Source organism: Peromyscus leucopus, chromosome 2 (genome assembly GCF_004664715.2).
Source record: "Peromyscus leucopus breed LL Stock chromosome 2, UCI_PerLeu_2.1, whole genome shotgun sequence".
Classification (NCBI taxonomy): domain Eukaryota; kingdom Metazoa; phylum Chordata; class Mammalia; order Rodentia; family Cricetidae; genus Peromyscus; species Peromyscus leucopus.
Window position 1 is genome coordinate 10,836,546 of NC_051064.1, and position 72,089 is coordinate 10,908,634.

The following is a 72,089-nucleotide window of genomic DNA, read 5'->3' on the forward strand; positions in this document are numbered from 1 at the left end:
GGTTAGCCTGGCCTACAAATCAAGTCCCAGGACAGTCAGGGCTACACAGAGAAACCCTGTCTCTGGACAGGAAATAAATAGAAAAATGCCAACCCAAATCACAATAAGAGGAGTGTGATATCGACATCTTGTTTGTGGCAGAACACTCCACTGACACTTATTCTTGGCATTTTGTTCAGTTGTGAAATTCTACATTAACCACCATCTATGCACAAAGAAACCACTCTAATAAGGTCTGAGAGCTATGCCATCCTACGGGTGTAGAGATATAAATTGAGGTGGCAGTTTGATACTATGTCCATTAAGCAGAATAATAGTAGGAGGTTCACCCGACAAGCCTGGGAGCTCCTCAACTGTAGGTTCGGGGCCAAATAAACAATACCAGGCCTACATTTCTGTCTTTGGAACAGATCTTAAGTTGAATCAGAAAGCAGGTGGCTACCTCTACAGTATTTTTGCCACTGCTGCACCCATGAGCATGTCTTGTCATTCCAGTCATTATTGTAGTTCATATGGTTAACAGCTGGGTACGGCTGTTGTTGACTTTTATGTCCAACAGCCTGTATCACACCAACTAGTACTAGGAGAGCTGGCCACCGGAGAGGAAGCATCCTGGTCAACACCAAATTGATTTCTCCATGTCCTGTGACTAAAATACGACGTGTCTTCAGTAACAGGCTCTTATCAAGAACAATGGCAAAATCCTGTATTATTGTTGGGATGGAGGATTGTCTCCAGGATAATCCTGACCAACAACTAGAGGGGAGATATCCTACACCTATAGGGACTTCATACTTTTCAGCCTAGGGCTTCTGAGTAGAACATTATTCCCTGTGTAGAATAACTCTGATTAAATTATCATATATAAGTATATACATGTATATGTGTATGTGTATGTGTGATATGTAAATTCACACACGTATGTACTCAGGAATCTTATAAAACATATTTCCATATAATGTTTTCTAAGATCCTTAGTGTCAGTTTATCTCTCCTCTGCCCTACCATCCATAATAATTTTCACATGTTTACCACATTGTTTTTCACTATAACACTGTAGCAGGTCCTCTGAACTTACTCTGAAATTTTGTGCTTTTTGTAGTGGTCCTCATACTACTGGTGACAGTCAACCATGGATTCACAGTAGATGTGTATTGACTGGTATAAGACATACATGCAGTATTCTCAAAGCTGTACTTCTAACATATATTTTTAAAGGGAAAGTAGTAAACAGCACACCTTCTCAGTTCCAGTCTCTCTGTCCTTCATACTTCAGATACCACTGATTTGAGAAAAACGTGGTGTCATTTGGCTTGTTTCCACTGTCCCCAGTTTCCCTTCATGGTTTCCTCACTCCTGCCATCTGGTTGCCCCCTTGGCCCCAGATGCACTATGCATCGTCACCGGCTCTCACTTGCATTCAGAACAACTCCTCCATGGGGTCTTGAGATCTTAAGACCACTGTGGTGACCTCTTTGTGAAATCTTGTACCTGTTACAGCTTGCTTGTCCCTTTGAGTGCGTCATGATCACAATGTAGTACAGTCGAGAAGGTTAACTTTCGTGAGTTGACTATGTGCATAAATTACCTAAACCTGTGAACTCCTTACAGAGTACTGCTCTGTGAAAACCTAATCCATCTTATTTAATCTTTGCTTGATTTCAACTCCTCACACATTGTGAGACTCAGGAAAATAAATGGAATGTAATTTCTCTAGTATCCCAGACTTGACTCTCTTGCACAGTGAACTTCTCTGCTGTTAAGACTATAAACAACGCTGTTATGCAGACTTTTTGCAGTTACAGACAACTGATTGTCTGTTAGGTAAATAACAGTTTTGAGAACATCTTAATTTGTCCCCCTCCCATGTGTTTGGTGTGTGTGTGCACGCACATGTGTGCAGGTAGAGGCTGGAGAGTCTTGGGTATTTATGACACAAGGCCTGGAGAACCATCTAGTATTTTTGACACAAGGTCCCTCATTGGGCTGGGGCTCACTGGTTGGGTTAGGCAGGCTGGCCAGTGACCTCCAAGTATTCCTGTGCCACTGCTTGCCCAGTACTGGGATTACAAGTGTGCACCACCATGCCTGGGTTTTTACCTGGATGCTGGTGATAAAACTCAAGTCCTCATGTTCCAGCAACAAGCACTGTGCAGACTGAACTATCTCCCCAACCCCAAATCTTAATCTATGACATGGTTTTTTCATCAGTACCTTCCAAAGTGTCACTCCAGAAATTCAACTCCAGTGAGATACTAAATAGAATGAATAAAGTAAATGATTTAATAGTCCTGTATGTGTGCTTTAATATTTAACTGGCTCAAGCTAATAATAACGTGTTTCAGGAATAAGGTACTATCATTCATCTATCATTTTTCCCTAAGTCATTTTTAGCTATTCTGAGTCACAGTCAGGGTGGCAGAGTCTATTGGCATGAGGGGAGCCCAGATTTATCCAGAGAGAGTGGATCAGTGCCAGGGAGTGGTACTCACACATGACTGTTTGGCCTTGAATGTGTCAGAAGCAAAGTAATCCTGCCACAAAGAGGTAATGGATAGCGCTGCAGGACAGTCAGTGGGCAGTGGCTCTATGGTTACGGCTGATGACCTTCCTGTACTAAAAAATAACCATGGTTGCTCTGAGACTAACAAAGTCCTGTTCAGTTACCTGGGTACTAGCCCAATGGTGAAAATAAGATTGATTTCCTCCGTGCCCGAGTCTTTTTAACCTTGTGTTTGCCAATGACTTTGAGAAGTTGAGAACAGTGGTGGAATCTTTATAAACTGAGTGTGGACCTGGGGAAAACCTGGCTCCCCTGGCACACCAAGTTGCTCCTTTTCCTCCTGTGTTTGATGATATCTATGGGAAAGTCATTGTTTGCATGGGTTGTGATGGTTCAAAATCACTCTTGGGATATTGACCTACTTCCTAAAATTCTGACGTACACATAAGTATTTTTGGAGCAAACATATGAAAGTCTTCAAGTTTGAACCTGAGAGTTTTACTAAAGCTTTAAAAACAAAACCACTAGCAATTAGAAAACTGCATTGTATTTTTATAAATTCACAGATATCCAATTAACTAATAAGATGAAAAATGAACAAATGAGATTTTAATATGGAAGAAAATTAGATTTGTTTTCTAGATATTAAACCTGTGCCCTCCTAGCTCACTAGTTGTTAGTTTGATATACATACATACATATATGTGTGTGTGTGTGTGTGTGTGTGTGTGTGTATGTATGTATTATGTATATATACAGATTTCTAGCTACATGACCATAATTGAATGCTCATGTGGTCACACAATATTTGAATTATACAGTTTGTTTTATTAAATTTAGAAAAAATCAGAAAAAAAACTTTGAATAGGTCTCCATTTCAAGAGATTTACTTATTATAGTATTTTCATTAAAAGAATATGGAAAGAAGGAAGAGAAGAAGGGAGAAAAATGGGAAGGAGAATGGAGGAGAGGGAAGGATGGAAGAAAAAAGGAAGGGAAGGTGGAGTGGATGAAGGGAGGAGGCATTGGAGGCCATAGATTTAGGGAAAAAAGGATCAGCAGTTCTGAGAATTCGACTGAAGGGAAGATTACTAGGAAGGGATGTTTTAGAGATAGTAGTATTTTACCTCGTAGCAGGATGGCAGGTCCATGAAATCTTTTCTTTCTTATTTTTTTTCTGGTTTTTTGAAACTGGGTTTCTCTGTGTAAAGGTCCTGGCTGTCCTGGACCTCACTTTGTAGAACAGGCCCGCCTTGCCTCCAGAGTGCTGGGATTAAAGGCGTGTGTCACCATGCCTGGCCACTATAAAATCTTAAGTCTGTGAATTTTTCTGATTATTTGTCTTTTTAGAAGTAGAAATTTCTTCATTGAAAATAGATTCTTCTCTTATACAATAAATCCCAACCACAGTTTCACCTCTCTCCACTTCTCCCAGTTCCCACCCCACCTCCCCTCTCCATGATATCCACTGTCCTCTGCTTCCTCTTTAGAAAGAGCAAGTCTCCAAGAGAAGACGGCCAAACAGGACCAAACAAGATACACTAAGGCAGGGGGGACTCCTAACAGTGGGAGCAAGAGTGGTTCTGACTCTCATGCATGGTCTTGGGACTCTTTTCCTCCCATTGGGTTACCTTCTCCAGCCTTCACATGAGGGCTTTCGCCTTGTCTTATTTCTTACTTTTAAGTAATTGCATTTATAAAACATTCAGCTGACCATATCCCTATAAAGCAAATGGAGTAATTCAGCCTAATTTTGACATGGCCAGGTATGAAGAGCTACTAAAAGAAAAAACAGATTCTGAGATATGTAGCTGACTTCTCCTGGGACTAAAATATGGATAAACCTGGACTTTTTGAGAGATTTTTCCATTCCCGTGTCTCCTTTGAGAATTGTTGAAATCTTTAAACACTTGTCAGTGTGTAGCTGCCCAAAGTCTCCAAGGGCAGGCTACCCTTATTCTGTTTCTGTTGGGACTTTGATCTTACCTCATCTGCTTAGCCCAAGCCAAGTTCATGTTGAATCAACAGCTGTTCCAGTCTGGGAGATGAAGCGAGGCTGAGAGCGGGATGGCCTCCATCATACTGTTCTATTGCTGTGTAAACAACAGAACATGTGTAAACATGACCAAGACAACTTACAAAAGAAAGTCATTTATTTGGAGTTTAAAGTTTCCGAGTTTTAAGAGTCCATAGCCATCGTGTTAAAGAGCATGGCAACAAGCAGGCAGGTATGGCACTCAAGCAGCAATTGAGCTCTTACATCTTGAGCCACAAGCATGAGTCTGAGAGCATTAACTGGGGATGACTGGACTTCTGAAACTTCAAATGATGCCCCAGTGACACACTTTCTCCAACAAGACCACACTTCTGAATCCTTCCTAAACAGTTTCACCAACTGTCGACCAAGTATTCAAATAAACAAGCCTATGGGGGCATTCTCTTTTACACCACTATAGCCTTGGAGCAGGCCAGCTCACTTGCAGAGAGCAGGTGAGTGTGCTGCTGGCTGGACACATGATGTCCAGACAGGCTTTTCAGACAATAGCCCTTTCTGTGGTTAACTTTTCAGTATCACTGTCATAGGGAGACTTCATTCCAAGGTGGCATTTACTGGGTGGTAGAAGTATTGATGTTCATTGAATTTACAGGATTACCTACTATGCCTGCAGCTTAACCAAGCAGCCTGTGGTCAACTCACAAAGCAGAACAACACTGCGCATTCACTTTCCAGGGTTCTGTTCAATAATGACTGGCCTCTTGAATGTATGTCAACTTTTTGAATCTGATAGAAACTTTAAAAATTGGTTTCTACATTTCTCTTATGATTGCTCTTGTCTGTGGCATCTCCTTTGAGCCAGATAGAGAATTTTACAACCAAGTGGCTACAGGTGACTACTCTGCCAGCCCAATAAAGGACTTAGCATCTACTATAGATGCACAAGACTTGAAGGCTCATATATCACCTGAGATATCACTGTTGTTTGGCAACAATGACATGCGGAGCTCTTCTTATACACACACACACACACACACACACACACACATACACACACACACATACACACACACACACATACACACACACACACATACACACACACACACACACACACACACACACACACACACACACACACACATTAGCTTTGACAGAAAACAAGTACTTATCTCTCTTACCACACCTGGATATCAGAGATCTAAAAGCAGTGTGACTGTCTTTAAAAACATTAATTAGTGCCAGAAGAAATGAAGATATTATAAAAATCTGTACTCATGTGGACACATGTTTTTACAGATTACAAGATTATTTTTCAGACTTCATGAAAAAAAAAACTCAAGGAATAACCATTGACATTTAAATTAAAAAAATCATTTAGAGCTTATACAAAGTGTGAGATTTGCAAATTTCTCTGCCCTTTATGACATCACAAGGATAGAGAATGCCCTGTGAGACTGCAAAGCAGGAAGCGGTTGTTATCTGCAGATGCAGACTCCCTGCAAGCCTAGCGTGCCCACCTAGGAACTGAGTCCAATATTACAGAGGGTTTTTGAGGAAAATGCATTTTTCTTTAGAAATATTTAATTAGCATGTATGCCAGTATGGAACAGAAATACACACTAAGGTCATAAACGTCATAAATAGCACAACAGTGAATTGTCCAAATAATCTTGGTTTGTTTGTTTTTTTCCAGAACTTAAATATGGGCATCAGGCCATAAGAATACTTGCTACATAATGTGTGGATCCATCACAAAATTTAGATAAATAAGACCAAAATATAGATTGCAAAGATATCTAGTTAGAAATTGAAGTAATATTAAGATGTTAGGTAAATTCAGACAAATAAGCATTTTGGTTATTTTAGAATGACTGTGTTTATTCTAGCTCATTCTCAGCCTAATTATATTACCCACATGTCAAATTTGTTAAAGAAAATGAACAAAATTGAAAGTAAACCATCTAAGTTTTGGTTATATATTTTTAATTCCTTTAAAACACATGAATAAAAGTAGCTACATGGCCAAAATAATAGTTTCATAGATACAAAAATAGGCTAATTATTATCAAACTATATCCAATCTAAAAGAATACAGGTTAGTGTTATATGAGTTAGATTGCAGCACCTCTGCTGAAAATATGTAGGAATGAATATACACTACGAGACAGCGAGTGGGCACACAACACTGCTGAAGGAAAGAGATTAGTGTCACTGCTTCAGTCAGGTTTTTCCTTCCATCGTTCAAGCACCCTTTCTCTCAAAAGGAGCCAGACTCATTGGCACAACTCTGATGAATGGATAACGATCCCAAACCATCAGTCAAATTAGGAACAATTTTTATCTTGGTGAATGAAGATCACAGCTGATAGTAGCTATAATGTGCCCTGTCTGGAAATACTGCTAAATGTGTTTTCTCAATACATTTGTGGAAAAAAACAATTGAATAGGGCAAAAGTTAATGCCTATAGATTATAAAATAAAACCCCTACTAAAAACAAAATTTTAGCTCATAAATATATCTAGCTCATAAATACATTTTATAATTGTGAGGAGGAAAATTTATGGAAATTTAATATTTTACATCAATAACTTTGTATTGAACAGATTGGTTGAGTTCTCAATCTGTTTCTGTCTTAAGTTATTTTATACAAATTCTTTTGAGTAAACCCAGGAAGAAGAGTACAGGAAAAGGAATGTACAAATTAAGTGCTATTCTAACAGGAAAAGACATTAGGTTAAAGGAATTGTCTTTGCTGGCGCTCTCTACCCCTTTGAATTTTGAATTATAAACCAAACACCGGATAAACCAGTGTAATTCAAAAGGAACAGACATGTAAACAGTGATATGTCTGTTGCTTGAAGATTTGCAGTGAACAGGAGATATATATATATATATATATATAAAAAAAAAAAAAAAAAAAAAAGGATCATGAGGGCAGGCAGGAAAGACAACTTTCTGACTTTATGTGCTCACAAAACTTTCCACTAACCAGGCCAAATGAATACTAGCTACAGGGATGTATAGAACCAAGTGCTCCCAAATTACACACATAAATAAAATAATGGGCAATGGTTGATTTGAAATAGAAATAAAAAATATTGAAAATATATATTGTAAAGGGTTTACAAGGCTACATCTTGTTAAGTTCCCAGTAAAGGCACAGTTGGACCACCGTGCTGGGAGAAACTCATAGGCCACTGGGAGACAGAGTCATATAAAATTTGTAGTTTAATACTACAAAAGGAACATTTAAGCTTGACAACTTTTTTTCTCACCACCTACTGGGAGGAAATGAGATCTGTAGGAGTTTCCTTTCTTCCTAAAATAAGAATTCATTCAATTTTAGAAGTCCAAAGTTTAAGAGAAGAAGCTTGAAACCATCTATATCATCCCTTCTCCACTCTTCCTTCCCTTCCAACCCCCAGCCAAACAGCACTCAGCTTCCATCACTATCACTTGGTTTGTGTTGTGTAGAATTTGATGTAAAAGGAATCCTTCATATGAATCCTTTCAGGGCAAGAGTGAGGCTTACTTCAGCCTTCCTTTGAAACCACAAGACAATTAGAACTCCGCAGCTAGTATGTTATACTCACAGAGACTCAATGAAAGGCACAAGTATACATTCCCACAGGTGTTACTGGCAACTCCAAAACACTCAAAGGAAATGTTTGCTTTTGGGTTTCATTTTTTTCCATACTGTGTGTGTGTGTACAAATGCACATTTTTATTTTGCTTTCTAACACTGAAGAAAGACTTGAACTGGTTTTGAATCCTAAAATTTAATCTTAAAACAACTTTTGCTCTCCATCAGCTATCTTTTTTCTTAGTGAGATAATTTCAGAACTCAAGATAGTCATTGATGTTTCAGGTTTACCATGAAACATCATTTCAGGTTTGCCAAGTAGAGTCTTATTACCAACGATAATTCTTAAATATTTTGCTTAGAAATTGACAGTTTTAGCTTTGTTATTTTAATTTCATTTTTATTCATTATTTTAGTGTGTGTGTGTGTGTGTGTGTGTGTGTGTGTGTGTGTGTGTGTCCTAGTACTCAAATGTCAAGATGTGCATATGGAGGTTAGAAGATAACTTTCAAGTGAGGGTTCTGTCTTGGCAGAAGGCCACAGGTTCTTTGGATTGAACTAAGGTCATTAGGCTTGCACAGGAAGACTTTTTACCTACTGAATCATCTTTACAGCTTTTGGCTTTAGTTTTAATTGAAAAATCAGTTGTTGCAACATGGATGTAATTGTTGGAATTAGCATATCCACTACCCAAGTGGACTGACTGCTGCGCTGTGGCTTATAACACGACTGCTCAAGGAATGTCTGATATACCTATGGTACCAGAGCATAATTTGGATATATTTGAACTGTGTGTGCATATTCCATTTAGCCTGAGGTTGTCTTGCACAGCTTAATGATGGTGATACACTCTGCAATACTCGTCCTTATGTAATTTCCACACTGTGCAAGCAGCCCTGAATTTACATAAACCTTGGTGGTGCAGGTCAGTCACAGCACAGGCTCCCAATGCAAACAACAGATGAAGTCGACTGAGATTGTGCTCTGGACTAAGTCACACTGACAATCGAAAGGAGTCGTCTGTAAAATAAAACTTAAAGTAAAATTTATCTGTAGTGATCACATAAATCAGTGAGTTATTTATCAGGAACTGTTATTATTTCTATATATAATTGTACATTATACTTTTATATATGTGGGAGCTCAATAAACTTTTATATGCTGGAGTTATCACAGATGTGCTATTTTATACATCCATTATAATATTATTGGACCATTGTGATATATGTAGTCTGTTCTCAACTAAATTGTCATTATGTGTCAGAGCATTATATACTTCAATGTATATAACATGTTATATGTATATGGCATAGGGTACATCCACCCAATGATTTGTAGCCATCAATCATTTTGGGAAATGATGTCTATGTCTACATGTAAAACAAACATTACAGCTGATAAAACACTTCTTGATGTGTCTCAAAATATTTCTGGGGGAGAAATAGTATACTTAGATAATAGCATTTTTTGTATCTTCCCTTAAGTAATAAATGTTCCAACATTCTTTATCAAAGTAATATATAAAAGAGAAGACATTGCTTTGAAGAGAAGATGGATAGATTTCCAAGTAAAGTGCAGCTTGAGATGCAGCTTCCTAAACTTGTAATGCCTGAAAAAGGAGGGAATGAAGAAAGGGAGGGAGGGAGGGAGGGAGGCAGGGAGGGAGGGAAAAGAAATAGAGCCTATTGTGGGAAGGCCTTGATGCCTGTCTTGTTTCAGTGGTGGGTGGGTATTTTCATTCAGTGGTAAACCAGCTTCAAACCTTCCAGATGACACACTATAAAGTGTTTAATAAAAAGTGGAGGAACATATAATGAAAAGCTTTGTAGTACTAATTTGAAAGAAATGCCTATTTTTAAAAGCATCCGTGAAGCCTGTGAATATTGACATGTCACAGGAGATTAAAGCAAATGATTTATAGACGTGTGCTTTGGTGGGTAAATGACACACTGCAGCCCTCACTAAAGATGCCTGGGCTGAGTTTCATTTCTGGCTGTGGCATCCAGAGGAACCTTGGCAAAGTTCGTTTACCTTTGGTTCTCAGTCTCCTGAAGAATAAAGAGAATGGGAAAGAGGCCAACTCTTCGATTCCCTTCTGTCACAGTGACCTGTTCCTTTGCTAGTATAAAGTAAGCCAAATTTACACTCCAGCAAATACACCTAAAGTCAGCCTGATGCTTCAAGAAAAAGAATGAGGCAGAAGCAGACAAATCTCCGAGTTTGAGGCCAGCCTGGTCTACAGAGTGAGTTCCAGGACAGTCAGGGTTACGCAGAGAAACCGTGTCTCAAAACACAAACCAACTAGTCAAACAAACAAGAACTAATAGTAAGAATTAAACAGGAGTCATAGCCCCTTCATTCAGTGGACATTGTATATTTGGGCACAAATAACAATTTTCAGTAGATTTTTGGTATTTGCATAAGTGGTCTACAACTGCAGATTATCTGGGAATAATTTTATCAAGTAAAAATGTTCTAATTAGTGCTTTTGCATTTGACAGGTTTTTTCCCATAAAAATGTTTTATTAAATTCAGTGATTATTTCAAATTCTCTAGGAGATGTTATTAGGGTACTATAAAAAAAATACAACACAGAGCAGAACAAGTAGTAAAACAAAGTTAGGTGAAAAGAAAGATGAAGATGGCAGTAGATAGGTGATAGAAGATGATACAGATGATAGATAGATAGATAGATAGATAGATAGATAGATAGATAGATAGATAGATAGATGAAGTAGATAGATACATGGATAGATGATAGATAAAGAGATAGAGATGATAGATAGATAGATAGATAGATAGATAGATAGATAGATAGATAGATAGATGGATAAGTAGATAGATATATGGATAGATGATTGATGATTGATAGATAGACAAGTAGATAAATAGATGACAGATAAGTAGATAGATAGGTAGATAGATAGATAATAGATAGATAATAGATAGGTAATAGATGATAGATAGATAAATAGATGATAGAAAGATAGATAGACAGGCAGATAGATAGATAGATAGATAGATAGATAGATAGATAGATAGATAGATATGGATGGATAGATAGATAGGTGATAGATATATAGTTAGATGGATAGATTGATTGATAGATGATAGATGGATTAAATAGATGAGAGAGAGAAAGAGAGAGAGAGGAAGAGAGAGAGTTCATAAAGTGAAAAATGTTTCATCTGGATGTGGGAAAATAGCTCCATAACCAGGGAGACAAATAGTTGAAAACCCATAAATAATACAAGAGCTGTTACTCTTTCATATTTTGATTGCTAGGTTAAAACTATGTGAGGCTTGTGTTCAGACTACAGAAGTCTTTGATTTTCACACACAAAACTTTAAAAAGTACCATTTGAGACCAGTTGAGAATCAATATTCGTCCTCCTACTCATCTTGTTTTGTAGTTCCTTTCCCGCTCCCCGCAGCTCACAGAGATGCGGCTGGTGGAGTGGGAGGTAAAGGAAGAGTAATCATGCCAAAGTGGTGTTTTGAGTCATCACCACACAGACAAGCTCTCTGAGCAAATGAATGATTCAGATCCTCTCTGCTGTTCAGCATCTTGACTCGGAAGGTCAACTGGTCTAGGCTTCCAAGTAGAAGCTGTCAGCTTCACTCTTTCCAAATATGGAAAGCAATTGCACTATTATCTAGTAAATACTTCTCTTCAAATGGTTCAGTTTTATTCAAAAATAAATTTTTAGGAATGGATTTTTAACCATCAACTTAACCTATTAAAGTTAAATATATCAAAGTTAAATATAAAAACTTTATCAGTGGATGCAATGTTTTATTATTTCGTGTGCACTAAATATTCTGTTGCCTATTATTTGGACCCTGCCATATTCTGTTAACATATATTATTACCTAGACCACAGTGTCTTATTAACTGGACCTTGACATAATCAGAAAGAATAAAAATATTGAAAAGAAGAATTTTCTCACTTGATAATTCAAGGCCATTTAATGTCCTGTCCATAAATTGTTAATGGTCTTTCCATATAAAGCAGGATAAAAACGGAATAGCTTCAGCTGATTTTGCACAAAGTAAAAATCCATTTGTTCTAAAAGACTCATAAATTTTATATTGCTATATTTGAAAGCAATCTAGCCTTCTACTTTACACAACAACTACTCTAGTTTCTCTATTTAAAAACCTCAAGGTGTTAAAAAATAGAGATGAAAGGAAAGCAAACCAAAGTCTTTGTCCTTGATGAAAATTTTAGAGTCTGTTTTGAACATGGAGCAACCACATGGACAAGAGAGAACAATGTCATTAGCTGCTGAGGTGACAGTGTACATTAACTGAACAATTGTCATAACTGTAGAAAGCAATCTGTTATGGGTTAGGCATCGAGCTGTTTGGAAACATCTCATGCTATGGGATGTCTTTCTGTACGTTGTGAGTATGTGTTGCTCTGATTGGTTGATAGATAAAGCCGCTTGGCCTATGGCAAGGTAGCTTAGAGGCAGGCTGGAAATCCAGAGAAAGACAGGAAGAATGTGGGAAGACACCAGCCTCCACCACAGGAACAGCATGCCAGCAGACTGGTAAACCACGAAAGACGTGGCAAAACACAGATTAATAGAAATGAGTTAATTTAAAGTATAAGAGCTAGCTAGAGAGAAGCCTGAGCCATTAGGGCATACAATTTGTAAGTAATAAAAGCCTCTGTGTGTTTACTTGTCCAAGCAGCTGTGGGGCCAGGCGGGACACAGGAAAACTGTGACTACAATCTCATTTCATGTTCTTACTGATCCAATAAAGTAGGCACATTGTTATTATAGTTTATGGATGAAAAAAACTGAAATTTAAAAAGGGAAGGCAAAAAAAAAAAAATCTCAGGATACATATGAGAAACAGAGGATCAGAATGAAGCCCCAGTCTTTCTCCGGCCCCTACATTGTTTACCGGAGACTGAATACAGAAGTCCAAAGGAACGAACCAGGTGGACTTACTCACTATGTGTTCCATTTTACTTCAGGTGCTCCATCTGCTGCAGAATCTTTCTGTGTTGAGGTATCAGTACATTTTCAAACCCTCCAAACAGCATACTTTTATCCTTGTCACTTGTTGAATGGGGGAACCTCACTGCTGCCCCACAGTGCAGGAGAATGTACCGTGGAATGGCTGTGGCTTTAGTATGGCGCCTATGCTAGAAGGACTGTCAAAGAGCATCATATAAAAATCTGTTAATCTGCCTCATCAGGAGCAAAGCTATGAAATCAGTATGGACAATTAGTTTTTAAACAAAACAGTGACCACTTCTTCCCAGCACCCAGCAAGGGGACGGCACAAGTACAGTGGCTTAGTCACTATCACGGAAACAGGATATAAACAGTTTCTTTTCCCAAACTTCAAACTTGGAGTGACATATGACTCAAAGCTGGAAGGAAGTTTCAAATGAAAATTCTGAGGAAGGGTCCAAGAGCAAACAGCCTGAAAACATGCAGATGTTGGCTGGAATGTGACCAAAACAAGTATGACGTCAAGGCCAGAAAATTGAATTACCCCAGGGAGGTTCTAGACACACACATCTGTCCTTGTCATTCTTCACTTTTTCTCTTCTAACCAGGCTCTGCTTGAAAGGTTTTCATCACCTTGGTGCAGCAATTTAAAGCGATTGTGAGATGGGAAGCTGAAACATTAATATTCATTCTATGTCAAGAAGTCTACTTGTTTGTGAGTTAACTTTAAGCCAGAAAAGGAGGAAATATTTTTAGAAATTAAAACACAAACAAACTGAAACTGTTTCCTCACCAGAATGATGTGCTGAGTTATTAGCTGGAGCCACCGGAGCCCCAGGATGTCTCAGAATTAGCATTGTTCCTGTACCATTTCTGCTTACCCACCCCACAGCCGGAAGTAACACAGCTGTGCACATATCAAAACAAGAACTCCTTTCTTCAATTTCCCCATTTTTATTTCACACACTTTTGTAGTTATCATTTAAAAGCAGTGGTAGTAACTTGGTCACTAATCTGCAAAATCAATAATCCAATGTCTGCTGTCAGAGAAGCAGCCTCTCTCACACACAATCAGCTTTTCTGACTCTTTAGGATGAAGTTAGGTCCAGCAACAAAGGTGGTCAACAGAGAAAAAAATGGTTCAGATCTCTTAAAAACATGAGCACAAGCTCTGCCCATGGTGAATTAAATCAGAATCTCCAAAGATGGAGCCCTGACTGATTTTTCATGAGCTCCCAGGTGGTTCAAATGTACTGGCAGAGTTGGGAGCAGTTATTTTTGGTTGAGAGGTTCTTCACTGGCAAACGAACACACTGTAATTCCTTGCAATAGGGAAAATAACGTGACTTATTTTTCATATGGATAGAAAGTTCAGAGGTATAGAGCACTTGTCTAGGAATGCACATTTAGACTTAGATTTAAATACAGAGATTTCCATCAAAGTCTCTGTAAAACATTGTATGGATTCTTATACCTCTAACAGAAAAAAACAAATAAAGTCATTGGTTTAAGAAGCAAAGAAGAAAAATTAATTTCAGTTGCAAAACAGTTTTTAAAGGCCAGCTTATATCCTTAATTTGCTTAGATATTTTATTCTAGGAAGACCCAATGTTGTGTTTTGGTCGGTAACATAAATAGGGGCAAATAACATTCTGACTTATCTCCAGGATCTACTTAATATACTCAAATTTACTTATATATGTTTTCCCTTTAATTGAGTATTTAGGGTCCACATACTGTTGACCTTTTACAACAATAATTAAGAAATAAGCTTTAATAATGATGATTTATGAAATCCTTTAGAGCTGATGGTAATTACTCATTTTTTAACGGCAGTGGCTTAAGAGCTACAAAATAAAATCTATGTACTAGATTCTTTTAAAATACAGAATACTTATAAGAATTCAATAGTGTTTCCTAGTGACGAGAAAGATGAGAGATTGGTATTACCAAATCCCTACTGTGTGTCTGACATCTTCTTAGGGGACTATCTCAAACACTGTACAGACTGGATTCCAACAGTCTATGGTCAGTAGGCCAGATTATGTGACTGCAGCAAGGTTTCATCAACAGTCACTCATTTTCTCCCTATTTGTTTTGTTTGTTTGATTGTTTACATGAAAGACATTTAGCAATTGCACTGGAGTCAATAGGACCTGAAAATGTCTCCATCTGACCCCTTACAGAAAGAGGTTACTACAGTATATTTAGTATCATCACTTTAGATAAGGGAAACAGATTCATCTCAAAAGCAGTAGTTTTGATTCAAAAGTTACTATGAATTAGAGCACACAAGTGAAGGCTAGTGATTAATAAACTTTGCAAATAACTTGAAAGTTTTTTCTGTAGTTTTCGAACAATAGGCATTTTCCTTTGCATTCAGGTATCACTTGATCACTTTTTGCATGAAATCAAATGCAGAAATAAAGATGTTGATTATAAGATTTGTACAATTGGATTACACCTGACAGTTGGAAGGTAGCATTCATTAATTTAGTCATGAAGATGTCTTAGTCCTTGAAATGTGAATTTACTCATCAGCTGGAAAATTCTACAGCTTACTTCACTGAGCTTTCATTGTAGTTTATGTTGATGAGAAGGACAACTTCCTTCTTGATTCTGATGCTCCTGTCCATGTGGACAGAACTGAAGCGATGCAGGCCACTATCCCCTACCATCTTTGAGCATGTTCCTTCTTTATCAGGTTATTGAGGAACAAAGGCAAGAGTCCAGCCCTCTCCTCTCCGCCTTTCTTCCTCTACCATCTACTGCTCTCCTTCTCCATACTATAAGATCCAGGGTCCACAGGACTGGATGAGTGCAGCTGTTTGGTTCTGGGCCCAGCACTGGGACACTAAAGTATCTACAGATATAGGTTGTATTCACCAATGTCAGAAATGACGCTTACATTTTATTCTATATGTTTTACTTATCTATTAATTTTGTTCAATCTTCAAGTCAAGTAAAGGAAGACATTAATTAGTTGTCCTAAAGCACCTCAATATTACATTCATTGTTCAGGAGCTTTGAAAATTTGAATAATTCAGGACAAGGTCTTTGAGGAACAAAGATGTGATTTGGGACCTTGGATTTGAATGTGAGTTTAAGAGATGTTGGCCTTAGTGGTTTATAAAGCCTTCTAGCTTTAGAATTGGGACCTCTTTCCTGTACCAATCTGGCTAATTTAAACTATACCCATGCATGTGGCAGCATTAGGCTTAGATACAGACAGTGGAACCTTGCCCATTACAGAAGCTGCACATTATTGACTGTTTTTTGGAGAGGAAGATCAGTAATAACCATGACAAAAATCGAGTATAGATCTTAGGAAAGGCTCAGATCTTAGGATTCAGCCATGGACTGACCATAAAACTAGCCTGGAAACAGGTTATTGTTATCCCTTTGAATTTTTGCTCTTATGTTACCAATAAACCAGAATAAGACTAGATTCTGGTATTAGGGGAAAGAATTCAAGGCATTGCCTCTAACTGTGAGACATTGGCTTTCTTGTGTGTCAAAGTTAGTCTAGTTGAGAGGCTGGTATACTTCTATTGTGAAGGTACATATAATTATTAGTTAAGGCTTCATGGCTCAGCTGGTGCAGTTTGAAGATATTGAACTCTACTGTTGCACTGTGATCATTCATGAACCACACATAAATGAATGACATGGTTGTGTTTCAATAACATTTTACAAAAGCCAGTGTGTCTAGTGGCATTTGTTCCAATGGATGCTAGACAACACTGAGATTTTTGTTCTTGGTTTCATTTTCTTTTTATTTCCCTAAGGGTGCTTCTGGAGCCAATGAGGTTTACACACACTCAAGAATTAAGGCCTCATGCAGGGCTTTTAAGTTGACTTAGATTGTCTGGTTACATATTATCTCATCCATTTCGGCTGCTCTTACAAAATCCCTGTGACAGATGGATTTATTTAGAACACAGTTCACAGGTAGTCCTGTAAAATTGGGCATTACGCCCAGAGATGGTTTCATGTTATCTCTAAAGATGAAGAAAGCATGATTGGCAGCTGGATATGTTTGGAAGAGACAAACATGATGATAAGAAGTGTTGCTAGAGTTTTCTTGCCTGGCCCCTGGTCAGGACAAATCTCTCTCACCCGCCAGTCCCGCAGCAGCTCAGACCCAACCAAGTAAACACACAGAGACTTATATTGCTTATAAACTGTATGGCCGTGGCAGGTTCTTGCTAACTGTTCTTATATCTTAAATTAACCCATTTTTATTAATCTATAAGTTGCCACGTGGCTCGTGGCTTACAGGTACCTTACATCTCGGTATTCATGGCGGTGGCTGGCTGCGTCTCCTCCTCTCTGCCTTTCTATTCTTTCAATTCTCCTCTCTGCTAGTCCCCCGCCTGTACTTCCTGCCTGGATACTGGCCAATCAGTGTTTTATTTATCAATCAATCATCCACAGCAGAGAAGTCTTGCTTTATAACAACCCATTCTTGTAAGAACAAACTCCTTATATTAAGAAGGGCATTAATCATAATTAAAAGCCTCCCCATCTTTTAAGGCAATGCTGATCAAACTTCAACATGAGCTTTAAAGGAACCAAATCATATTCAAACATTATTTCCTGGAGACAGCGTTTTAAATCAGAAGCATTTCTGTAAGATGTGGTAGAAGCAATGATAGTGTTTCTAGTCTGGAAATGCCTGCTCCTTACAGAGCGAATCTCACATTTTACCTGAAGGTAGGTTATCAGAATCACAGACCCAAAAGGAAAATGAAGCCATGAGATTTTCAGTGGAGAGAATGGAAAAGAAACACTTCACTAAGCCTGGCCACCAATAATCACATAATTTTTAAGCTTGCAAGCACAGCCATGGCTGATATGCTATCCTCCAGAATCGAAGAATGTATAGTTGAGTTTACAATCAAAATGCAATGAACGGTAGAGTGAAAATGATGTTTTTGTTGAGAATAATCTCCCAAAGTTCAATTCAGTATTAGTCTTTGGGTCACTGGCTTTGAATCACTTTCAACCTGGCAGTACAATCACCTGTCTGCTGTCACTCTAATGCAGAAACATTCAGGAATATTTACTAAGAACTTTGGCCGTGCTACAGATGGGTTTTCTTTCATTTCTGAGAATATAACCTTGTCTTAAATAACTGATCTGGGGGCCTAGATTTCTTGTTTTCTTTTTTTTTAATGTGTGTGTGTGTGTGTGTGTGTGTGTGTGTGTGTGTGTGTGTGTGTGTAAGAGAGAGAGAGAGAGAGAGAGAGAGAGAGAGAGAGAGAGAGAGAGAGAGAGAGAGAGAGAGACCTTGGATGTCAGAAGAAGGTAATGGATTCCCTGGAACTAGAGTTACAGGAGGTTGTGAAACTCTATGTGGGTGCTGGGAACTGAACTCAGGTCCTCTTCAGGAGGAGTAAATGCTCTTAACCACTGACCCATCTCTTCAGTTCCTGTCTTGTTCCTTAAATTTAGTGGATGGGTGGTGCTTGTTGGAGGACTTTAAAAAAGGTCAGTTGGCCGGGCGGTGGTGGCGCACGCCTTTAATCCCAGCACTCGGGAGGCAGAGCCAGGCGGATCTCTGTGAGTTCGAGGCCAGCCTGGTCTACCAAGTGAGTCCCAGGAAAGGTGCAAAGGTAAACAGAGAAACCCTGTCTCGAAAAACAAAAACAAACAAACAAAAAGGTCAGTTGGCTTGAGGTGGACTTGGCTGTAGCTTTCACGAGGTTCACTAGCATCAGAAGTATCCACTTAGGACCAAGCAGCAGAGAAAGATGAAGAAGTTGAAGTTTAGAATTTAGTTTCTGTGAAATTTAGCCCACAAGGGCAAGATTTGATTATAAACTTGAATTATTTGTGTCATGCTTGGTGCTGTTAACCTGACAGAACACAGAACCACCAGGAAGAAAGGCCTCTGGCATGATTGTGGAGGATTATAGTAATTAGATTTTTACTTGAGATGAGACGATCCCATGACCCCTTGTTGTGAGTGGTACTATTCCCTAGCTGAATTGTAGACCCCTCTTCTCTCTGCAGGTGTCGTTGTTGATCCTAGACTCCATAAATGGAGATATGGAAGTAAGCAACTGTACATATTCATCATTCTGCCTCAAGTTACAGTCTTGCCTTCCGCATCATGTTGGATTTGAATTGTGAGCTAAAATGAACCCTTTTTCCCTTAAGTTCATTTTTTTCAGAGTATTTTATCAAAGCAACAAGAAGCAAACAAACTAAAAAGCCTTGAATTTTGCATTCTGTGGCAATAATGGATTTAAGTTGTTAATGGATTTTAATTTTTGTACTTTCATTTTTCTGTCAACTTGATGATGACACAGATCTCATTCATATTCATGTGTGTGTACTCTATTCCAATCATCTTATTGTTGATAAGCTAAGCTTCATTGTCCCAACTAGTCCCCTCATGGATTGAAAATGGGAGTATTCCAGAGGCACTCCATTTCCAATACCTTTTTCTTCACACAAACAATACAACCATTTTATAACTCTCATGGCTTCTCCAAATTAACTTGACCTGTAGGTCTTGGAAGAAAACTGAACAACTCAAGTTACAAGTTCAATTTCCTTCTTTTCTCTTGGGTGTACACTGCCTGCATATATTCTGCTCAGCAACTTACAGTGTAAGCATTAGGGTCAATATTCACCTTGTGTTAAGGTTGCTCCAGTTCTGTGCTACCCAAGCCTCAGGGATACAATTTTTGAAGCATAATCATAAGATGGAAGCTGTACACCACCCCCTTGCTGTTAGAACAATATGAGAGTGTAAAAGGCTATGATCTTGTGTTAACTTTTCTACAGAACTGAAAAGCAGCTGGATGTGGGAACTTGTCATAAGAAAGAAATGTTGTGTTTTCCTTAGATCTAATAACAAAAAATTAATGTGTGGTGAAAACTTTAGTACTGCAAACAGAAAAGAAGAAAGGGGTCAGGAAATGGTTTGGGATCATGAGCACAGTGATAGTGAAACCTCCAGGGCAGGGTGAAAATAGTTTTTCAAAGAGAACTGTTGAGAATAACCCACAGAACTGTCCACAGGCCAGGAAGGGGAAGAAAAAAGCATCAGCAAAGCAATACTAGAATGTATCACAACAACTAAGATGGTAATGTCTCAAAGAAAGTTTCCAGGAGGGCTTTGAAGTGTTAGATCCTATTGGGTCACCAAAGAGAAAGAATTGAAAACATTGGATTCAACAGTTATGCTATGATTGCCTAAGAGAGTTGTCATTTCTTTTCTTTTTTTTTAAGAAATGCCATCTCACTGACTTTCTCATTCAGACCAGGAGATGACAGAGGTCACCTGAAGACAGAGGGAAGAGAACTCAGGACAGCCCCCTAAAGTGCCTGGGAGCTTAGCCAGCTCTTCTGCCTCTATCAAACTTCAGAGCAACAGCTGTCATAGCTCTGCAGAACTTTCCATGTCAGTTGCACTCACTATACATTTCTAGAATCTGGATCTCAATGAAGTCTTTCCCACAGTTGTACAATGCAGACATACAAAGTGAAAACCTCAGAACAGATGTCAGCAATCAGTGTACAGTACCAATAAAAAGCCCCCGAATTTTATGTTATCTAGAAGCATCTGCTTCACCCATTCAACATTTACAGTTAACATTTGTAGTAGTCAGGCATCTGTATACTGTAACAAAACACCTAAGACAATCAGCTTAAAGGTGGAAACATTATTTGGGCTCATGGTTACAGAGTTTCAGTCTGTGTGCTTGGATCCTTTGTCTTTGAGCTATACTAAAACAGAATGTCAAAACAAAAATAAACTGTGAAATAAAGCTGCTCTCCTCATGGTGGCCAGGAAACATTCATTCAATAAGTGAATGGCTGGTGATAAACATTTCCTTTAGGGTCAGGCTCCTATTTTTTCCATGGACTAGGTTTTACTTTCTGTTATTTTTCACCACTAAGAAATAGCCTACGAAATGATGAATCCATCAATAGATTAATCCTCTGATTATGTCAGAACTGCACTTATTCAATCATGGCCGGGTGGTCCCATGTCTACACACTGCTGCATTGGAGACCAAGTTTTCAACATGTAAGTTATTGAGGGACTTCTCAGATACAAGCTATAGCAGTTTTCCAGGAGCCCTTTGAGTGATATCATTTTAGCCTTGGATGTGCTGTTACTACCCACAAGGTAACTTTCTCCTAAGTCTGGCAAGGAGAAGATGCTCTTGAACACTGGTCTCCTCTTTCCCAAGGGTTCAGCTTTCACCATTTTTTCTGAGTAAGTCCAGATCATGCCTATTGTGGCAATGGTATCTATCCCCTTGCATCTCAGAAGTGTCTTCTTTGGATGATGTCATTCCACTACTGCCTCTCATGTCCCCTATGTTATGTTTTAATGCAAGATTATCTCAGTGTTCTGAGTAATACAATGGGCATTGTGGATAAGTCCAGTGACAAATAAAATAAATAATAAATATTAAACTCTGTGTACTCATTGGGCTTTGAAGCTGAGTTAAAAATTACTTTTCAAGATAAATGTAAAAATGATGGTAATTAAGAAATAAAAGATGTGGTAATGAGAGGATTGTGTGGAAACAAGCAAAAAGAATATAACTGCAATGAAGAATAATCCTTATTATAGATGTCTTATGAAAAAATGCAACCATGTGGGGCTGGAGACATGGCTGAGAAGTTGTTTTTGCTGCTCTTACAGAGGACCTTGTTTGACTCCCAGCACCCACAACCAGAGACTTACAAGTACCTGTAACTCCAGTTCCAGAGAATCTGACACCCTCTTCTAGCATGTTTCACATACAGACATGCAAATACACACACACACACACACACACACACACACACACACACACACACACACGCACCAACATACATACATGCACTCACACAAATGAAAACAAATGTAGATGCCTTTTTAAAAATGCAATCATTTATGATAGACAACAAAGCATCAACTTTGTTATGCCCTTTTCAAATTCAAAAGCAGTGTGTGACTATTGCTAACGGGTCTTAGCTGGTCTCATAGCTTGTAGCTGTAGCATTCAACTCAACCTCTTTTCCAAAATCCCTTCTTCTGAATGCCAATGTGAGCACCTCTTTATTTACCATATCCAACTGACGCATTGCTTGTGGGGCAACAGCAAGGTCTCTAAACTTTCTTTGCCTATTCAAGTTCAGCTTTTCTGGTACACATATCACACTGCTCATCATCGTGATTACTGTTCCTACTGACCAAAGTCACCTGGACTGTAGAAGCCAACAGCCAGTTAGTCATCTAGCTGACTGAAATGGAATGTTCAGAAGAAAGCCTCCTAGCCACCTGTCCATTCTTACGGGTCTGATTCTTTGAGAAAAGGGCCCAGGAATCAGTGCTTTAGAAATTCTTTAGGTTGTTCTCACGTGCAGAGTCTGCACCCTGCACTGAGTGTTGGAACTCTGCTCTGTCAGCATTTTCTTATATGCCTCTCCAGGTCAGGTATGTTGCCCCATGTAACTCCATGCTGCTATGTGCAGCAGCCAGGCTTAGATTCTCATCTCCTTACCCTGCATGTAGCCTTTGACATAGTTCACATAGTCAGTCCCTCCTTCCCTCCTCCAATCTTCTCCTCCATTTCTCCCTTTCTACTTTCCTCCCTTCTTTTCTTCTTTCCTCCCTTTTCTTGGTTTCAGCTCCTGTGAAGTCACAGATAATTCTTTCTCCCTCCTCCCCATTGCTCATTTCTCTGTTTTTTTCAGACATCCAGCTCTGAAGCAGATCTAAGGCATGGCCTTTGGTTGTCTCATCCTTTGCTTTGAACCTTACTGCTGTGGATATCTGTATGCTGAGAATGTGTTGCTCTGATTGGTTAATAAATGAAGTGTTGATTGGCCAGTAGTCAGACAGGAAGTATAGGTGAGACAAACAGAGAAGAGAATTCTGGGAAGAGGAAGGCTGAGGGGAGACGCCAGCCTGCCATCCAGGGAGCAGCATGTAAAGGCAACAGGTAAAGCCACGGAACATGTGGCTACATATAGATTAACAAAAAAGGGCTGAGTTTAAGTGTAAGAGCTAGTCAGTGGTAGGCCTGACTTGATGGTCGAGCAGTTTAATTAATATAAACTTGTAAGTGATTATTTTATAAGTGGTTGTGGGGTCTGTGGGTCTGGGCAGGACTGAAAAACACTTCAGCTACACCTTACTCTCTACATTATTTCACTTGACAGCCCAGCTTTAAATACTGTCTATACTGGCAAGTTTTTGAATTTTTTTCTTTTTATAAATATGTGATGTAAATTTGGGAAGCATAGAGGCAGTGCAGAAAGTGTAAGCACAAATCAATAAGATAGAGACACTACAGAGAAACACACCTGTGTTTCACACTTACAGAACTGTATTTGTGTCACTGATTCCCCTGACAATTGATCCATCCCTTCTATGCACTTGCACTGATATGTGAACTCATGCCAGAATTATTGAGGAAAGTCACCAGTTTGGATCCAAGAGGATTCATGACTGCCAACAAAAAATGAGAAAATTAGTTTGGCTGATGTAGATACAGCTATCCAATGAATATTTTAAAAGAATATTACAAAAGGGAAATTTCAGGTTTCCCATAACATTCCTTGATGATTTTGATTGTGAGTTTCTTTTATGCTCCTCCAACATGAATGCATCAGCATGTTCAGTTTTCATGAGTGAGGAGTCAGAGTTGAACAGAAGAATGGTATTCTACCCATGGGCATGAATGACCAACTAGCACAATGGGAAACTGGTACCCCTACAAGCAAACAACCCTAAGGCATTTAGGTAACACTTTCAAACAAAAAGGGAAATAGTGGTCCCAACTACTTTTTATTCTGTCAGCACTGCTCTTACTTTTCTACAAGACAATTTCAGTTCTGTGGCTACCCACAGAGATTCAGTACGCTCTCAGAAGATTCTTAAAGACATGAGCACTTTTATTGGATTTTGTTTTTAAAACAAACAAAAAAAATTCAGACTTATAGTTAGTCTCAACCTCAATAAAACTATATGTGAGGAATCTGAGGTGAGTTCCACTCCAAAAAGAAGGACTGGAACATTATATAAAAATGAACTAACACTACTATGGATAAAGGACAGGGTTTTGCACTTATTGCATTTATTTGTATTGTGATGAAATTCCTTTTGCTCATTTCACATCTGGGACAAGGTTCTGCCAGATTGCTGAGGAATTTTACTCCAGACTTGTATTAACAGGAGTTCAGTTTTCTTTGTTTTACCCCTTCACTGGATCAGACTTACACTGACTCTGAGTTTGAATTGGAATTATATTCGATAGTTGGCACAACACTGTAGCAGAATCTTAAAGAGTCTTTATTAATAAATTTAAAACTGTGAACGGTATTGGGGTGAAGCTGGAAGATCAGAGATACAGAACAAGCCACAGCTACCTCACCTCGCCAGATCCTCAGCTGGTCTTGTTTCCTCAGACTGGAGGCCTCTGAGTCCTCATCCAGAATGGGTCTCAGCTGAACTGCTACTCAAAAGCCTAAAGCTTAACTAGCTAAAAGCTTAACCAGCCAAATGCCTCTAGTTTCTGGTCCTCACGCCTTATATACCTTTCTGCTTTCTACTACCACTCCCTGGGATTAAAGGCTCACTCCCTGGGATTAAAGGCGTGTGTCACCATGCCTGGCTCTTTCCAATGTAGCCTTGAACTCACAGAGATCCCAGATGGATTTCTGCCTCTGGAATGCTAGGATTAAAGGCGTGAGTGCCACCATTTTCTAGCCTCTGTATCTAGTGGCTGTCTGTTCTCTGACCCCAGATAAATTTATTAGAGTACACAATATTTTGGGAAACACGATACCACCACACAACACAAACTGTACAAGTTAGGGATATCATTACAAAGGAAAGTATGAACAGACTTAATGCTTTTGTAAGATAGAGGAAATTCAAAGACAAAGAAAGGTCTGTAGTAAAGAGATCAACAGACGACCCAAGTTAGATTTTTGTAATAAAGCATTGTTCACATTATCTTAGAAGCCAAAAAGTTGTTAACCAAAATTCTCTTGGTTATTCTATGTTCTTTTCTGAAGGAAGAAAGTATATGTACTTCAAGATAAAGACTGTGGAATAACTCAAATCCATGGCAGATGCTGTATGTGCATGTCACTTTAGCTATGGCTTTTCGGGAATGTTGGCACTCCTTCTGAAGTTTCACTGGAGGGCTGCAGAGAGACATTTCACAGCTCCAAGAGGCTGGGTTGCTAGCTGCACACAGCATGTGTTCTGAAACAACCTGAGGATATGCAATGACTGCCAACGACCCAGAGCTGGCAGAACTCTCACAGTCCCTAAGCCAACTTTGTTCAAGGCCATTCTGTCTGAGAGCCTCTGTCTAACAGAGTTTTGCTATGTTCATTTACAGGAATTCTCTCCTAATAGAAGCATGGAGACTGAGCCAAATAGTACAGAGCATAAGGTCTTGCTCTGCAGATCCACGTGCATGTTCGACATCTGTTGCCTTTAATGGCTTGATTAAATGAAGTAATAAAATTATAAATGAAAAGGATCTAAAGAGCAACAAGTGAAAAATGTAAAGTTCATATGGCAGAACACTTAGTTCATTTTAGATATTCTCTGAATGATAATTCAAATTGGGAACCTTTTGATGGAGATGAAGGCTGGGCTGCAGTTAACTGTCTGTCACCTGTAATTATTGACTAAAAGCTAGGCTTAAGTTCACCACTAAGAGTATCATAGCCTTCAGGGTTCATTGAACGCTGTGTTTTGAGAGAAGCATGTCACTCTGGTTACTAGTTAAATTAGGGAGTATGACTATCAGCTTTCAAATCTTTATTGGAATATTAGATAATCAAATTATTTTAGTTTCATTTGTAAAGTGGGAATCATGCTACAATCCTTCATTGGTAGTTTTGTTACATGTCTGACACATGGTGATCTAGTTTTATTTTGTTGCTGTGATAAAACACTCTGACAAAAAGCAACTTAGGGCAAGAAAGGGTTTATTTCATCTTAAACATCCAGGTTACAATCCATCATTGATTGAAGTCTGGGTAGGAACTCAAAGCAGAAACCTGAATGTAGGAACCGTTGAAGAATACTGTTTTCTGGGTCACTCTTTGGCTCTCTGCTCACACTCTGGATCAAGTTTAGCTAGTTTTCTTATATAGCTCAGGACCACCTGCCTAGGGATAGTGCTGCCCATAGTGTGCAAGGCCCTCCTGCAATAATTAATCATCAGTATAATTCCCCACAAACATGTTTTCAGACCAATGTGACCTAGGCAATTCCTCAATCAAGGTTTTCCTCTCAGATGACTCTAGGCTGTGTCAGGTTGACAAAGTTGACTAGGGCACAGTATGTTTCTCAATCATATTATCTTGTGCTTAGATAAAAAGTGTTTTTTAAAAAAATCAAGAAAAAGTGTTATATGAGGATCACTCTTAACAGCAACTATTATCAAGCATTCTTTGCACCAGTTAGTATGATATAGGTTATATTTTAGTAACCAGCAACCCCCAACTTGCAGTTGTTTGAAACTATAAAGAATTCTTTCCACCATATGCCTGGGTCAGAGGAACTTTCCTCATTGTTCTGTCCACCATAGTCACTTACTAAGCCACACTGAAGGCAAATCCTGCTTTACACATGTGCCCACTGTTATTGGTGTTACAGAAGGATTCTTTGGAGGATCTGGCATCATCAAGTAACTGCTGGGGTTTGGAACTTTGCCACTGGCTTAAGCCTGTCAAGAGCCCCACCACAGTGTTAAGAGAGTGTTGAGCCCTCATATGGTTGAAGTAGAGGGGAGTGGGATATTGGTGAACACTTAAAAGTTAATGAGAGTTCAGTTTCTTAGGTTAAGAGCTCTTCCTATTGATGTTTACACAATAAGCATCAGCAATAAACACAAGCAAAATCAGAATCATTTAGGGAAAGAAAAAGGAGGAATATTTCCTTCCCAAAACCAAAGAATAAAATTCTATGTAAGTAAGGAAGGCAGAAAGGTAAAGGGCATTTATTCATTTCTTTGTAATCCTACCACTTGCAGAAAGCAATTTTACTTTAGCTCTGAGCTCTTATTACTCACCAAAAATGTTGAAAAATTATTTTACAATATTCTTTGATAATGATCTTACATAAATCAAAATGTAAATGACTATTCAAAATTTTTCCCAAGAAATAGTTTTGTCTTCCTTATCAGCAGATAATATAAATTAGCTATTAATTTTAATTTTGCATTACAAAACATTTCTCTATGAAGATTGAACTATCACAAATTAGTTCCATTCTTCTTCATGACCTGAAGTCTCTATGGAAATATTCACTTCAATGAGCATTGTTGTCCTTGTGGCCAGTGATAACTTGTTTCACAAGCACAGGCCATTTGTTCATGGAATCTGATCCATAGCATACCACTAAAATAGCAAGGGTTTGGAAAATGAGAAAAACTTAAAATATGAGATAATTTATGCAATTTACATATACTTTGTGGACCTAATGCTCATCATTAATCCACAAAATATCAAAAAGCCTTCACCAAATTCTCCTCAGGATTGTTTTTCTAGGACTGCTCACCTCTGTGTGAAACATGGTTGGAGAAACTTCCAGACTTTTCTTTTACTGCTACCAACTACAGAAATCCGAATATTCTCACTGTGTTTTTCCCTCTGATTCAATCTTCAGAATCATTTTGCAAAACTGACATTTAAAAGAATCTGAAACAATCTCAGCTCAAGACCAACTCTTTCCCTTCCATTAGTTCGTGATTATTATAGTTAAGAGCTCAGACTGGGAGTTGCACCTTGCCCACGCTTCTCCTCAACGCTGAAGTCATTAAGCAGGGGTAGCAAACCCCTGCTGACAGACAGAATACACTCCCTCCATTTCCTTGTTCAGCAATCACAACTTGGCAGGCTATACATGAAAGCATTTCAGAAACTGATTTTTGAAATTGCCTTTTATACATATTTTAAAATCACATGTGAAAGCAGTCATGGCTTGCCAAGTAATTACCACTCTTCATGAAGGAAAGTCTCCATTCCTTGCAGCATATCCGGCAGGAACAACAGAGGTGGTAGTTGGCAGCCGCTAGAGTAGCAGCTTGGGTGGCTTCCAGCTCCTTGTACCCGACCCACCTGAATCTGCCAGGCCACTAGATATTGTTCCAAAGTCCTTTGGCTACTTGAAATCAGATACAATTTTTTAAAATAATGGCATTAATACTTTTTAACATAGATTCTTTGGTAATTTACATTGGCGAATGCAATGTATTTAGTTTATATCTACTGTTGTTTGTTTTTACTCTTTTGGGGGGCCTGCCACCTAGCTCCCAAATAAATCATCACAGAGTCTTATTCTTATTTACAATGCCTGGCTTTAGCTTGGCTTAGTTTCTAGCCAGCTTTTCTTAAATTAACCTGTCTATCTTTTGCCTCTAGGCTTTTCCTGTTCTCTTACTTCTGTAAATCTTACTCTTACTCTGTAGCTTGCTTTGTAGCTGGGTGACTGGCCCCTGATGTCCTCCTCCTTCTCTGGCTCCTAGATCTCTCCTCTGATTTCTCCTTCTATATATTCTCTTTGCCTGCCAGCCCTGCCTATCCTTTCTCCTGCCTTGCCATTGGCCATTCAATTCTTTATTAGACCATCAGGTATTTTAGACAAGCACAGTAACACAGCTTCACAGAGTTAAACAAGTGCAACATAAACAAAAGTAACACACCTTAAAATAATATCCTGCTACAGTCTATCTTGCATTTTTCCCCTCTGACTCCTTCTAGACAGTATCCCAGCTTCATAGCTTCCTCCTTTTCTTTTCTATAACTCACTGAGTACAATTAGTGCTGCCTATATGCATATGGATTTAGGACTATCAGCTAGTGAATGGGCAATCCACCATTAGTCACCTCTAATTTTTATATACACCTTTACTTCTTCTAAGATAGCTTGTAGCTAAGCTTATTTGCTAACCAGAAATGAGATCTGCAGTATTTCACAGCAGTATCCATGCTTGTTGCTCACCATGTGATCAGCATGAGTCTTCAGGTTTCTCATAGGGGATATCCTTGCTTCTTGAGGGTGCTTCTAATTCTATTTGTCTGTCCCATTCGATTCACCCTACATACAGTCCAGAAAATACTGTACTGGAAACACTTTCCCTTTAGAATAAATGGACACATGAGAAATGTGGGCTACATAAGGCAGGAAGGCCTGGCTGTCATCTTCAAAATGTATAGATTAATGAAATGATCTAGCCTCATAGGATCTGCCTAAAGTTCTGTTCCTTCAACTCTATTTACCCCTAAGACTTGAAACCTACCCACAGACCTTTCTCTAACTTAGCTCAGTGACCATTTTCAATGTTAGGGAGATGCACTCCACTCATCATGGAAGCATCAGACAGCTGCTGAGGGACCATACAAGTCAGCCTTCCTCCTCATTCAGTTATTTCCTCTGAGTCCTTACCTCGTGTTGTCAAACAGATGCTCCCTGGGTCCTTGTACTGTTTTTTGTACTGGAGCTTCACCTTGACAACTCTGTTCCTAATCCCCATCTTTGTGTCCACCTTCTATCAGGAAGCACTGAAGTTGAATGTCTTTCCTAGGGCTACCTACCTGGCTGGAAGAACTCGGCTTGCTCATAGATCCCTGCACGTCACTCAGCCTGCTGCCAGGTTGTTATGAATACAGAATACCCTGGTATCCTCCCTGACTGACAGCAGCAAGGATAGGCCCTATTGCCTGTTGAAAACTTTTTGTTCTTAAAACTTCACTTACTTAAATAAAAGTTTTCATGGTACCTATAGCTGATGTCCCCCTAAATGTCTAACTTCAGACCTTGTCACCTTATATTTTCTCCATTTGCTGTGCTCTTCTTCAGGGCCGAGCCTACAAAATCCAGCAGATACTAAGCTTTTGGCATCTAATTTGAGCTTTGTGGAAAAAAAAAGAAAAGAAAGCTTATATTGCTATCTGTTAACACTGTTAAAGAAACACAAAACAAACATTTATTCTGTGAGATGTTTTCTAAGAGTTGGGAGCCTAGGACTAACTCCTTGGTCTGTTCTGACTTACTCTTCCCAGGGCATCACAATTTAGTTGATAGTTTTGCAAAAGGCTCGAAGGATCCAATTCCCAGCAGGTTCCTTTACATAGCTACTGTCTTGGGCTCTCTGTCCCCTCCACACAGAGAACCCCACAGACTTGACAATATAGCAGCTGGCTTCCATTTGAAGGATCCATTCAAAAGAGGAAGCAGGATGATGCAAGAGATCCAGGCCCTGATATCTTCTAACTGCAGACATCCCATCCAACACTTCTACTATATTCCATGAGCCACCATGACATCGCATGAGACCACTATACCAAAGTGTAAATATCATGCAGGGATTGTTAGGCACCACTACGTGATTAGCTGAAAATAAAGTCTGTAATAAGCAAAGTAGGCAGACAATAAACAAGACACAAACCAAAAGATGTTTCTTAGGCTTCCCCTGAATCCTTTACAGTTGACTACTTTGCCAAAATTCCACAAAAATGAGGCACAGAAGTAAGCTAGGACCAGCAGCACTTAGACAGCTGCCCATGGATCAAGGTCCACCAATTTTGTATCTTCCTTTTATTCCTCTCTTCTTGGTTCTTAGATCCACAATAATATCAGTGATGATGTTGGATAGAAAAGTACTGGATGGATTCCCAGACTCAGAGGAATCTCCAGTTCCTCATTGTTTTGCCAAACATCACTCCAGGCAGGATAAGGGAAAAGAGAGAAAGAAGTCACTGAGGGACAGACAACACTCGCCTGCTTGCTGAGATCATCAGTGTTCATTGTCACACTGGGGTGATAGATGCTCCTGCTAAGGCAGACATCATCTTTGGGAACTTTCATGGATTTCTCAGAGGCTATTCATTTTTCTGCAGTTTTATCTGAGACTTTAATTTATCCCTAAAATAACTCTCAGTATAATGATTATACTAAGATTTTATATATATATATATATATATATATATATATATATATATATATGCAAAGACAGTTTTCTTAATGTGACTTTGAAGTACACCTTCAGTATATTTAATCTAATCAAGAAACCATCATTGTTTAATATCTCTCTCTCTCTCTCTCTCCCTCCTCCATCACATAAAGATTAAGACTTAAAAATCTTCTTTTCCTAACAAGTGAATTAGAAGTCAAGGCACAGAGGGAACACATTAAACATTCATAATCGCCTGTGGCCTTCTGATAATTTTATGCTACTCTTCCCCACCTGTTACAGCCCATGGACTTGGCCTATATCTGCCAGCCTAAGTCCCTCAAACAGTCTGAGATGAAGATAGGAGACATGGGCAATGCCAAGGAGCATGGAGAAGCTAAAGGAGAACAAATCTAAGACCTGGGTGAGCACATCACTCTGGTTCTTCACAAAGAGAAACCCAAACACCACTTCCCATCACTCAAGTGGACTTGGGTATATATTCACCATTGTTCTTCCTCTGCTCTGCGTCCCTGGTGGTTTCTCTTCCCATATTTGAACTTTGGATGTTGGTGTTGGTCACTGCTTTGTCCTGGGCTGTGAGCTCTTGTTTCCATCTCTATTTCTAAGTCATCTTACTCTTTTCTTCTTGTTGGAAGTCCCCTCTGTATACTACCCATACTCAGCCTTTTATTTCCAGGCCGAATTACCTTAGAATTTCTGTGTCTTCAAAACAACCAACAACAGAAATGTGCTCAGAGACATGCTTGTCCCTAAGTTAGTCATTTCCATAAGTGGCACCACAGCTGCACAAACAAAATGTACAACAAATTATCACCAGAACCTTCTTTTTCATGGGGTACATACCCATTATCACAGAGCCCTGCCATTTATAAATCAAAATTGGGCAACAACCCTGTCTTTTTTCTCCATTTCATGTTTCATTGCCTCATCCAAGCCCTGGCATTTTCTTTCATTGCTCTTTATGGTTTCTTTTTGTGTCCATAGATTAATTCTCCATAAGCTGCCAGCATTCTCTGCTTCAGTTGATGTTATCTGGTGACTTTTCATGCTACACAGTCATATATAAAAGAAAGTCTTTGGATCCTTGTGAGCCAACGGATTGTAGACTACCATAGAAATAGTTAAAGAAACAAACTGGGCAGAAAGCAGATGTTGGCAGAGGCAGAATGCTTACAGTTGAGATTATAGAGTGAGTGGCTGCGTAATGGGAAGGGGGGTTTTCTATTACTATTACAGATCATCCATGCTAAGGATGAAGGCATCTGGGGGCTGAGTACTCTTTACCTAAGTATTTAATTTTCTCACAGGTAAGCCTCTATATCTTTGGCTTTTGCCTTATGGTTCTCTATAAATTGTCAGAGTAGCACAGGCAAAGTATAAGTGTGGTGGAGGTGGGCAGCTTCTTCCTCTCTTCACTTTGCTAAAACTAAACTGTAGTGAACCCAACATGTTTCTGTCTTTCTGTCTATTCTTTCAGAAGACAGAGAACAATAGGCATGAAAGTTAATGTCTTCAGGGCAGAGTGTGTCCAATTATAAATGTGGTTATTGAGACAATGACGGGAATAAGTGGGACAAGGCAGGAGAGAGACTGAAGAATTGAGGGGGGGGAGGAATGGTTGCTTTCAATGTCACAAGGAGAAGCCCTGGGGACAAACCTTACACTTACTAACACGGTATGATTATATCTTCAATTTAAACAACATTTGAATATATTCCATTTCTCTTAACACCTTCAGAAGTTCAATGAATTGGGACTACAACCATTAGTCATTTGTTCAGTCTATTCCCTAGGACAGGAACTGTGTGAACTGCTTTGCATGTGGTATTAGTAATCAGCAGCTCATCTGTTTGGTAACTTTTGTGCTCACAGTTAAACTCATGGAATTAGCAACTTCCCCTCACTGATTCATTGGCCTAAGGAAGAATAGCTTCCTTTTGCTTAGACTGTTTGATTGGCTTTCCCTTTTTTTTTTTTTTTTTTTGGTTTTTTGAGACAGGGTTTCTCTGTGTAGCTTTGAGCCCTTCCTGGAACTCACTTGGTAGCCCAGGCTGGCCTCGAACTCATAGAGATCTGCCTGGGCTCTGCCTCCTGAGTGCTGGGATTAAAGGTGTGCGCCACCGCCACCCGGCGGCTTTCCCTATCTGGTTGGTTGGACAATTATTTAAGCAGTGTTGTTACTTTGAGGGAGACTCTAAACTTCTCAGAGAGGCTGGGCTGTGGAAAGCATCAGTCTATTGTTATACTAGACTAATATAAGAGATGGGGTCAGAAGTTAAACAGGAAGCCAGGGCAGGGCTGCCTCTCTGTGTTGTGTTCCTAGGGAAAAGGAAAGAGGTGGCCATCTGTGCACCTGCACACACGCAGATGTTGAGCATCCCTCTCAGCCCTTCCCTTCCCCAGCACAGGGCATTTCACACTCACAAATTGTCCACAAGCCCTAAGCCAAATACTGACTCTCAGGCCAAGCTTTGTTGACTCACATTGTGATGGATGTTCTTGCAGATATGCACTCAGCCTTTTCTTTTCTAACACCTGGGAAATCTCTGTCCATGCAGATATCAACCACTACTCACTTTTCCTAAAAAATGACAGAGAGCAAATATTTGGGGGGTGTTTCTGGTTTAGAACTCTTCAGTCTTATTACATGGAGACAGTTACCCCTAAAGGAAAACTCAAAGCCTTGCCTGTAACTCAGTGAAATCAAGTGGCAGCGACTGGTAACGTGGATGGCCTTGCTCCACACATTGCATGCAGGGGAGAATATCTGAAGCCTATAGAGGGAACACATAGACCTCCTTTTCACTTGAGGTTGAGGAATGCCCAAAGAGAAAATGTAAAGTGTTGAGTTTCGCCTCTAGTTTAGGCACTTGCTAACTATTTTCACTTGGGACAATTTATTCCATCTGATTGTACCTCAATGTTCCCATTCCAGTTCATGAAAAAAAATAGTATCTACCTCATGAGTGGTCTTCAGGCTTAATGAGTCAATATGGAAGACATTTCATAAACAGTAACTATTATTTCAAGGTCAGATGCATCAGCACATAGATATTGCATCATTGGAATTGATTATGTTTGTGGGATAAATGTGGAGTCACTGTTCCATTAAACACTCAGAGCTGATTGCATGAAACTTTATTTTTAAATGACTTTGCCTGTGTCAATATTTTTCCTTCTTTAATATAGGCAGTAAGGAAATTACCCTTTGCTAACCAAGAAGGAGTTTGAGGCTAACAAACAACAGCTCTTCCTCAGAAGCTGTGAAAGAAAGAAAGAAAGAAAGAAGAGCATTCAAGATCCTTTCCTGTGGCACAGCCAACCTGAGCTGAAGGTGTTGAGTGAAAGTCACCACACACACACACACACACACACACACACACACACACACACGCACGCATGCACGCACACACGCACGCATGTACTGTAGTAGCTGAAGTGCTGGGCCTTCACAGAATCTTCTAAGAATGGTGATAAGCAGGACAAAGGGCAAGTCCCCCAGCCACCTTTCATCCCACCACTGAGTAGACCCGATGCAGGTAGTGCATTCTTCTACCTTCAAAGGAAAATGTCTTTTGATTTATAACCATTTGTTTCATGAAGGAACTGAAGGAACAGGGGAGACCATATGGAAATCAGGAACATTCAAGATAGAGATTTTCTTTTGAAAAATTCAGAGTTTTGGGGGCCAGGCCTTTTAAAAAAATATATATTATCTCCAAGTCTTCTGTTTATTTGAACTCTTTTGAAAAAAAAATAAAGAGTGGCCCAAAGGAGTGTTGGTGTGTGTGTGTGGGGGGGTGCTGTTTTTGACAAAAATTGCTTGACTTGGTAACTTTAAGGATGGGAAGTACTGCTGTCATTCTTGTGGTACTAGACTATTTAGGACCATTTAAAGAAGGCTTAGGGTGATGGTCTTGCTTTTCCAATTTATGTAATTTATGTATGGGGAAATCTAAACTTGTTTCTGTGCTCAAATAACTAAGCACACTGGGAATTCTTAGTAAAGCTACTAGAACCGAAATAATCTGTTTTTCCCTTCCTTCCAGCAACACTGACGTGCCCTTGGGTTTTGTTGTTGTTGTTTTGTTTCATTTTCCCTGTAGGGGATTTTAGGATCTATCTGCTGTGTATGCAAAGGAAGGCAGCACCTGGAAGAAGAGGATTATCCACTAGGGAAAGCTGCAGACCCATATGGAGAGCATTGTTCTGACAGCAGAGTCTCCTCCTTTGCTTGGAGGGGGAATCCTGGGGCGACGTGCTTCCGGGGCTTTGGAGACTTCATTCTTTTCTACAGAGCTAATTTGAATGCAGAAGCTGCAGAGACACTAGTGCAAATATTGTTTCTGGGAAGCTGACTGCATGAATTATTGAAGCACATAAACATGCATAGCACATAGTAGTAAAGCCCAGTCTTGCATATGGTGCACATAAGTATTCATTTGCAAATATCATGGCCTCAGAGGCAGAATCTGATCTTCTAAAAACACTTTTTCCTGACCACATTAAAATTAACTTGGACCTCTTGTAGAGGGCAAGGATTTTTTTCTGTCTTCTCATTTTCTTTATTCACCATTTATTACTTTTTGGAGTTATGGAATAACTGATGTTTCTAGAATCCCTCAAATAGATAATTTCTGCTTTTAGCATCAAACTTTCATTTTAGATGGACTAATTTTGACTTAGTGATATTTTCCTGCTACTTCAATTATCTTTTTAAAAATTACTACCCTTAGTTTTTGAGATTACAACATAATTACATCATTTGTTCCTTCCCTTTCCTCCCTCAAAGCCCTCCCATATAACCTTCTTTGCTATCTTTCAAGTCCATGCCCCCATTTCTTACTAATAGATGTTACATGCCTATATTTAAATACAACCTGCTCAATCTGTATAATATTTCTTGTACATATGATTTCAGGGCTCACCTTTTTGGTATTTGATAACCAGTTGGTATGCTTTTCCTTGGGGAAGTCTATTTCTCTTGCTCCCAGCATTTCTTAGTTGCCTGCAGATCTTTGTGTAGGGCATGTCTATTATTGTTGTTCATAACCTTATAAAATATACATGATTCTGAAGGAGCCCAGACAGAGTATATGGAGCTGGAAGATGATCCAAGCAGGAGAACCACAGAGGAACCAGATGTCCTTCTCTGTCTTTCCCCAAACAGGTCTATGGTATTCTGCTAGCCTGAATTTTCCTGTCCCATAAGTAGAGGTCAGTTGTGTTCAGCATCACAGAGGAGTAAGAAGGGCGGATGGAGGGGGAAGGTACAACAGGAAACAGGGAGTGAGTAGGCAGCAAGTTCAATGCTAGAATAATTTGTTCCTCTTCACAAAGAAGCAAAAGAAAAATTCTTTTCATAATAATGGCTTTCAGTTTATTGATGAACACTTATGAGTGTGAAGAGATGGAATATGTGGGCTGTAACCCCGGTAACCGAGTGGGCAGTGATGTAGAGATCCTGATACACTCATGGAGAGAGACTGTTACAAAGAACTCATCTGTACTCATAAGCTTTTCCCACCTGTAACAGTAACGTGACTGTGAGCTGACCTGGGGGTCAAGGAAAAGAGCACAGGATGGTGGGTGAAGAATCCAGTTTGTATCTGTTAGGAAAGGGGGAAAAGAATGGAGAAGAAAGAAAATATGAAGAAAAGTAAAACAGAACAGGCAGAAAATGCTTTATTTTTAAACATGGACCAATGCAGTACACATAGAATCTGTGATGATTTTCATGAGATGCTCTTGAGCTGCTGAAGACCACCTCTTCAGTTCTTCCTAGCTGTAGCCAGAACTTATATGGACTAACTGCATCTCTCTAAGCTACTACCAGATGACTACTACCACTGTTAAAATTGGCCAATGGATATAAAAAGAGAAAATTCCATCTACTGAATGTGCCCTGTGTAAAATGATTTCCAATTAATAAAAACCATTTTAGATTAACATCGGATATGAGGCCCACTAACAGATTTGTAAGATTTTTTTTTTTTTTTTTTTTTTGGTTTTTCGAAACAGGGTTTCTCTGTGTAGCTTTGCGCCTTTCCTGGAACTCACTCTGTAGCCTAGGCTGGCCTTAAACTCAGAAAGATCCACCTTCCTCTGCCTCCCGAGTGCTGAGATTAAAGGTGTGTGCCACCATTGCCTGGCGATTTGTAAGATCTTGAATAAGGAGTTACCAAGTTATAGGCTATTCTATTGGGAGTCCCAGAGAAAGCAATTAAGGCATAATATTAAACATATTACTTATGTGTTTTCATTAATCAATATATAGAAACTGCTGCATTAGAAATAAGTCAGCCAGCTTTTCAGGCCTTCCAGTCTCCTGGAGAGTTTAATGTAACTATGTTTGTGAATCACTTTGCAATTATCCAATTATTTTAATTTTCTAATGTGTTCATGCTTTAAGGCTCTTTTACATAAAAAAAGACTGTTCAGAGTTACCTCCCCAAATCAATTTTGTTAATCCCAACAGAGACTGGTATTAGGAAATAGCCACGTTTCTCATCTGTCAGCAAGTTGCAGGCTCCATGACCTCTTGTTCATAGATTCGCTTTTGCTTCGGTAGAGCTCACAATGACAGCATCCTCCAGTATGAAGCACTGGAAAGAATCCGTTGACGTCCTCAGAGGGAATTAAAGCAAACATACAGTGTGAGAAGCCCCAGGGAAGCCTTAAGAAATAGAGCATCTGGAACTGCTGGTGCTTAACACTTATCATCTCACATCAAGAAAGCAGCAACCTAACTGTTACTTCTCATGAGCTTAAAAATAAGGGGTCTCATAAACTTCAGTGTATTTGTCATAATGAAAAAATGAATGCTTTATTCTTCCTAAAGTTTATTTTATTTGTATTTCACATAAGAAAATCAAATCAGCCTGGAAAATCACTGGTTTAAAAGCCGCAGTAAAGGAGACTCTGCTACTAAAATCTTAATGAAAGTGGAGGAGCACATTTGCAGTCTCTCTGCAGTCTGTTTTCCAGTCTGCTGGTGACCACGTTATTTCATGGCATACTCTAAACTGTTCAAGACTTGACAATTGCATAAATGATACCATGTCTCAAAATTAACCAAGAAATTCAAATCCCACTTTATCATAAAATTCCATGTCTTGGGGATGCAGAGAAGGCTCAGCAGTTAAGAGCACTTGCTGCTCTTACAAAGGACCTGGTTCAGACCCCAGCACCCACAAGGCAGCTTCCAACCATCAGTAACTCCAGTTCTGGAAGATCCAGCTCCCTCTTCTGGCCTCTGTGGGCTTCAGTCATACATATAGTGTATAAACATAAACACAGGCAGAACATCCAAACACATAAAAGTAAAAACAAATATTCAAACCAAAATCACATATCTTTTCAACAGTTAAAAGGAGGTAATAGATATAAGTAGATGAGTTAATATTTTTGCATCATTTTAGTATTTATCCAATTAAACTTTGGGAGAAAATTTAGAGTCCCCTTAATATATTATGGTTCTAGCTTTAAAGCATGAATGCACTAGAAAATTGAAATAAACAGGCAGCTGCTGAGTGATTCACAGAACAGAGTCCAAGTTTAACTCTAAGGAGCTGACCAACCTGAAGAGTTGCAGCATAGACACACTGCTAGCGCAGCAGGCTTCTGTAGGGTGATGAATCCAAAGTCAGCAATCTGTTTAATCATAGCTGACCTTAGCTTTGACCTTGACCTTTGAGTGAGAATCAAATCATCCTTTCCTAACTTCTCGTTCAATGTGTGGCCCACCATCCTATATTTCATCACCTGTAGGTGTCCATAATTCCTTGTGTCTTGAGATTCATGAGAATCTCCTAAAGATGGTGTTAAAGAGGTAGACAGTTTCACTGAGTGACTAAAGATGTCCAGTTTTAGTGCTGCAGAGGTATATTTTAGAAAGGGAAATAGTTACTTTGTGCTCCAAGTCAAATGCTCTAAAAACAGTGTGGGTGAGTTTTTGTTCTTTTGTAGTTTTGCATGGCATTATTCCTCCATATTCATAGATGTGTTCCAATCATCTTCACTCATCCAACTTCAGATTATGAATTCTATCACAGGAACGAAGGCCTGAGGATTTCTGTTTCAAGTAAGCAGTATGCTACATATGGGACAAATTTCCAACTGAAAACAAAATAATACATAAAACAAAAAATATGTTTGAGGTATACATTATTTAATCAAACAGTAAGAGATCACCAAGCCAAAACCCAAATGGTAATGGGAATAGAGAAACAAACAGAACAGCTTTGAGGGCATTTACTGAGCTCAGCAAGCATGATTTACAGGATTAGGAGACAGCTATATCTCAGGCTAAAAATAAACCAGCATTAGTACTCTACCAGCTCCCACAGCACCACACACACACACACACACACACACACACACACACACACTCCTCATAGATTTATAAGAGAGGCTATTATGGCCTTGCGTAAATTAAGACACAAAAACAATCTTCAAGAAGCTGTGGTCACCATAGCCTAATCCTGATACAAGATATCTTATTCTATACACTCAAAGAATTAACCGAAACAAGTAATTTGCAAGTGCACCAAGTAATCCACAACAATGAAAAAGCTTATTGCCACAACTTCACTAACCCAGCACAATACCTAACTATGTTCTAAATATTTGTACTTATACTCAGAGATAGGTGTAGCTCTCACCTGTCATCAAGGAAGATTCTCTCTGCAATGGATGGAAACCAATGTAGAAATCCACAAAGATCAAAATGCAGAGTTATGGAGTCTAGTCCCAACCGACACACGCACAACACAATTCCTATACTTTAGGCTCAGAAACACTGGGGAAGATAGGGTAAAAAGATTGTAAGAGACAGAGGAATTGGAAGTTTGCTGTGAGAAATGTCAGAGGCTACACCCGTGAAGTCTCACCAATATGTATGCCTAAATAAGGACAATACTAAGGCCATCCTAATGTGGAAGGGAGAAAGCTCATGATGTCTCAACTCTAGACAAAGAACTATGGGCAATTAAGGAATACTGAGATCAATAGAAATAGTCTCCCCCAGGAAAGAACACACCAATTAGTTATCCAATGCCAAATGGTCAGCCCTGAAAATATACACATACAAGTAATATTATACATAGTAAGCAGTCTATATTTGTGCATTTAGCAATGCAATATATATATATATATATAACAAAAATTAAGGGAAAAGGTCATGAATGTAAATGAGAACAGCAGAGGGGAGAATTTAGACAGAGGAACCAGGAGGAGAAAATGGTATAATTATGTTATAATCTCAAAAAGTGTCTTAAAACACTGGTTGTTACTGTGTCATTGCATAATTACTTTGTTTTACTATACTTGCCTTGCTGTTGCTATAGATTCTGTGTGCAAGTTGGACAATTGCTTCCTGATTGCTGTCTAAAACTCTTCTTGAGCTCAGGGAACATTTCAGAAGAAGGGGCATGTGAGATTGTTAGGAGCCAGTTGTGAGGGGAGGAATGTGCAGATTCAGGTTAACTTGACTGTAGATGTCTTGATTCTAAATTGTCATCAAGTGCTCCAGAATAATAGTAGTCAGATTTTCCCATATCTTCTCCTGAAATTCACAAATAGATATTTATCAGAGATACCTGGAGCTTTACAATGAGACTCCTGCTCTAAAAATGTACTTTACTCTGATATTCAGAGAAGTTAACTAAATCCCAGTGGGATGAATTTATCTTAATCAGTATATATGCCTTTTCTGACCCAAATTGTGGGCAGTCAGTTGCCTCCCAGGCACACACTCAATAAATTATATTCTGTGCAACTCTAGAAAAAAAAAAGAAAGAATGCAAAAGCAAGGCACCATGAAAAACAGCCAATAGAGAACCAAAATTATAAAAAGAAATCTAAAAATATTTAAATATTGAGAGTATTTGAACAAGAACAAACAATGTTTTTATTTTAAAAAACTGTTTACTTTCCTTAAGTTTATCGGAAACATAATCAATTTGTGAAAACAAAAAGTCATAAAAACATAATTAACAAATTTAAAAAGTAGTATAAAAGAAACAAAAAATAGAGGTGAGTATAAAATTTCATTAGCACTAAGAAATTAGGTACAATTGAAGAAGGTTTTATGAAGTTAGGTCATAAAATTAGCCAGAATGCTTGCACAGAGAAAAGGTGAGGAGACGTGGAAGAGAATAAAGAGGGATTGGGGGGAAAAAAGAACTAATGTAGTTTTAATGTAAATTATACAAGAGGATAGAGTCAGAAGAGTGTGGAAGACAGGCAAAATTAAAGAGACTGTAGCTGATAATCACCAGAACTCAGAGAAAATGAACACAGTAAATGAAATGACACTTAGATGATGCTACTTGGGAACTGGGGGAAATGCAGCTCTCTGAAAGCAGCTGCAGAACAAAGGTAAATATGTGATAAAAAGTTTGACACAGGAAAAAAGTTGAGGTTTGCTGTGGGATGTTCTGTATGTTACATGTGTTGCTCTGATTGGGTAATAAATAAAACACTGATTGACCAGTAGCCAGGCAGGAAATATAGGTGGGACAAAGAGAAGAGAATTGGGGGAAGCAGAAGTCTGAGGCGGAAAGACACTGTCAGCCGCCGCCATGACAAGCAGCATGTGAAGATGCTGGTAAGCCACGAGCCATGTGGCAAGGTATAGATTTATAGAAATGGGTTAATTTAAGATATAAGAACAGCTAACAAGAAGTCTGAGCCATTAGGCCAAACAGTTTAAATAATATAAGCATCCATATGCTTATTTTATAAGTGGGCTGTCGGACTGCCAGGGCTTGGCGGGACCCAGAAAGAAAACTCCCAGCTACAGAGGTTTTTAAGTACGACAAGCAGAATTTTATATATAAAAAAGCATAATCATTTCTACATAAAGAAATAGAATAATTACCAACCAAGAATCACATATAATAAAAATATTTTTAAGAATGAGAATGGATCAGATATTTCAATTACAAAAGAGAGTTATCGATAAATGTCTAAAACAATAATGAGACAGAGATGGTGGATGACAATAAGGAAACAATGTTTTCTGGAACCAATTATAATTTTGGTTCTCCATTGTCTGTTCTTCTGTGACACAACACAATGTTTTCTGGCAGTTGCACAGAAATGTACAGCTATTGCAACAGCCTACCAAAACCTGAATAAGCATAAGCAACACAAAAATCCCAGCATGGAGTGGAAAAAATAGGAACAAAATCCCATTCCTCACTGAGGATACTTGATAGCTCCTGGGAAAGAAGGAGTCTATTTTCTTTAATGGTATATTGACCATATTCCAGGGTAGGCACTACACACAAGAGAATTGGACTCATGCACACAAATTGAACTCAATTAGTTTAAAAGGAAAAAGGGAGAGAGAGACATAACATGAAAGTAGATGAAGGCTGGTAAGTAGGGAGATGGACCTGGATCTTGGAGGGGTTGAAACAGAGGAGGGGTGAGTATAATCAAAGTATATTGCATAAAATCATAAAAGAATTGGTAAAAATATTTTTTTAAAAAAAAGAGTCTAAAGAGAAATCATTGTACATCCATTGAGTAGACTAGACTATCCCATGTTCTCACGTGGATCAACTTCACAAATATCTTGATAAGGAAAGCAAACAAAATGTACATCTGTACAAATTGGAATTTTCCCATATATGCTTTTTAGATAAGCAAAACTGGTTGATATTGCTTAGAGTTGCATGTATAAGTGACTGGGCCATAAAGACCTACAAAAACAGTTTAAAATAAAAGGTTAATGATTTCCTTCTGAGTAAAAGGTGAAGCTGTGGAAAAAGGCATCTGGGAACTTTTTTCATGTGAACAAGGCTTTGTATCTAGTTGTTATTTACTGAAGCATGCCGGCAACTTACTTTTGTGTTGGCATATTATATTTCTGAAAAATCAGGATAAAGTACATGAAACTACATCTGTGTGTGTTAGTATGAAGCAGCCCTAGTCTAGAGATGGCAATGGCAGCCTTGATAAACTATTACTTAAGCTCTCTGAGTCTCTTCATTTATGAAATGAGGATAACAAAACCATATAAAATACAGCATGGTACTCTGAAAGTTGTACCATATTGACCATGGAGATACTATTATGACTATTATAAGACATGAGGTCTTTCCTAATGGACAGCTAGAAGCTGGAAATTCAGGTACCCTACTTTGATAGAAAAAAACAGTTGGCCTCCAGCTCCAGTGGCCACATCATCTGCTGCAGTGACCAGGCATCAGATGGCAGAGCTGGGTGGACTTTGTTCCAGGCCACACCTAGGTCAGGATGAGACCCCCCTTAGAACTGTACTGATTACCTAGTCCCCCTTCCTCATCTCTTCCTCCTCAGGTCAGCCCCGCTTTGCTATTTGAAGGCTTTCCCCGAATCCTTTTCTCCTCCTCCTCCTCCTCTTCCTCCTCCTCCTCCTCCTTCTTGGGATACTCCCCTGAAAATATCTCTTACATTTTTTTTTTTTAATTCTATCTTGGCATCTGCTATGCATCTCAGAGGGCCAGACCGGCTAAGGTTTTCAGAATGGTGCTCTCAATTTTAGAATGAACAATGCAAATGGAAAAAAATTAAAACACAAGCAGTTCTGGGAGATGGTGTTTGTAAGCAAAGTTGTAGCCTCTAAAAGAGAAACCTTATGGTAGAGGGTGAAAGCTGAATTTTGATTTTATTTTATCCCATTGTCCCATGCAGCATGGCAAAATGCATAAAAGATTAACATTTTCTTCCCAAATAAATGTATGAATAGAACTGGAGGTTCCAAATATTCATCTTGCATAGTAAGTAACTCTAAGGGACATCTCCTTCTCTTCTTTTACTCTTATGCTTGCTTGTTTGTAGTAAATTTGGGAAGAGTCCATGGAATCTTGGTCTTCTAATGCATATTAGGTCATCACCTACATGTCAATTTGTTATGCTCTAGAAGGCAGATGATGCAGAGAACTCAAGAGTGGCAGTGGGCAGGGGCTGTTAAGAAGTCTTTGTGCCCATATATTCCATTTGTGCTCTAAATATTTACCAAGTCAACAGCCAAGTGAAAATCATTTTGGCATAAACTGTGAATTTCAAATTTCTAGAAACAAGGAAAAGTCATTTAAATTTATTTCACTTAAAATAGTCAAGCCTTGGTTTTTGAAGAATTTATCTTCTTAGAACTTTTAAGGGAAACAAAAGGCAATATAATTTTTGAAAGGGTTGCTTTGAATCACCAATGTGCTTTCCATAAATAAATAAATAAACACGTCTGTGACTTCGCTCCATCATAATTACCTTGGAAACTATTCAACCCAATTAAAACCCACATTTATTTATATCATTTGGAGACCAAATATCCCCCATTAAATGGTCATTCTATGAAAGGATTATTTTGAATATGTGTAAGGAAAGCATGACTAATCATAAGTATTATGCATTTTGTGTCACATATGGCCCACATGCAGATATGTTCAGATGTACTGGTAAGAATCACAATTAACAAAGAAAGGAGAAATCCACCATTGACCCAGAGATACAGGTAACAATGTCACAGCTAGTATTTGTTCAGGACTCCACCTCGACTCTGTCAATATTTTCTTCTAAATGTCATTTGAATGTTATTTCCTTAATGAATTGTTGCTTGGTCCTAATGACTCCCTCGGGGGAGGGAGTGAGAAGGTGTGGTATCAATGACACAGACACCAGGAGTCAGTTGAAGGCAAACAGCAGACTTGTTTATTCAATAATGGGGAAGGCCTTATATACTCTCCTCCCGGCACACAGGCTGTGTCCCAATCTGATGGCATTGTGTGGTCATTCCTCATTGGCTGGGCATGATCAGGAACTCTGACAGCATTCAGGAACTCTGACAGCACCTGTTGATAGGCCCTCAGGCAGACTTCAGGTCGGCTCATAAGAAAATACATTATGTATATGCCTTGGCAACTGGTTTGAGCCAATTTCCTCAACCCTATGGACTTGTCCTACTACATATTCATCCTTTTATTATGTGCATGCTCAGTGGGAGTTGGAGTTCTTTGCTCAGGCCTCCTTGACTCCAACTCAGGAGGGCTTAGCAACTGGACCGTGCCTGTCTTAGGTTGGTTTGCCAAACAAGCTCTTACCCATCATTGACTATCAGCCCTCAAAGGATATCCATCTCTGGGGAGTCACCCTAAGTGGGGAGGGTCAGGCAGTAGTGGCCTTTTGAATTTCAGAAAGCCAGGCATGCATAACCTCCTGTGGAGGGCTATGAGTTGTATGTCTAAGAGCAATTAACACTTGCAGAGTTGCCTTAGTGGCCACCTGTTGTTGCTGCATGTGCTGTAGGAGACACTTAAAAAGGAGACAAATTAAAAGCCCCACCCTGCCAATCAAAACATAAGTGAGAATCCAGGAGGGATCAAACAGCCTTTTCATATTATGTCAAACCTTTCAAAAACTAATGAGTCAAAGGCTATAACCTCTCCCCTTATCTGATTTCATATTAGGTTCCCACACACTAAAGGCAAACAATCTTGATTCTGTGGCTCCAGAAGAATTTGAAAAAAGCTATCCTTAATATCTAAAACTAATATATAATAAGATGGAGAAATAGTATGAGGGTCGGGGAGGCCTGGCTGTGTAGACCCCATTTTTTCCCATTAAACCATTAACTACATGAAGATCCTGCAGGAGGCAGTAGTGTCCCAATTTCTTGGGAATAACAAATATGGGGATATTATGTTTACTTGTGGACAATTCTATGTACCCAATCTTTAGCTCTTGTGCAAATGTTTCCTTTAGGGTTAACAACTTGGGTTCAATTATAGGCCACTGTTCCATCCATACTTCTTGATCTGAGAGCCACATAAATGGAATGGGGCTGGGGGCTCAATGTGGGACATCATATTGGGACATATTGGGATCATATTGGGACAACAGCCTTTAGAATTGGGGTTGTGGATCTCATGCAGGGTTGTGGACTGCAAGACACACGTTTTCATGGACCTCAATGTCATCAAAAAATTGCCTGTCATCTGTAGTTAGGACAATACCCATATCCTCTAAAATATCTCTGCCCCACAGGTTCCTAGGTACAGTGGAGATGACAGGGTGAATGACTCCTTGATTGCCATCAAGATCCTTCCAATGGACTGGATAGATGGTCATCTTAGAATCTTGTTGGCCTCCCACAACACTGATGGGGAGGCTGGGTTTAAACTTCCAATGAGGGAAGTGAAGCACCTCAGTGTCTGTTAAAATTGTGGCATCTACACCCCTGTCAACCAAATCTTTGACAGCTTGTCCATCAAGATAGATGGTTAGCATTGGGGAGTATAGAAAAATGGGCATTGTCCAATAGATTTTTAGATCACTAGAGCCTCTTCCTACTGGTGGGGCTTGCCCCACCTGGAGTTTAAAGGGGCTGGTATTGCAGTAGGTTGTGACCTGCAATCCTTTGCCCAATGAAATCCCTTATTGCTTCTGGGGCACCAGGTCCTAGGTTTTGCCTAGGTGCAGTCATGCTGCAAATGGCCTGGTTTGCCATATCCCCAGTAGGTTCTATCTACCTGGGGGCCCTTGGGAGTCATTAGCACACTGCCTATCAGTGAGGAGAGGATCCAGGGAGGCGGTAAGAGCAGTGGTGGGACCGGTGCTGGGGTTGAGGTCTCTGGTGGCCCAAACCCATCTATGTATGGCCTCATTTTTTCATGGTTGCAATCACATTATTGATTTGGGCATTGAGCCCCTCCCAAGTCAACTGTTTAATCAACATATCTCCAGTGAGGCCAGCATCTACTCTGTGCCCTACTGCCTCATTGACACGGGCCAGCAAGTCAGTGAAAAGGTCCCCTGGCTGTTGGATTAGATTGCAAAAGTAATCTCCTTGACAGATTTCACAGGGCCCTTTCAAAGAGAAAAACAACTTGATCTAGGAGACTAAAAAATTATGATACAGTATCTTCCCCATTACCTGGAATACACAAATCTCTACTGAAGTGAAGCAAATCTGAACCAGCATCAGCAATCCTAACAAGGCCTCCATTGTGACCACTCTTCCTGTTTGATTCTTGTGCTTTCAACACATTTGATTCTCCTCTACCTATTATCTTCCAGCATGTTGCTTCTAATAGTTTTAGAATTCTAGGTCAACCAAGTCACTAATTTGCAGTTCCTCTCTAAGAAATGTCTCTTTCATCTTATTTTATAGATCACATAGGCCAAATACCTTATCAAGCTGCATAAGTGGCATTGTGTGTGATATTATGCTTAACATAGTAACTTGACATTAGAGTAGCCTGGGAAGATGAAGGCTACCTCCTATGCATCTCTATCTCAGATCTCCACCTTGTCTTCTAGTTCCAAACAGTTCCTAAATCAGAATGAAATTTGATCTTACTATTGTTTCAATTTCCACTTTTTAAACATGTTTGTTTACTTGACCAATCATGCTTAAAAACATTGAAAAGTATAGATATAATTCACATCTCCCTGTTACTTTCATAATTCCCACTTTGTTAAATGCTGCTATTGACACTCTGTTTTGTGTCTTCTTGGGTCACTTTCTATGCATTATAGACATATGGGTGTATACTTTAAAACATAGTTTTATTTTGTAAGAAAAACTGGAGCCATACTGTTCAGTCAGTGGCATTTTTGTACTCTTTAAAATAATTATTTTTAATTAAAATAGAATTTTATCAGATTCCTCTACCTTTTCCTCCTTCTAACCTCTCCCATGCCCCCAACCCTCAAATTGATAGTTTCCTTTTATATTATTACCATGACATGCATATATGTTTGTACATATATGCTAGATATAGATATAGATATGTATATATATGTACATATATAGATATTAATATAACCTGCTGAGTCTGTTTTTGTTGTATGTGTACATTATAGTTTCAGAGTTACCACTTAGTATTGGATAACATTTTTATTTAAGCTAATATTTCCTGAGGATATTTTCCAATCTCCAAATATAGATCTTCCTCATTCTTTTAACTGCTGCACATTAATTTTACATGATTGTTCCAAAATATATTTATCAGGTGCTTGCTTAGCAATTTTCAATTTTCCCAATAATCCCCAAATGAATAGTATCTTGAGCATATGTGGAAGTGTTTTTCTAGTATGCAGAATTATTTTATTTAAATTGTTAAATCTCCTCCAGAAATGTTCTTAAACAGTTTGCATACTCCTGGTCTGCACTGCAACACTCGATATCCATTTCTGTTCGTTTTGCTTTCCTAGTGAGAGATTAAAACTGTTTCCAGTGCCTGTTTGACTCTCTTGAGGGTTTTTTATTATTATTATTCTTTGTACGAACTTTCTATGTATTCTAAACATTATGCCATCCCATTACTATCATCCTTACTCTTAATGTCTTCTGAGTAGTCACCAAAAGTGACATCAAAGAGTAGACACGATTTGTGACTTTATTTTTCAGATGAACAAATGAAAGCGAACAGTGACAAAGGAGTCTGTGTAGGACACACTGCTGACCACACAGTCTCTGTATTGAACACCACAGCTTCTCTGGACTCCAGTTTTTGATAACTTTTCCAAATGGCTAAGTCAACAGCATTTTTTCTTAAAACTGGAGCTCTAATTACCTCTCACTCTGCTGTTTTAACATTGAGAATTCACTTCCGTTTCCTGTTGCCGTATTTGGCTCTATAGAAGCCACACTTCGTTCTGACCTTTTATTTGGGTTAGACAGCAAGTGAGTCAGATTGTAGATGCTTCTTTGACCTGAGTGGTCTAATTTTGTCTGTTTTCCTGGAAATCTGCAAACATCCTGAAAGTCTGCGTACTGATGCTTCTGAAGTTAGAAACACTCCTCTGACATTGTCACTGACCATTCATCACCACTTGACCACTTGACTCTTCTGCATGCATCTCTCACTGCACTCTGAATGTGCCCAAGGCTGGTCCCCAAAGATAACGTTTAATGCTCTATGCTGTTGTCACCTTGGTTCATGTTTTGTGCTTAGCACCTTTTAATAACAGTTAATTCTAAAAAAGTGGTTTCTCTCCTGAAGGAGGGAAGATGGAGGTATTGGTGAAGAGCAAAGCCCTACAAATGATCCCTGGGTTTGATTAGTGGGTGTCACTTGGTGGCATTTGACCCTTAAGATCAATTTGAAGAAAGTTGCCGCATGTCAGTCCAGTTTAGTCTAGAGTGAGGCACGGATGCTTATCTCACTAAGTGGGGACTGAAGAGCAGTTGCAAGGGTTAAGCTGCAGTGTGCAACTGTCTTGTGGCAAGAGAAACAAACTGATTCTCAATCTGCCTGATACTTTATATAACTTACATAACTGGAATTGACATTATCTAGATTGAAATGTAACTCAGTTGAAGTAATTTAAGATGAAGGATTACTACTGTTGCTATTCTCAGTTTCTTTTTGAGGAAATATCTGACAGCATTGGCTTCAGGAATAAAGATCCCACAAACCACTTGTGCTAAGTCATGTGAGTGCTTAGGAAATAAGACCACTCAGGCATGTAGAAAGAAACCTCTAGGTGTTGTCTGTTTAAACAAGAATAGGAAAATAATTAAGTATTAATTAATGAATTTCTACTAATTAAACTTACAGACTTGGTTTAGGGGACTTAACATATGTCTCCTCTCCAGTGTCATGGGCTGTGGGGTCATCAGCACTGAAGAGAGCCACACAATCCAAGCTGCTGATACCTCAGTAATGACTAATTTACTTCATTCATCTACAACATATCCATTCTCTGATCCTAACTAAAGTGTTCTTTGACAAATGCAAAATAAAAGGGCCAATTGCTCAGAAGCCAGAGTGAATGAAACAAAAAGATATTCTACCTGTTTTTGTATACACTTGACACATCTGGGATATTTACCTTCACTCAGCACACATGTATGCTTTCGTGAATACACAGGTATGTGAGTATCACTGCAAGTATGTTTTTAAAACATGAAAATGGAACATGTATGCATACAAGAATACACAGATGGGTCATACAGGAAACATATTTTGAAAAATAGGAATAGATATGACATTAAACACTGGATGCAAATTGAAGCTTGGTATGAATTCAAGTGGGAGCACTGGTTACAGAATCATTTTCCTTCTGTCTACCTCATGCTAGGAAATGTTCCTGTTTTCAAGCATAATGGGGAGAAGTAAATTACAAGTACTAATTTCTCCACAAATCAGGGTCAAGAGTGTAGTAATAAAGCTGAGTTGCAGACAGTTATGTTTTCTCAGTCTTCCTGAATATGATTACTGGAGAAGCTAAAAAATTTGTTTATATATGATATAAATACATTCATAACTGAATTATAATTCTTGTCTGTTAATAGAATCTTATGTCTAAAACTCTACTTAGATTAAGTAATAATTCAGGGAAATGAGGTTTTCATTGCATTCCTCATTAGGCCAACCAAACCCAACATATTTTTAAAACTACAAAGAGGGAAGCATAAGCTAGGCACCATGTTCCAGCACCCAGTGGTCTTCCCTGTGTGCAGCAGTTTTTGTCACACTCCTCCTGTGGCCATGAGGTAAGATGGTGAGGATTTTCACTTGTTCTTTCTGTCAGTTGGATAAAATTTATCAGAATCAACTTTGATTTTAGGCCTACTTTCAGGCTTCAAAATGTTGAAATTACTAGAAAGATCTGAGTTCATTATTTTTTTCGTCAAATTACCTTACCATTAGTTCTAAAGAAAAAAACCACTTTCTTATTTTGTTTGAAAGGGAAAAAAGGCTATATTGCTTCAATCCCAGTATGAGAGGACAGCAGAAAGGTTATTTTGCCTTTATGTGTTTGGTTGACCAGTGGTCTACATACTCTTGCTTTCTTATTACCAATTTCCATTTATAATGCTGAAAGTCTCACTGTTCTTCCATTAAGAAGCCTAGAGTAGACATACATTTAACCTGTTAGGCTATAGCTGACTACACTATGACCCCTATTCCAAACACTCCTCCTGAACCTGTATCTCTCTTCAACATCGGATGTTATGAAATTTCAGCCATTTTACCAGGCAGGAAGAATATGTCTGAATGGCGATATTTAAAGAATATAAGATCTATCAATATCTTGCAAATGTTATGACCTAGTGATAGCGCTGTTAATTACAACAACACTAGCTAAGACTGAGTCATGTCTCAGGCAATGCAAATTATTTGTAAATATCATTACAGTTAACGTATTTGTATAAATTTCACTATCAGTGTGTATATGTGCGTGCGTGCGTGTGTGTGTGTGTGTGTGTGTGTGTGTGTGTGTGTGTGTGTGTACAGGGACTCTGGCATTTTTGCTTTGCTCTTAAATCTACTTCCTAGCTTCACAAAGTAGAATGAGAAGAGAATGGCTATAAAGTACAACCACAGGGCACACAGCATTAGACTCAGCTAGTTTAAGCCACGTGACAGTCCTATGAAAAGAAGTAGAAAGTGAAACAAAATGAAAGGAAGTGTCACCTCCTCAGAGATGTCTTCTCTGCCCATACCATGGAAATGAGTCTTTACTCTAGCAGCTCTGGAATCATCACTTGCTGACCCTTATAATTCTTAGCCTTGCTGGCACACAATGCATGCTGAATGGGAGTAGAGGTGGCAGGGAGTCCCCCTGGGCCCCCTGTGCAGTACCTGACACACAAAAATGGATATTCAATAAATATTCCAGAAGAAGTGAATCAAAGTAGAAAGGCGCTATATAAGCAGAAAGGTGACTAAAGGGAAGGGAACGGATGAAAAACGGATGATAGTGAGGGGAAGAAAGATGATAGAATATTGTATGTTTTTTTGTCATATGTGGAATGTTAATGTAAATATATAAGCGTATATTTGACATGCAGATAGAAGGGGGCCATTTGAGGATAAAAAAAGTATTTGTGAAGGGGGTAAGAAGTATAGAAAAGGGTAGTGTGGAGGGCTGATATGAGCAAAGGAAAATGATCTTCACATATAAAAGTGTCATAATGAAACACATTATTTTGTTTACTGACTTAAAAATAACTTTAAAAGAAGAATTGAAATGGGTTAATTCAATGGGAGAAAGACGGGACAAAAAAGGGAAAAGAAACTTAAGTTCTGAGGATGGATAGGATCTTGATAGGAAGCAGATGAAAGCTTCAACTATTCTCAACCCTCTGCCCTTTGCTACATTCAATTCTAAAGCCACAGTTAATACTACTTAGCCAAACACCAGGCACAAAATTCAGAAACATGCCCCTTTGGCCCTACTAAGAAGTCCTTCAGTGTCCATGGAGGAGCCAAGAGTTGTTTTCTCCCTACTACTGTCTGCAGCTGTGGTCTTTTCATTTTATCAGCTTCTTAATAGGTTTGTCCTGAAAGAGTGTCTAGTGTCCCTCTCACCTCTGGGCCAGAATCCAGAGGTTAGGGAAATGCAATACTCCTCATACTTTGGCCCGCCTCTAAGAAAGCTGTAGGGATTACTCCTTTCCACATCCACGTAACGAATGCCCACTTGACATGCAGCTGGCAGCAGGCCATGTCTGGAAGCAGAGATGAACCAGTAAAGATCTTTCTCCCAGAAGCCCATGTGCATCCCAATAGGCCACAGCATTTTTGGTGAACACCTGTACAATGTTTTTCTTCTGTAGATGCAAGTGACAGTTTATATTAAACTACTGTGTTTATTTTCCATTCATCTCACCAGCTGTATAGCCACTTTCACAACATTCTTTAATGTCATTGGAAATTTCCTGTGGATTGTGTTGTTTTGTCTCTTCCCTTCTTCAAGCAGAAGATGGGGGTTGTTGGGAGGTTAGGACGTCTGGTGCATGTGCCTGTGGGAAACAAGGCTGAATGCTAGACACCCTGTGTGCCTTTTTAATTTTTTATTTATGTTTTTGTTATTGATTCTACCACCATGACCCTGAGCGTCAGTCATTTTAACAAATCTCCAGATTTCAGTAATTTTTAATTCTATGAGGAAAACTTCATAGTCTCAACTATTAAAGTCATTTCTCCACTAATGTTTTGAACAAGTATGTCTTCTGTAGCTATTGCAGACCAAGTGAGACCTAACTGTCAAGGAGCCTTTGGTATGTAGGGCAGCTAGACACGTACAGTACACCTCACTATAACCTTTTCTCACCACCTTGATTCCAACCAGTACCAGGATCTGTCAGCACCCACACTTATTTACCCAGCTAAGTTTACCTGATAACTTGATATGGCCGCTCAAGGAATTAAACCAGGCATAGGTTGGAGGGGCCACAGCAAGAGGCCACTGAGGCTGTGACAAGTTTATTGAAAGCAATCAGACTTTTTATATCCTTATTAGGAACAGAACATAGTGGCAATTATCAGGGTCAATACAGTTGTGGTTGCCAGGATACAGTGATGTTTGCAGAGCAGTGCAGGATACACAAGATTAATGTCTAAGACCAATTGCCCTCTCTCAATCTTCTATATGCCTCACTGACTTCTAGAGATCATACGGAGAAACACAAAGTGACCTGAATGCTTCACTGCCTGAGGAAGTGACTCAGTTTCTCAGGAAGTGAAATGTACTCAGGAGCCATGAACTCCAACCTGAAAACCTATGACGCATGCCTCTCAAGGCAACCTCATAATTCTCCTCAAGGATCAAAGTCATTCATCCCCTCCCATGTGGACTTCTCACAAGCTTGTAGGTGCGCATCTGTTTTCACAGCTAATGTCTTCTAGCTTACCATCTATCCAACACCCAAGAGTAAGCCTTTGAAAATGAATTCAAATCACTTTACTCTATCTTAACTTCCCTTAACAGATTCTCACATTACTCAGAGCAAAATGTAAACTCTCGCTTACTTCTGATTTCAGTTTAAAAGTCAGAGTCATGGTAGGTAGCTGAGGCTTAACTCAAACTTGTAATCTTCTCAAGTTCTAGGATTACAGCCAGGTGCCAACACATCCAAACTCTTCACACTAACACACAGTAAGAACTCAAAAATTATACTGAATACAGGAGGAGTGAAAGTCTGAAGCCCAGACAGCACTAATATTTGCAAGGGAAACTGGGAAGGTAGTACAGACATTACAAGAGAAGATCCAGAAGAGCAAAACTGGGGAACACATGCTGGAAAACAAGGAGGAGGTAAAGGACACCCAGCAATGTCATCAAAGCACAAATGAAACAGCAACTGCCAGGAACCCAATTGAGCTTGGGCCCAGAAGGTGGTTGCTGGTTTGCAAGGCTAGTTAGAAGTTGGATCAGGTCTTTAGTGTGTTAGAAAGGGCAGAAGAATTCAGGTTGGATTTGAGTGGACAGCAAGGTGGATGTGGCCAGAACCTGTGGAACCTCTTTTCTTAAATAACAGACAGCTAAGAAAAATGTACAGGAATAAGCTAAGCAGACCAGGATGGGCATAGCAGACAGGTGTTTTGTTTTCTTTCCATTTTCTGAAGTAAGAAGTATAACAAAGACACAAAGATGTCTCTGTGGGCAGGAAAAACAAAGAGGAAGGGAAGATTGATAGACTTTAACCTCAGTAGTGATGGCAATCAGAAGCACTGAGTGGGGATTGACTCAAGTGGAGAGTTTGTTTCCCTTCTGAGGAGGGCTAGAAGAGGAGCGGAGTAAGCTGCTAACAAAAGTCACAGGGCAAAGGATAAGATGACTCTGCTTTCTTGGGATCCTAAATGTTCTGGTTAAATAAAAAGTGAGATCAGATACCAAGAAAAGTGCCAATGGAAGGCTGGTAAGAACAAGAAAGTTTAAAAAGGGGGCATTCTGCAGGGAGAGAAAATGATCTGTCAAACTGTGACATGCTAATAAAGATTATCATACATTTGTTTCAAAGTTTATGCTTAAATCTATGGTTAAATCCACATATTTTAAGTATTCCAAATCTACAAAATATGTTTGTTCTCAAATTCCTCAAGAATGTGTTGCCCTGTGCCACCCACAGGGTTTATTACTCGTATTGAGATGTAAATAAGTTCTCAGAATTTGAAGGCTTTGAGAACAACCAGAGGAACATATTGGATTCACAGATTTCTGGTTCCTGATCTCAGGAAGGCTGACTCAGCAGGTCAATCAGAGTCAAAACTTCAGAGTGATCCAGATGGAGATGGGCTGAGCACCAGGAAAGCAGATTCATGGCTAAGTAATTCTGGAGATGGTTCATAATAATCCCACATGAGAACTTTTCAAAATGTTATTTTATCTAAGAAGATCAAAGAAGATCTGAGAGGCTTCAAAGAAATGCTATCTCATAGGTTAAGCTGTATTTAGTAGAGTCTAGAAGTATTGCCAAGAAGAGGGGGAGATGATTAAGTAGAAAATCTTGGTGAAAAAAAGTGGCACAAGCCATTTGTAGTGTGATACTGTTCTTGGAGGGTTGTGAACAAACATCTATTCACCCTGGCGAGGGATCCCATGATAGATCAAAGTACAGATGCCACCAATATCCATCTTGGTGAACCAATGCGTTTTCTTGGGGTTGCTTACAGGAATATGGGTGAGAGGGATGGAAATGGCTCAAAGGCAGCTGCAACACCAAGTGAAGGGACTCACACACAGGGGAATGCTCCCTCCTGGACACCGGATTAGGCACAAGCCACACCCAAATACCTATATTCACAGAAAGAGTCTTTATCAGGAAAGAAAAATAAGGTGGCTGATTTAGAACTCAGAACTCAGGCAGAAAACAGCGGCAAATGACCTTGTAGGTGTGGTTTTTAAAAGGAAAAAAGGAGAGGCTTGTGTTCGAATAGATTAGGGTATAGTGGTATGTTTTGATGGGGCATGTTAATTAGGTGAGCCAAAGTGGGCTTCTGACTGCTGGACTTCGATACTTTGATAGCTGGACCTTGCCAGTCAGTCTCAGGAATGAGTCTGGCCTAAGAAAGTATCCAAATAAGGAAATAGACCTTGGTGACTAACTTTAGGGCTGTAATCTATGGTTTACAAGTGGGAGGGAAGAGGGAAGGGCCAGGCCAATTTGGGTCCTGCTAGAGCCCTTTACCAAGGCCCACCCAGCATTGGAGATAGCTCAAAAAACTAGAAACATGGAGCACACTGCACAGACTAAAGACAACTCAGCAAGTTAGCATGTCCTTTCCAGGTAGCTCAGTTGGTCTGAGCTTCTTCCAGACAGCTCAGTTGGATTGGGCTTCTCCCAGGCTAATAGGCTTGTCTGAGAATGCCCCTTAGCAGTCTTCACAGCTTATATATTCTTGAGGAGACAGGGGCTTAATGAATCTGCTCAGGTTCAGGGACTTCCTGAAGCTATTTCAAGTGGTTTAATTCCTGTCATAAAGAGCTTCCCTGAAGGATGGAATGTCTCAATTCTGGAGAAGACTACACAACACAATAGAATAAGAGAATATTTGCACATGTATAAAATTCTCAGTTTTGATTTCTGTTAAATAATTGTTGCATTGCGCTTGTATTCTCAGATTGTCAGGGGAGAAAGTCACTACATTCATACTGTTTCCAATGCTGTAATGAAGTAGGTAAGTTCATGCAGAGTCCAGTTTTCATTAGCTCATCTTCTGAAGGAGCAATGTGAAGAGGATATAGATATAGAACATTCATTGTAAATCCAGTAAATCAATACAGGATAGATATCACCTTATAAACACTGCTTGTGTGGTCATCACTCAACATTTGTGATGTACCTAAAAACTGCTCTCTCAAGTATATTTATTAAATACCTCTTATGATGTAGACACTAGAAAAGAAGCAGATAAAGGTGTGAAAGTCACTGAGCCTCACACATTCAGTCTAGAAACAAGTTGTTGTGATGCACTGTTCAGTTCTTGTTATGTATATATTGTCTGTGAAGGCAATCAGAAACACATGGAAACTATGCCAACTTACATGGTCAGTTAAATTCTAACTTCAGAGTAATTCCAAATTATGAATAATCATTATGTAACTACAATTTTTAGGCGGTAATTGTTTACTTCAGAGTGGTGTTATTTTCTATACAGTTGTGACATATGTGAAAAATAAGGACTTCTACTTCAGTGCCAGGAGGTATACGAGAATGTCCACAGTACTATCTCATAACAGCAAAAGTTAGAAACATAAAACTAGAGTCATATCAACCATCAGAAGCATTTTTCTTAATACTGGTATATTAAAATAATAATTCATGCTATACAAGTAAAATCATTGAAATATAATGTGATTAGAAAGATAATGTGATTATACCAAAAGAATGTTATGTTGAATAAAAATATCTAATATAAAATACACACAGTATATTTTTAATAAAATATAAAATTATGATGGAGCCATCAGGTGGCTAACTGCAAAGGACTGTGGGAGAATGATGAAAATTCCATTGAATGATTCTGCTGAGAGCAATAAGAAAGTGGGTAAAGGGGAGACGGCAGGTGACCAAAGGCAACAGTATGGCAGTCACCCTGCAGTTATAGTTCATGTGAGCACAATCTGTTAATTAGTATCTCGTTTGTTTATATGCTACATTTACTTTTAAAAAAAAAAACATGCCTATTTAGCTACTGAAAACTCAACAAAATCAATTTAAGATAGAAAATAATGTATTTCTGCTTTTATATGCTTATTCACTCGGCTTCTGAATTACACTGAATATGAGCCAGGGATAAACCTGCTTTTACATCAGAGAAATGCAAATAAAACCTGCATCCAGATTCTATCTCAGTCAAGTTAGTATGGCTATTGTAAAGAAAGAAAAATGACAGGTAGGTGTGAATGTAGGGGGGAAATTCACACATTGTAGGTGGTAATGTAAATTAATGCAGTGACTATGAGAAACAGTAAAAATAGAGTGACCTAGTAACCACCTATACCAGCAATGGATACATATGTGAAGGAAATGAAATTCACATACAAAAATCAAAACGAACAAAAGCAAAACCAAATAACCAAACAGCAAAGACAAGATATGGAGTTAGCCTAGATGTCTGTTAACAGTTGCATTGATAAAGGGAATATATATATAACTCATAACATGTGTCATATTAGAATATTGCTCAAATATAAGTTTTTAAGATAATGGAATTGCAAGTCATCACGTCGAGTGAAATAAGTAGATACACAAAGACAACTATCATGTTTCCTCTCATGTGATACTTAAGACACGTGATTGAACAATAGAAGAGGGGTTGTTAGGCCCTGGAGAGGCACAATAGGGACAAGAAGGGAGACAAGATAAATAAGTTAACTTGTACAATTAACACACGTTGATTGCATGAGAACCTAGAAACATGAAAATGCTCTTACCAGTCAGTGACTGTTGTTCACTGGTCATAAGCACAACAGTAGCAGAGCATCAATAAGTGACTTGTCAGAGAAGCAGGTGGGCATTCACTCAGTAAAGTTACACTACATGCTAGTTTTCCATGGGTATTATGGGCTATCCAAGACTGTCTGCTTGAATTAAAGCAGGTTACCTTGTTTGGAAAGGAATTGCAGCTGTCTTTTGCATACCCTGTTGGTGTATGTACAGTATGGAGTGTCTGTCACAGGTGATGCTGAGAGCCAATGAGAATGCAACAACTCCAGAGGAAGATCAACCATATTATCAGGGAGACCAGAGTATTCTTCCAGTGGAGACAAAACTGGAATCTAGTTTGCACAATGAACTGAATTTAGTGAGGGAAGAGGGCAGGAGGAAAGATCCTGGGCTATCAGGCAGGGAAATCAGGGTTGGGAAGAAAAAGGGAGTTTCAGCTTGACTGTAAAAGCTTCAGGGACCGGAATGAATGAAGGGTAATGTCTGGGTCAGGCTGTAATGAAAGCTGGCCCCTGAGTTCAGTATGAAATGTGAACTGTAGTAGACATGAACACCATAAAGCAGAGAGACCAGAGTGAAAGCAGTTATTCATGAGTCAGAAAGAAGGCACTGGTGGAGGGCACAGGACAGAAGGAAATAACTAGACAGTTAACAAGGAGAGAGTCTGTGCTGTGTAACTGCTGACTGGATCAGTGGACACTAGGCAGACAGGCTGCAAAGTCCTGGGGAGTCCAAGTATTCTGATAATAAAACTTAAGGCAATTCTAAGTAGATTGAATTTTAACACCTTTTTTACTAAAATTAGGTGGTCAATAAGAAACTTACTAAAAAAGAATAAACTGAATGTTTGGACTTTAACCGACACATTCTGGTACTTGTTATGGCCCCCTGACAGGGATCCAGTAGAAAAGGTCAGTAGCCTGGGGTGGGAGTGGGGGAAGACTAAGGAAAGCAAGGTTGGAATAGAGCGGGGGAGGGGATGCAGGAAGAGTAAAGGGCTTAGGAGAGAAGCCCTGTAGGTGGTTTACCTTCTCTCATTATCACATTTGCTACTCCCATTGGAGTTGGCCTGTTTTACAGTACCCACTATGTGCCAGGTGCTATACATGTGATTTATGTACATGAGCTTGTCCACAAAGGGCAAGGTGCAACAGCGTGCTTTTGATCTGCCTCTCTCTTTCCACTTTACCTCCCAGCACCGTTCTAACTGATGGCACAGTGCCTTGTCAGGAGTAGCACAGTGAGGCCCCAAATTTTTCCCCCTTGGCTGTGTTTATCTAATGCACCCAATTATGTTAATGAAAAAATAAGAGGTGAAAGATAACCTTTACACAGGTAGACATTTGCATGCTAATTACACTGCCTAATTTATATTGCTCCTTTTAATGATGGCTTTCATTCTTACTTAACAAGATTTTAAGAAAACATTAACAGATTGCAAACCCTGTTCCTGGTCTAGTGCTCTAGCTAATAGACCAGCTGAATATTAATCACTGGTAGTGGCTTTACATAGGATAGAGCTTGAGGTCACTGGGAACAGCAAGGTCAGCCTATGTGCCTTAGATGCAGCATCCAGTAGGTCCTTTAGGAGACCCAGCACCAAGGTAAACTGGATACATTCCTCAGGGGGCATAGCCTGCTTCTATTTTGCAGTTGTGCTGTGTGCTGCAGGCTGTTGGGGAGACACATGGTAATATGGATGTGATGTGTTTGTACTGAGACACCGAACTACATACAAGATGGTGGCTATCTCAAATTCTCTTACATCATCTGACAACAGATGTCTGTGACAGCTACTTTGATGAGTCAAAAGATTTTTTTCTTTTAGGCATTGCATCCATCTTTAGTCAACTCAAGAAAGCAGGCTTTTTGAGTGGCAAAGCCCAAGACTACGTGCCATCTGCCACATACACAAGTTGTATTTGTAGTGTCAACCATCATTCCAACTGAAGTTCAGGTTCCTTTAAGGAAGAAACTGTGTCTTATGCTTAGCCTGCAAGTTCTACCACGTCACATGACCTGTGAAGGAACTCCTCATGTTCTCCTCTGCCACTTGTTTGTCTCAGGTAAAGTTTGTCCGGGCTTTATTTTGTTCTGCTGATATAGGAATACCTCTGGAAGATGAAACAAGAGAATCATTCTGATGCCGCTGTGTAGAACTGTAAAAATGACCAAATATAGCCAGAAGAGTTTTAATAGCGCTTGCCTCAAGAAGGGCTGCATTCACACAATCTCATTTAGTCATTTCATTACTGAAGACTGAAAGTGGTCAATGAAGACTATGTGGCAAACCTCTTATGACAGGAATGTCTAAACTGGGGGAAATACAAGCTTTACACGATTCATCCATTACTCTAATATGGGGCGATTGACTTATATGTATTAAATATGTTAAAAATATTTTTGTTCATTGACAAAAATAGGAGAGAAAATAAATACAAATAATGAGAAAGTTAAGAAATTACCTTTGTCAAAGTGATATTAAGGCCGGGCGGTGGTGGCGCACACCTTTAATCCCAGCACTCGGGAGGCAGAGGCAGGCAGATCTCTGTGAGTTCGAGGCCAGCCTGGTCTCCAAAGCGAGTTCCAGGAAAGGCGCAAAGCTACACAGAGAAACCCTGTCTTGAAAAACCAAAAAAAAAAAAAAAGTGATAAGTGATATTAATTGGAAAATAAATTCTTATTTTTAAAATCTTATAGCTAAAATAATACTTGGTTTTATGCGTTTTTCTCGTTCTTTTCTAATACTTATTCATTAAATTATTGTTCTTTTTTGTTGTTGTTGTTCATGAGACAGGGTTTCTCTGTGTAGCTTTGCGCCTTTCCTGGATCTCACTCTGTAGACCAGGCTGGCCTCAAACTCACAAAGATCCGCCTGCCTCTGCCTCCTGAGTGCTGGGATTAAAGGCGTGCGCCACCACTGCCCGGCTAAATTATTGTTCTTTATCTTGTTTGGCATAAATGTTTTCTCAACTTGTATTTTAGACGTAAAACATAACATGAATTTATATCTAATCCTATGTTATTAAAATCATGCATGTCAAAAAAAAAAATCCCATCCCAGCACATTTTCTTCTGAATGTACTTTCAAGTCCATGTTTTCCAAAATTTTCCCATGAAAACATATATAATTGAATGAGCAGACTTCATTCCAGAAGTTTTGAAGCCTTTTAAGCTGTAAGAAGGATGTGAGAAAGTAGGATATCATTCTTCTTTTTATTTAGAAGCATCTCGTATGTGTCCATCTAAGTGAGAGAAATTGAAGTCCTGAGGACTGAACCCAGACCCTCCAGCATGGCAGGTAGACTCCAACCTGACCCACAAGCACAGCTCATTGAACACATGCCAGTATCATAGTTTAGATCCTGAATCATGCTCAGAACATTGTTGCTGAACATATTCATCTTTGCTGATTTTCTACTAGGATATTCACTTCATTTCATTAATGCTGGAAAAGTGAAGCTGTTTTGTCTCTTTGCAGTTTCTGTTGAAACATCTGTATCTGATTTCTCAAGGAAAGAGTTTCATAGAAGTAATAGAATCAAATAAGGTCACAGTCAAAATAATCATTTCAAAATAATTATAGACACCACTAATTTTGTCATTTGAATTTTTAACATGATCTTGTGGTCTCCTCTTTAAGCAATAATTTAGAATTTATCACCAGTAAGAGTTTAGGAATCATGTAGTTTGTTATGGTGAAAGAAATTTAATTAATTTCTGTGGCACATTCCAGATCATTCTAAAACCTGCAATAGAATCATTTGCATATTTAATTAGTAAGTGGTAATATGCACACAGTTGTTTGCATTTAAAGTAAGCTCTCTGATGCTGATTATTGCTTGAGGTAAAACACAAGTGCAATCATAGGAAACACTTGGGTTGAAAGAGGAGTGAAGGAGACAGCAGCCTTGCCAGAAAGAGGATCACTGGGAAAGACAGCAACAGAGTAGGATGACATACTCAAATGGTCCTTATAGCTCATTAGCTATAACCAAAATGACACTCATTCTTCAGTAAAAGGTCAGTCTATACATCTATAGTTCTATGTGTTCAATGATTAGGCTGATATCAAGAATAAGGACAATTTTTAATTCTCCCAAATAACTAAAAGAAATTGACAATAGTTATATATAATAACTAAATCTATAATAATAGATTATTCTTAAACTTATATTTGCTAAATAGATATCAAAGTGGCAAAGGAAAATAACTGCTTGAAGTTTTATATCCAGGGAAACATTGCTATCATCAACCCATAAATGGAGCACATTTTTTAATACAAATATTCAGAGGAATTCTATGTATAACTTCCACTGGAAATCTCTGGATGGGAGACCACCAGGCTACATTTTAGAGAGGAAGCATGCAATAAGAACATACAGGCTATTCAAACAAACTGTGAGCACAGTGGATAATTAACAAAGAAAGAACTTTCTGGAAATTCCTTAACAGAGAGAAAATAGAAAAGCAAAGTTGTGAATGACTATAATCCTAGAGCTGACATCTACTTCCATTGCACAATTTACACTGTGGTCCATCTGGAGGGAGGGAGGAAACCGCTGCTGTCTGTCTGCTATGCTTTCTGTTGCTTGCTAAATACATCCTTAATTGTGAAGAAAGCTAGCAAGGTTTCTAGATTTGAGACATTATATAATTTCTGCCCTTCCTTACTTACAATTTTACCTATGACTTTAAAATGTTTCCTTTTTCTTTTTCATGAAAATGAAGTCTGTTTTAACTGCTACCCAAGTACATAAAACACATTTCAGGGAGCTATCATGTGATGTTTCAATATATGCACTGATCTGTAAATTTAAATCAGGTGAAAAATCTGTCTCCTAACATTTATCGTTTGTAATAAAAATACTAACTATCCCCTTCCTACCTGTTGTAATATAGAATACATTACTGCTTACTACTGCGCAGTCACACCAGGGAATGAACTCCTTGCTCTTACCTGCTTTAGCACCAGGAGCAGCCAGCCTCTCCTGCACCCCTGCTCTCCCAGTCTCAGGTAACCAGAGTTTACTCTCAACTTTCCTTGACCTACTAGGCAATGCTCTGGTATTGTATATCTATTTTTTTTTTTTGTTTTAGCATCCTAACTAAAGTTTCCCTTCCCTCCCCTCTTCCCAGTTCCTCTCCCCTACTTCTCTTGTCACCCTCCCCATCTACTCCTCCACTGTTTCTTTTCAGATAGAGGCAGGCCTCCCATGGGAATCGGCTAGCCATGATCAACTTGCAGTGACACTAAGCACCTCCTTTTCTATTAACACTGGGCAAGGCAATCCTGTATGAGAAATGGGTCCCAAAGCAGACAATGAAGTCCGAGACAGCCTCTGCTCCCACTGTTAGGAGTCCCCACAAGAAGACCAAGCTACACAGCTACATATGGAGAGGGCCCAGGTCAGTCCCATGCAGGCTCCCTGGTAGCAGCTTCAGTCTCTGTGAACCCCTATGAGCCCATGTTAGTTGATTCTTTGGGTTTTCTTGTTGTGTCCTTGTCCTCTCTGCCTCCTACAATCCTTCCTCCCCCTCTTCTGCAGGATTCCCTGAGCTCCATCTAATGTTTGGCTGTGGGTCTCGGCATCTGTTTTCATCAGTGGCTGTGTGAAGGCTCTCTGATGACGGCTGGGATAGGTATCAATCTATGAGTACAGCAGGCATCATTAGGAATCATTTCATTGACCTTTTTTTTTTCATTCATGTTTGGTTCTACCCTAAGTCTCTGGGCTATTCCGCTCTGGGTCCCGGCCCTCAGAATTGAGCTCCTTCTAGAGGTATGGGTCTCCAGTTGTGCCGGTCATCACTTGGTCACTCCCACAATTTCTGCTCCACCTTTACCCCAGTTCATCTTGGAGGCAGGAGAAATTGTAGGTGGAAGGGTTTGTGGCTGGGTTGGTGTCCCAGTCCCTCTCCTGGAACACTTCACTGGTTATAGAAGATGGCTGGTTCAGGCTCCATATCCTTTATTTCTAGGAGTCTTGTAAGTTTTATTTGTCATCACTCTTGTGTGTTAATGCTTAGGCATCACACTGCAGAAAGATGGTCAAGGTTGGGGAGAGCCTATTGCAGGCTTCTTATCAGCACCACAGACTGGGAGGAATCTTTCGCACTGAGTGTGGGATATGCCTTGACCAGAGTCAGGTGTTACAAGAGAAGGTAAACATAAGACACCGTTACCGTGTTTAATCATGTTGGAAAACTTAGCAGGGATTTGTCCTCAAAAAAGAGGCATTTTCAGCACTGCCAGGGAGTGCTGGATAACTGACAAAGACTCCTAGTATATTTGTTTTTCACTTATAGATTCAGTGTATTCCTTGAAGATTTAAGATAAAAAAAAAAAAGTGACTTGAGAGAACATCCAAAGATCCTCCTTTCCCATTGCCTCTTATCTGTAATGCCAACGTGACTGGCACTAAACTATTCCTAACTCTGAAACTTTATGTCAATATTTTAAAAATTGAAACAAACAGCAACAACAACAAAACCACCTGAAAAATTATTTTGAAGAAATAACCAGTCCTTTCTATTGCTCATTGTCTTGGAAATGAAGTCTTGTAATCTGATATCAAGAAACCAATTAAACTTCAAATAGTCTTTGTATTTTCAACTAAGAATGTATTCCTTTTAAGAATAAAACTTTTCATGGAACTGCATAATGAGCTCTGCATTCATTAACATGTCTTAAACATTTGTAGGGAATGTACATTATGTTCTGTATTAAACTTCCAATAACTCAGCATAATTTGGGGTTAGGACATTTCTTGTCCTATTTCTGGATGGAATGAGATGAGAAATGAGAGTGATAATTACCTAAATAGTGAGTAGCTCTATCAGATCTTTGAAGCTGCTGAACATAAATTGATGGTGATTATATACATCTGACAACTTCAGAGAGAAAGATGGCCTATTAATTTCTACTCACTGGACTTTATATCCCACCCTTAGTCTGTATCACTTAGAAGGTGGCTTGTTTTAAACAGCTCCCAAGATCTTCACCTTTACATACTGTGACTGACACCTAATCATCAGGAAGATAGAAGGCCAACACTCAGTGAAATAGTACCTGTGACAACTGTAAAATCCAGCAGAGATTAAGCAAATTTGGTCTTAAAATTTACCCCTCACCCCTACTCCAAAAAGGGATGTATCTGCAGACTCCAATGTATCCTTGGACTCCAATGCCCTGCAGAGAGGATTTCTCAAAGGGCTCCAGCTCTATCTATGCAGAAGCTATTGGCGTCCTGTTTCAGCTCAGGGCCCTTGTCCTCGGGCCTCTTCTGCAGAGAGTTGTGGAGCCGCTGACGGCATGACAAGGAAGACATGAGGGGAAGAGAAAGCAGACTAGATGCTCCGGATGGTTATAAGTGCCGGTCTCCCCAATGGATGTGAGAAGAGTCAAGATGTTCCACCTATGCCAGGAAATGAGCACCGAGACCCCGACTGTTCTTGTGGAAATTACTTATTTTATCCACGTTTGTGTCTGTGTTATGGCCACGTCTACTCTGTTTCCTAAACCTTTTATCTGGGCCTAGTCCAAGGTAAAACCAGTAACTGGGCATTTGTTACGTTTTGGTGCTTATGAGTCACCAAATATATCCACCTAATGAAGAAAGGGGAGGGAGGGAGGGAAGGAGGGGGGAGGGAGGGAGGGAGGGGGGAGGGAGGGAAGGAGGGGGGGAAGGGAGGGAGGGAGGGAGGGAGGGAGGGAGGGAGGGAGGGAGGGAGGGAGAATGTTCTGCTAGTCTACTTCTGGACTCTGGTGCATAACACCTGCTCTAGCTGCCACTGAGGCCATCTGCATAAATGTAGTTCTGCCCTTCTTACCCCTTCAGCAAAGGTAATGTTTCCAGATACTTCTTACTTTAAACACAGAGCCTAAGTCTTTTAACACCAAACAAGGCAGTGTGTGGTGTACATATGTTCCCTTCTTTGGATGTCACAGAGTTGCCTGAAAGAGTCTTGGAGGTACACAAATTTATTTTGTTTCAGAAGAAATTTAGGTTTCCAAACTACTGATTTTTCAAATTTTATTCTCATGGGATTTCCAGGAATTGTTTAGTTTTATGCATTAAACTTTCTTTTTTGTTTTGTTTTAGTTTCTGTATATTCATCTTTTATTCTAGACATCTTGTATAATTGTACAATTATAGTACATTTCATATCATTAATAAACCAATATGGATAACATAGGTATTACTATATTAGGTTTCATTTTGTTCTTTTTCATTTTTATATAGTGTCCTTTTTCTATTACGTACTCTATCTGGGATATCACAATCCATTTAGACATCACATCTCTGTAGATTTCTCTAGGACATGATAACTTCGTGGTTCTCCTTGGTTTGAACAACGTGATAGTTTAGAGTTGTACTGGTTCACTGAACTTTGTTGAATTTTAGAACATCTTGATATTAGCTGATCAAATGATAGGCAGAAGATAGTAACTGGCAATTTAAAGCCAGATGATTACTGCAGATTAATTGAAGAAAATTAAGAAGAATTAACTATTCTAGTTGGGTGGAGAAAATGTACAATTAGAGAAAGTAGCTGTTGAGTTTATTATTTACTCTTTGGTGTTGTTTTAAAACTCCAATTATGTATAATAGAATTTCCGAGAAAACAAACTTTTTGAGACTTTGTCTATTACTCAAATTTTCTCTAGTTTGGATAGGTAGCCATCAATGTTTACTCTGAAAGAGGAAAGGACAGGACTAGAAAGTCAGGCTCCGACAGTGAGTAACTGTTATGCGTGCTTTCAATGAAATCCCAATTCCGGTTTATTGTCTGTTCGTAATCCCTTTTGGACACAGGATGTTTGCATAACCGACTCGCCATCTAGTGGCAACAAGTGGAAATGAACACGCTAGCCCTTCCCGGAGACCTGAGCAGAGCATTCACCTAGAAAATCCACTTGATGAAATGCACTGATTCTTCTAAAACATTAAACTGTCGTACATTTTATGACTTTGAAGGACTTATTTACCATCCACATTTACCAACTTGACTATCTATGACAAGGAGAAGGTCAGTTCTTCGGTCTCATATTCTAGCTAAAAAATTTGGAGACAATACCTACTGAGTTTGGGGTCTGCTGGTAACAGAGCGCCTCAGGGGTTAATTGCTCAGATCATGCAGTTAGCTGAGTTGGGATCAAAATTCTGCTTCTCCTTCCTATAATTAGATTAATGAACTTTGGTAAACATTTCCTAAGGTTTCTGATCTGGCTTCCTGTGAAACTGTCTTTTTTTTTTTTTTAATTAGAAAACACAAATTATAAGTCTTTGGCAATAATATAATACCTGTTTAGGCACCTTGATGGTTATGAAACAAACACGTCTAAAATGTGTAACCCTCTTCTTCCATCCAGCCAAAGTAAAAAGCAGAAATTGTTCATCTAGTAGTTGGGGCCTGTTACTCGCTATGACTGCTCCAGGAAGGAGAGAATTTACACACTCTCTGGGGAAGTCCCAGAGCAAATATGGGCCTGAATCTACTAGTGATTCAGCCATCATGAAGAGCAATCGGTGGAGGATGCAATTTCTGCCAGCTTCCCTTTCAAGTGTTAAGGGGCTCGATTCTGGATCAATCACAGAACTATTGTTTAGACTTCTGCTGCCCTGTCTTGTTCGAGTCTTTATCTGGACAGGGAAGAAGATACTAAAATACGTTGGGATTTTTTTAATTACTGGTTTCTTGAGAAGCACACATCCATCATTGTTGGAAGCAATGAATTGAGCAAGTCTTTTCAAGAAAGAAGTACAAATTTGATGGACAGAAGGAGAGACTTAGAAGAATTCTGTGTCCTGGTAGATGGCACCCTGGTTTCAGGGCAACATGAAATCCTTTAATTGTGAACCACTGGGTATGGGAGGTTCTTATATCTTCTGATCACTCTATTTTGCCTTATCCTGGAGCTGATGTTGGAAAATATTTCCTAAACCACAGACTCATTGCTTGTGACTATTCTTGACCATACACTAAATGAGGTTTTTGCTCTTTCATTTACTCAAAAATTTTAATTGAATATGTTTCCCAACCACAAATAGGGAATAGTTGGTCACTGGTAATAATAACTCAATGACTGTCTTGTGGGCCTTTCCATTTAAATAGACACTCAACAAATATTTTTAATGCTGTTCTGTACTAAATATTTAAGTATGTAACCTATGGAGGCATAAAAAGTCCCTGCTCTAGGGAAGGCACAGTCCAGTGAGGGAAACAGATGCACAAACCCACAACAAACCAGTGAAAGAACGGACCAGTACTGAAGGCTACTCTGGGTCATTTGGTCAGAAGCTAACTTTGTCTGAACAATGAGGATGCAGTCAGCTGAATATCTGTCATGTGAATGTGACACCCGGGAAAGGATCTGCTAGTGACAGACGAGGAAAACAAGTTTGGAATGCTCGAGAGATGGAGAACGAAAATTTCTCAATGAGGATTTTTGTTGTTTCCATTTTGTATTTTTTTTCCCAAGAAGAGACAGTTTTCAGCTGGCAGTCTGACAACCCAGATCAACACCTGCCCTGTTCTGAACGCCATCATGAGGAACCATGTTAAATTCTTCATCAATATTGTGCTGTACCCAAAAAGTAGCTTAGAAGAAGCTTATGTGACCTTTGAGCATCTGTTGGGAATGTATGCATGCTCTGGTTGCTGTATTAGATATTTTGCACAACACATCACTTCAGAGGGTCTCCTCATTATCGTAAGGTATAAATATTTTTATTTTATAGACATGCTCATAAACAGCTTAGATTCATGCTCAGATTTCTTTTGTACCTCAATGGAAAGAGAAACATAAGAGCCATGGACAATGTAACTCTATTCAGAAGCAATCTTAATCTAAAGATACCATTCAGGAGTCTTAGTGATCAGCATGAGCTCTGGCTATATATCGATGACCAGCGTGTACCCACCTTCCCAAACTCATTCAGCTGTAGCCACTAATACCCTCCTCATTTCTGAAATATGATATTTCTACAAAATGGCCACTAATACAGGTGTGGCTATGAAGGGAATATTCATTTTGTCTTAAGAAAATGTGAGCCTTAAAAATTAAGAAAAAAAAATACATACAAAAGTTTTTAAGCCATGCAAAACGAGAAATGACCAGTTCAGTTTTTTTAGTTTAGTAAAAAAAAAAAAAAAAAGCAATAAAATTATCTGCCAAGAAATTTGCCATTAAAATGAAGCAAGAATAAAATATAAATAGCTATTCTTGATGGAGTAAGTAGTTAATGTGTAATAAAAATTTATATATTGGGAGATGGAGCTAAAAAACAACAACAAAAACAAACAAACAAACAAAACAAAACAAAACAAAACAAAAAAACAGAGTATCCTAAGACTAGGTAGAAGGCTCAGTGGTAAAGTGTGTGCTGCCCAAGCACGATGAGCGGGGTTCAGATCCCCAGCAGCCATCCAAGTGTCAGGTGGGCATGGTGGTTCCCCTGTAATTGCAGCACTCCTAAGGCAGAGACAAGAGTCCCTGAAGCAAGCTAATTAGCAAGGCTAGCTACAATGGCAAGGTCTGGATTCACGGTAAGGTGCTGCTCAATGAACAATGTAGGCAATGAGTAAAGAAGACTTCGGACACCAGCCTTGTACCTCCACATGCATGTGCAAACAAACAAATCAATCAAATCAAAGGTATCCAATGAGTCACTAAGTGATGATCTTTATGCAGATCTTTATTAATACAGAAGAAGGCATTTAACTAAACTTGGTTAAAATTTTTAAAACAAACATTTTTAATACACCCATATTTAGAATGTAAAGTGTTTTACAGACAAATGCATGTTTCTTTGAGCAAATGAAGTATACAGATGTCCTAGGAGATAACAGATCATTTAAAAGAAAAAAAATCAAAGACTGGAACAGGGTGCATTCTGTTATCTGCACAGTCACAGTGACAAGCACTTTCAAATGAACCTTCCTTTGATGTGGGTCCCATGGTAAACTCACAGAGTGCTCAAAAGCTGTGTTTCATCTTATCTGCAGATGGAAGCTTGTCACTAACAATATGCAGTGATTCGCAGCAGGACTGAATCCTACCTGTGTAATCAAGCAGAAGCTCATGAATCTCTGATGTGGCTCATCGGGCACATTCTCATCAAAGGAGAGACTGAGACAGATCATGACATTGCCATGCTCTCTAAGCCACAGCTTGCTAGTACAGCATGTCTGTCCTTATAGACAGCAAACTCTCTCTACTATAAGCAGACACTTACGCTAGCTTTGCAAATTCCTTTCTCCAACTCAGAAAGGCCTAATGATGGTTTTAAACAATTGTTAGTATTTCCAGTGATTTGGTTTATCTGCTCTTCATCAGACATATTATTTAGATGTAGGCACTGAAACCCTGTGATACATTATTCAAATGCATGGCCTCAAAGCGTTTTAAATACTGAACCAAGGGAAAAATGTTTCTAAGAAACTCAGAAAATAGTATATATATTAAATATATAATTTAATATATATGAAAACATTTAAAAATTTAAAATATTTAAAATAAATATGTATTAAAATATTACACAAGAGGACTCAAAGACAAAGTTGTATATCCTGATGGAGAGGTCAAATTGTCCTTCCTTCCCAGCTCTACAAGGAAAGAGGAAGTGAGATGAAAAGAAATAATCAAATAATTTAAATACATAGAAACACTTCCTAAAACTTGAGGGTTTAAGATTCAGGCTGAAGGACCCATTAGATACCTGGGTAGTAAACATTAGGAATGAGGGAGAAGATTTTCAAAACTTTATGAGAGCTAAAAGTGTACCTTCTAAGAATCAGACACGTGGATATTGTTGTTTCCTTAAAACACTACTAGAGACGAGTGGAACAAGGGGTTTGCCTCCCTGCCTTTCACGCAGCCACCCTACTCACTGAGAGCAATGGTGAAATAAGTACCCTTCTAGGCATTCAAGGTTGTAATTCTTTGGTATCACTTGAGTTTTAAATACCTGTTTTCAGTAAAATCAAGTATGAGTTCCACAGAATTTCATTCACTTCCTGAATCAGGTACTTATTGACCGAGACTGTCAAAACACTAGGTGGAGTGATGTGGATGTGAGGGGACAAGCAGGCTGTTCACGTTCAATTTGAGGAATAGAGATTTGAAAAAATCTGTGTCATGGGTGCATTGGAAGTCTTTGGGTGCAGAACTCAAGTGTTACTTATGAAAGCAAGAGAGAAGCTTTCTCCATGGCATAAGAATGCAAATAAAACATTAGTGACTAGTCCATGGGAAACTGAACATTGGTCATGTAAGATACCAATACTCCTCAACTGAGGTGGCTGGAGCCTGAATCAGAGCATGTAGGAGCTAAGGGTAAAGAGACTGGCTTTCAAATAAATACCTGTCAAGTTTCATTCTAAAGGAACGAAGCTGATAGAACAAGAAGGATTCTAGTAACTGATATGGGGGTAATTTTATAGGCTCTGAAGGCCTTTTGCTCATGTCTACTTAAAATATGAGCATGTTGACATTATAATATCCTGCATTAAGAATAAACCCAATCACCAGTAATGTGTGTGTGTCACACTGAGGTCAGAAATGAAAGCCCTTCCTCTCGGTGTTTTTTAAAACAAGAGCAGGCCCAGATTTGAATGCTCCAGTTCGTTCCGCTGTGTCTTCTGTTGTCCCCGCCTGTCTGTTCTATGAGTCCAGATCTGTGCCTGCCTGAATGCTGGCTTGAGAACCTGTCCCTGTGTCTGTGGCTCTGTGGCTCTCTGTGTGAGCACCCCTAACAAAGGCTGTGCTCTCTTTTAATGAACAGCACAGACAGCATGGCATGAGGAAGGAGCAAGGGAGACTTTACCGAAATCTTTAACAGAGTTTTACAAGGGATTAAGTCATTGGCTCCGACTGACCCAG